At 39.9% G+C, this 64473-nt stretch overlaps 1 protein-coding gene, 3 non-coding genes and 1 pseudogene across 4 annotated transcripts; 3 read left to right on the forward strand and 2 right to left on the reverse strand.

The window, feature by feature from the left end:
* Positions 1-2085: 2085 nt before the first annotated feature.
* Positions 2086-30073, forward strand: TERB2 (telomere repeat binding bouquet formation protein 2). Its single transcript, XM_008961932.5, has 7 exons — positions 2086-6488; positions 6602-6683; positions 8058-8197; positions 11221-11282; positions 15534-15619; positions 23221-23309; positions 27870-30073. The coding sequence occupies exons 1-7, from the start codon at positions 6425-6427 to the stop codon at positions 28007-28009; spliced, it is 663 nt and encodes a 220-aa protein (XP_008960180.2). The 5' UTR covers positions 2086-6424; the 3' UTR covers positions 28010-30073.
* LOC112437391 (U6 spliceosomal RNA) lies at positions 12534-12637 on the forward strand. Its single transcript, XR_003026010.4, has one exon. It is a non-coding gene; the product is annotated as a U6 spliceosomal RNA (small nuclear RNA).
* Positions 19918-20732, reverse strand: LOC117976129 (5-azacytidine-induced protein 2-like; annotated as a pseudogene).
* Positions 22912-23015, forward strand: LOC112437396 (U6 spliceosomal RNA). The gene has a single exon (XR_003026015.1). It is a non-coding gene; the product is annotated as a U6 spliceosomal RNA (small nuclear RNA).
* A 22160-nt stretch (positions 30074-52233) lies between the features above and the next one.
* LOC112437240 (U1 spliceosomal RNA) lies at positions 52234-52399 on the reverse strand. The gene has a single exon (XR_003025876.2). It is a non-coding gene; the product is annotated as a U1 spliceosomal RNA (small nuclear RNA).
* Between the last annotated feature and the right edge of the window lie 12074 nt (positions 52400-64473).

Raw genomic sequence — 64473 nt, forward strand, 5'->3', positions numbered from 1 at the left:
AATATTTTGTTAAGAAATTTAGCATCTATTTTCGTAGGGATATTGTTTTTTTCTGGGGTTATGCTGGTCACTTAAAATACGTTGGGAATTGTCCACTCCTTTGTTGGAATTGTAATAGTAGCTTCCCTTTCATTCTAGATATTAGTAACTTACTAAAGTGTTACCAATTTTATGGATCGTTACCAAAAAAAACCCTTTTGTTTTCATCGTTTCTCTCTATTGCTCATTAGCTTTCATTTTCGTCAATTCCTTCTGTCACCTATGTTTTTTTCTACCTACTTATTGTCATCTAAATTTGCTCTTTTTGCTTTGCTTAGCTTCCTGAGATTTAAATGTAGCATTGATATAGAGCTTTTGCTTTATTTCCTAACATATACATAAATCTATACATCTGCACTGTTTTCCATACCTCTCAGAAATATCGATACGCTGTGTTTTAATTTTCATCCATTTCGAAATATTTTCTGTTTTTAGTTGTGATGTGTTCTTTGAGCAATCTGTTGTTTAAAAGTGAGTTGTTTAGCTTCCAGATATTGGGGAATATCTAGATGTTTTATTTCTGTTAATTTGTAATTTAGTATAATTTTGGTCAGAGAACATATTCTGTAAAATTTAAAATTTTAAAGCTTATTGAGCCTTGTTTTATGACCCAGTATGTGCAAAATCTTGGTAAATATATTGCATTTGGACCTGAAAGGATATTTATTCTCAACTTTTAGGATTTTTATAAATACAATTTACTTTGATTAAAGTAGTTGATGGCATTCATCAGATCATTTATTTTGAAATGGTTTTTTGTGTGTGTGTCACCTCTTCTATTAATTGCTGCAAGATTAGTGTTAAAATCTCCAACTATGATTTTGGAGTTTCTTTTCTCCCTTTAGTTGTTAAATATTTTATATCTTACTCCTGTTTCTAGGCACATGTATGGCGATAATTTTTATGTATTATTGATATATTGACACTATTAACATTATTAACTGTCCTTTGTCCCTTTTGTCTTGATGTCTGATATTTACATAGAATTTTTTGCTTATAATGTGCATGGTATTTCATTTCCCATTTGGTCAATTTCGTCTATCTGTGTCATCATATCTAAATGTTGTACCTAATAGACAAGAATTCAGTTGTTTCTTGCTTTCATGTTCTGTCTGGTCTGCTGTGCTTTTTGGTTGTGGTGATATACCTATTTATGTTTAATGCACTATTAATATGGTTCTGTTGAGGCCTGCATTTCACTCGTTTTTCTATTCCCTATCTCATTTACTTCTCCTTTCACCTTTATTATATTTTTCTTGTGTTTTTTGTTTTTTTTTGTATTACTTTTTTATTGTATTACTTTTCTATATTTTCCATCTGTGAAATTAAATCATATATTGAATTCTTTCATTTCTAATAAATGCGCTTGACATGGTTTGGCTGTGTCCCCATTCAAATCTCAACTTGAATTATATTTACCAGAATTCCCAGGTGTTGTTGGAGCCGCCTAAGGGGAGGTAACTGAATCATAGGGGCCGATCTTTCCTGTGCTCCTCTCCTGATAGTGAGTAAGTCTCATGAGATCTGACGGGTTTATCAGGGGTTTCTGCTTTTGTTTCCTCCTCACTTTTTCTTGCCCTCACCATGTAAGAAATGGCTTTCACCTCCCGCCATGATTCTGAGGCCTCCCCAGACACATGGAAATATAAGTCCAACTAAACCTCTTTTTCTTCCCAGTCTCGGGTATGTCTTTATCAGCAATGTGAAAATGGTCTAATACAGTGCTCAGTGCTAAGAATTTTCCTCTGATTTCCACATTAAATGGACCCATAGATGCTGATCTGTAATATTTTAATTATCATTGTTTTTAGAATTTTTCCATCTTCCCTTTTACTCCATAGTTAACAATTTTTAAAATTTTTCCATGGGAAAGAGTCTTTGTGTTTATGACTTTGCTAATAATTTCTAGCATCATTGCATTGTAACTAGCAAGTGTTGTTTATAATATTTGTACTTACGGAACTTGCAGATATGTCTTTGTGATCTATTATATGATAATTTCTTGTGACTATTCTATGTGTTCTTGACGAAGTATATACTCTAGGCTGGGCAGGGTGGCTCACGCCTGTAATCCCAGTACTTTGGGAGGCCAAGGTGGGTGGATCATAAGGTCAGGAGTTCATGACCAGCCTGGCCAACATGGTGATACCCCATCTCTACTAAAAATACAAAAATTAGCCAGGGTGGTGGCATATGCGTGTTGTCCCAGCTACTTGGGAGGCTGAAGCAGGAGAACTGCTTGAACCAGGGGGTTGGAGGTTGCAGTGAGCTGAGATCGTTCCACTGCACTCCAGCCTGGGCAACAGAGTGAGACTGTGTCTCCAAAGAAAGTATATTTTCTAAGGGTGTAATGTTTGTATTTATTCTTAAGATTTTTCTTATTGATTTTATGATGTTTAGGTCTTCTATATCCTTAGTTATTTTGTCCACTTGATGTGTGTTGTATTGAGAGTAGTGTTTTAAAGTTCCCAATGATGAGAGCCTTCCTAACTACTCATTAGTGCCTCTCTGGTTTCTATTTATGCAGAACGTGATTTTTGTGCGCAGACATTCATAAGTATTGTATCTTTATCGTGAATTGGGTTTTAGCATTAAAAGCTTGCTTTCTTTGTCATGCTTAATGTTTTGTGGCCTGAATACTACTTACATAAGGATTGCTATACCTTGTTTTTTTAATGTTTTCATTTGCCTAGTATGCCTTTGTGCATATTTTTTTTTTGAGACAGAGTCTTGCACTTGTCACCCAAGCTGGAGTGCAATGGCATGATCTCAGGTCACTGAAACCTCTGCCTTGTTTAAGCGATTCTCCTGCCTCAGCCTCCTGAGTAGCTGGAATTACAGGTGCCTGCCACTACACCTAGCTAATTTTTTTATTTTTAGTAGAAACAGGGTTTCACCATGTTGGCCAGGCTGGTCTTGAACTGCTGACCTCAGGTGATTTGCCCACTTCACCTTCCCAAAGTGCTAGGATTACAGGCATGAGCCACTGCGCCCGGCCTTGTGTGTAAATTTTTATCCTTTCTTAATCACTTTGGTTTTGGTGTGTCTCTTATATTCTGCAAATATTTGGGTTGTGTTTTGTGATTCAAAGTGATGTCTTGTTTTGGTAGTTAAGCCATTCATATGGATAACTATGACTTTTGATAGATTTGGCCTCAACTGTGTCACAATGTTTTATAACTATTTTTATTATAATTGCTGTGTTTCCTTTTCTACAAGTCCTGTATTAATTGCTTCTGTATTTTAAAAAATTTAACTTATTCTACTTTCTTCTTTCCCTCTCTCTTCTCCTCCCATTTTTAGTTTCATTATTTTTAACTTACACAATATATAAGATTTCCATATTAGTAACTCACCCTTGTCCTATTTTCATTTTAGCCTTAGAGCTACAATATGTGTAAATACTCACACCCATCATTTTAATGAGGATTTCTCAGTAATATTTGTTTGGATGAAACTCATCCTGTAGTTTCTTCAAGAAAGGCTTGTAGGTAAATGATTTTATATGTTCTTATATCTTTAACACTTTCTTATGTAGTCCTGGTACTACACAAGGTTAGTTGGCTGGATATAAAGCCCTCTGTATATTATAGAGTATTTTGAATTTGCTACCCACCTTATGATTGTTTTGCTTTGTATGTTGTTCTTGAAAGGTCTGATAGGCCAGGCGTGGTGGCTCACACCTATAATCCCAGCACTTTGGGAGGCCAAGGCAGGCAGATCACCTGAGGTCAGGAGTATTCATAAATTATTTAAATCAGTCTAAGAGTATTCATAAATTATTTAAATCAGTCTAAGAAATTTTCAAGTTCATGTAACTTACGTAAATCCTTAATAAACAAATAAAAACTCAGATCCAATATACTCTGACTAATTCAAATCTCCCCAAATAAAATAACTATGGCTCAGAATAAAATTCTAAGCTGACACTTCAAATAGAATAAAATTTATTCAAATAAGCATTTGTGGATATGAAAAGCCCCTGGAGTCACATATCTAAAAAATAAGAACAAAAATGGGCAAAAACATAAGGAAATGAAAATATAGTTAATTAAAGCTGGAAGATAAATGAAAGAAAGACAAAGTTATCTCCTAAAGAAAAAGGGAACCACAAGGTCACAAAAGAGAATAGACTCAAATGAAAATATAATGACTAGCATTGAAGAAAGGTAGAAAAACACCTGGAGAATGAAAATGACATAAGGAAAAAAGAGGTCACAGAAAAGTGGTAGAAATCAAAGTTAAGCAAAGGCACTATTCACAAAGTTGGAGTGCCAGGAAAAAAGTAATAAAACAATGGAATAAACTAATGAGATAATATTTAAAAGTATGTTGCAAGAAATTTTTGCTGAAATAAACTTGAGTCAACTGAGTATTTGGGAAAATTCTCCTGAAACAGTAAACTTTAAGTCATAAGCTAGTAAAATCATTAGGCTTTATAGATTTTGAAGCAAACAATATTGACAAGAATGCACATCAAAACTTGTTATGGCTAAAAACAAATATATCAATGTAACTATGCATGTATTAGGATAAAAAAGGTGAAGAATAATTTACAATTGTGAAGGGCACATGAAGTAAAATGGGACATTTAAAGATAAACTCTTCCTGGTCTTCAAGAGAAAAGATCACACAAAACACCTTCCTTTTTTTTTTGAGATGGAGTCTTGCTCTGTTGCCCAGGCTGTAGTAGTGCAGTGGCACGATCTCGGCTCACTGAAACCTCCACCTCCTGGATCAAGTGATTCTCCTGCCTCAGCCTCCCAAGAAGCTGGGACCACAGGCGCGTGCCACCACACTCAGCTAATTTTTATATTTTTAGTAGAGACAGGGTTTCACCATGTTGGCCAGGCTGGTCTCGAACTCCAGAAATCAATAACAACTAGATAACTAGAAAATCATATGTACTTGGAGATTTAAAAACATTTCACATAATCCACGAGTCACAATACTCATATGGGAAATCTGAAAATACTTTGAATTGAATAATAATAAAAAATGACCTCTTAAAAACATGTGACACACATTTCAAAGGAAATTTATAGCTTTATATGCACATATTAGAAAAATAAAGGATCAAAAACAATTATCTAGTTCAAGAAATTAGAAAAAGAACAGCCTTTTTTTTTTTTTGAGATGGAGTGTTGCCCTGTCACTCAGGCTGGAGTGCAGTGGCGTGATCCCAACTCACTGCAACATCTGCCTCCTGGGCTCAAGCGATTCTCCTGTCTCAGCTTCCCTAGTAGCTGAGATTACAGGCATGCGCCACCACACCCGGATATTTTTTGTATTTTTAGTAGAGATGGGGTTTCACCATGCTGGCCAGGCTGGTCTCGAACTCCTGACCTCAAGTGATCCCCCCACCTAGGCCTCCGAAAGTGCTGGGATTACAGGCATGAGCCACTGCGCCCAGCCTAAGAACAGCAATTTTAAAGAAAGAAAAGTGGAAGGAAATTATAAAGAGCTAAAATTAATGATATAGAAAAGAAATACATGAAGAGAATATCAATAAAACCAGAAGTATGTTCTTTGAAAAGGCTAAAAAATGGACGAAGTTCTAATCAGACTAGGAAATGAAAAAAGGGAAGGCACAAATAACCAGTATCAGAAATGAAAAAAAGATTGTCAGAGACGTGACTAAAGTAGGAGGAAAAATTTAAAAACAAGGACAAAAAACTGAAAACAAGAACCATGACTAGAGATCCCACAGATATTAAAAAAGTAAAAGACTTTATGGACAACTTTATATAAACAATTTTTTAATGTTTAAAAGAACACAACACCAGAAAAATATAACTACTTATCACAACTGATGTAAGAGGTGGGAAACTGTAAAAGGAAAACAATTTTGAGGAAAACAGAAATTTGAACACTGGTGCTATTTGACTATATTAAAGAACTATCTTTTAAGTGCGAGAATGGTGTCGTGGTTGTGTGTATGTTTTTTAAGCCCTCACTTTTCAGGGATTCAAAGTGAAACATTTATAGATGAAATGATGAAATGAATTTTGCTTCAAAAATAATACTTGATACTGCAGAATCTGCCCTATGCCTGTAAACATAAAGCATGGTAACTTTACTAATATTTAGGGTTTAAAACTCCCCACCTCAAAATTTAAAACAAAATCAACCAACCAAACAAAAAACCCTCACCAACTCGAGTTGCCGCCCTCCTCTTATCAGGGGAAGGCTGAGAGGCCCCTAAGTGATCCCGAGAACCAGTCAGCTCAGTCTGGTAGCGACTGTCCCTCATCTGAGGGCCTCAGGCCTTTCCCGGCCATTCCTCTTGAGAACCAATCATCGAGCTTGGCTTTGGACCTGGAACCAATCAGGGATCTCAGCTCTGCGGCCCCCTCTCTCACATCTCCGCAGGCTTGGCGACGCCATGTTTCAAGGGCAGCGCGGTTGGTTTTGCGGCAGCGTTAGCCAGGATCTGAGGCAATTCTGGGGTAGGAAGCTGAGTGGAAGCAGCGGGTTAGGTGGTAAGGGGAGCATCCTGCTCTCTCTGATGCTTTGGGTCCAGGGTGCTTGATAGGTTCACCCTGTGCTCTTACCTCCACAGTGGCTGAAGGGGGAACGATCAGTGACCCGCGAGCCGCCGACTTCTTGTTCAGCTGTGATGCCTCGCACCCAGACACGCTGAGGTACTGAGGGCGACCTGGCAGTGCCTCTTATGTTAGGATGAGCCGGGAGTTAGGGATGGAAGTTGCAGTCCACTAATAAATACTGATGAGGCTGGGCGCGGTGGCGGACACCTACAATCCCAGCTACTGGGAAGACTGAAGCAGGAGAATCGCTTGAACTCGGGAGGCGGAGGTTGCAGTGAGCCAAGATCGCACCACTGCACTCCAGCCTGGGTGACAGAGCAAGATTCCATCTCAAAAAAATAAATAAATAAAATAATAAAATAAAATAAAATAAAAAAATATTGACGATAGGGTGAGACTGGAAACGGGCAAGTTTTCAGTCCTAGATTTGAGGGAAAGAAATAGACAACCTCCTTTCCTTTCTGCTGCAGTGTCACAGGCTTCTCCCTGGTCCTCGGGCCTCTTCCTGAATTCCAAGTGTGTGTTTCCAGCTGCCTCTTCTACACCCACATGTAGCGCCTTGAAGGCCCCTCATACTCAATGTCTAAATCAAATCTTGTCATTTCCCCTCATACCTGCGCCAGGGCCTGTGTTCTCCAAAACTTTGAATAACAACCCTACGCCATGAATCAGTCAGTGGCCGAATACCATGAATTAGATCCCTGTAATTGTTCTTCATCCTCACTGACACTAACTTAGTAGCACCTTAATTCCGTTTTCGCCGGAACTATCAGAGTAACTTCCTAAGCCGTTACTGTGCCTCGAATCTGTTCCCTGAGATCCTCCTTCGCATGGCTGTCAGATTTCGTTTACAAACCAGACATCAGATCAGGGCCCTACCACCCTCATTTCCCCACTCCCGCCCCCACCCCCCCGCTGCTGATTTCCTACAGATTTAGATCGTGGCTGTGCCTGCCTTGTTTATTTCCCAGTTTTTCTCATGCCTTCCGTAGCCCAGTCAACCCGAACTGCCATTATTGTTCACGCATGCCTTTTTCTTGTAATGCTCTTCTTATCTCCACCTATAGAAAAGATGTTGCTTTCTATATGTGAAGCTTTCTCTGATTGCATGCACACTCCTCACCTCAGGATTAATTGATCCCTCTTTATAGCAATGACCATGGATAAGCCCCATAGGCTGCTAGCTCAATCCACTGTTGATGCCCAGTGAACACGACCGTTTTAGATCAAGTTTCCTAATTCATATGATGATTAACCAACCCTGTAAAGCTCTGAGATGTGCTAGATATAGGCCCCCAGAAAGTAGTATCTTATGCCATATGTTTTTCCTTCCTTGCCAGAAAAGGACAGCATACATGTATGCTTCAATGTAATCGTCTCCCTACTTCCAGTTATTTATTTATTCTTTTGAAAGGTTAAATACATTCTTGTTTCTTTCATAACCTAAAATATTTCCTTTCTTTCTCCTAGAATATATCAGAGTCTTGATTACATAGAAGATAATGCTACAGTTTTTCATGCCTACTATCTCTCTGCAGTAGCTAATGCCGAAATAAAAAACTCGGTGGCTTTGGGTCATTTCATTCTTCCTCCTGCGTGCCTGCAAAAAGGTTAGCAAAGATCATTCAGCCAATCCCTGTCAGACAGCCAAATCTGGCTAATCTCTGTTAAACAGCCAAATTCAACTGTACTTATTTTGTTCTCAATCACATATTTTTGAATTTTGTATCTATTTAACATAAGTGGAAAAAGCATGGACTTTGGATCAGATTGCCTTGGGTGTATATCCTGACTTTGTTTATGTATTGTTTATTCATACATTCATTGAGCTCTTCCTGTGTGCCAGGTTTCAACCTGGGTAGGTGCTGGGGATTCCGTGGAGAATAAAACAGATGCAGATCTTGCCTTCACAGGCTACAATCTAATGCTTACTAGTTTTGTGATCATTTAGCAAGTTACTTTCTTAAGTTGTTTTGAGGATAAAATGAGATAATAGGCCGGGTGCGGTAGGGCGTGCCTGTAATCCCAGCACTTTGGGAAACTGAGGCGGGCGGATCACTTGAGCCCAGGAGTTCAAGACTAGACTGGGCAACAGGGTAACATGGTGAGACCCTGTCTCTATTTATTTTAATAATTTCAAATTATTTCTAAAAATAAGATAATGTATTAAGGTGTCTGATGTGAGCATTTAATAAATGTGTTCTTTGCTACTTTTGAATCTCTTCATTATTTTTCTAATTTTTTCTTCTGATATTTAAAGATTGGTTATGATAATAAACCCATGTATCTGTATTTTTTAAAATACATTTGAAAGCACTTTCACATCAATTTTTTCAGCAGCCCTAGGAAATAGGATGGGGAAGCAAATAAACTGCTTCTGAGATTGGTTCTTTTAGTTTTCCCTGCTTGGAACACCCTTTCTTATACCGTTCTTCTACCCAAATCCTGCCTATTTTTTCTGGGCTAACTTTATTATTATTATTATTTTGAGATGGAGTCTTACTCTGTCGTCCAGGCTGGAGTGCAATGGTGTGATCTCAGCTCACTGCAACCTCCACCTCCTGGGTTCAAGCGATTCTCCTGCCTCAGCCTCCTAAGTAGCTGGGACTACAGGCACCCACCACCACACCTGGCTAATTTTTATATTTTTAATAGACATGGGGTTTCACCAAGTTGGCCAGGCTGGTCTTGAATTCCTGACCTCAAGTGATCCACCCGCCTCAGCCCCCCAAAGTGCTGGGAATACAGGCATGAGCCACTGCGCCTGGCCTGGGCTAACTTTAACTACCCCATGGGTAGGTTTCTTATTATTACTCAATTCTTGATATGTAGGTGGCAAGCATATCAATTCTTGATATGTAGCTTGCCTACATATCAAGATACGTGTTATCATACATATCGTAGATACGTGTTCATCTCCAGAAAGACAGATCGAAGCTGAGTACATATTCCCAGTGAGGAGAGTATTAAAAAGAAAAGAAAACAAACAACTTAAAAATTATTTCTATAAAAGAGCCATTAGAAACCCCAGAGATTTGGTTCCTTCCATAGTCAATGTCCTGGTCAAACCTACTTATAAGTAATAACACTAAATTGTTCTAAGTAGTTACATAAATCAATTAATGACTGGATGGGGGAATTGTTTTAAAAACTACTTGTGCCAATCAGTGAATACCCACCTTCAAGGAACTTATATTGTAGAATGGCTGTGATTTAATTTATCACTCCTATTTACTTATATGATTTTAAATTATCACTCCTATTCTGTCTTTGAGTTTAGCATCTTATGTTAACATGTATTTAAATTTTCAAAAATCTGTTTTAAATGAAAACATGCTTCTTTTAAAAAATTAAAAGTATACCTTTTTAATCTGCCTATTGTCTAGTAGAAGTGTGAGGTGCAAATGTGAGCCACATATGAATTTTACATTTTCTAGTAGCCACATTACTAAGAATAAAAAATAACTGGGTGAGGTGGCATGCACCTGTAATCCCAGCTACTCTAGAGGCTGAGATGGGAGGATCCCTTGAACCCAGGAATTTGAGGCTGCAGTGCACCATGATCACCCCTGTGAATAGCCACTGCATTCCAGCCTGGGCAACATAGTGAGACCCCCTTCTCTAAAAAAATTAACTACATAATTAAGTGAGTAGAATTAATTTTAGAAATATATTTTATTTAACCTAATACATCTAAAATATTATTTCAATATATAATCTATAAAAATTGAGATACCCTACATTCTGTTTTTGATACTAAATCTTCAAAATCCTGTATTTATTTTATACTTCCAGCACCTCTCAATTTGGATTAACTACACATTTCCAGTGCTCAGTACCTACATGTAGCTAGTGGCTGCCATACTGGACAGCAAAAGTCTAGAGTAATATTACCTTTTTTGTCCTTTTGACTACTGTGAAAACTTTTGAGATCATTGAGTTTGGATGATGACATTGTCCTTTGACATACTGACCATTGTAGAATTCCTGTACTACCATGTTTACTAGACATATTGTTAATGCATCCTTCATTTATATCTATATCTATATATGTGTATCTGTATCAATATCTATAGCTATATAGACATTAGATATACATCTAATATATATCTAATGCATTATATAGATACATATGCATTATTATATAGAGAGATATATATCTATAAATGCAGAGGTATATCTATACATACATATATACATATACATCTAATGTATATCTAATGATACAGATACAGATATTGATGTATATTTAATATATGTGTAGATACAAATATAGATATAAAAGAAGAGTGGATGAACATACCTCAATGATATATATATATATATACACACACACATCTAATGTATATAGAGATACAAATATAGATATAGATATATTCTAGCAGGAAAAGTCTACAACAATGATTAGCAAAGTGTATTAGAATCATCTGGAGAGTTTGTTAGAAATGCAAATTCCAGAGCTCCTCCTCAATGATCTGATTCAATAGGAATCTGCATTTTAACAAGTGTGTTATGTGATTTTGTTGCAAATAGAATAACACTGGCCTAGAAATTTCAGACTTTAAGCAAAATTCAGAAGATTCTTAAAAAAAAAAAAACCAAAACAGTATTGGATTTGTTTTTCTCACCACAGAAATAAGAAGAAAAATTGGTAGTTTTATTTGGGAACAAGACCAACATTTTCTGATAGAAAAGGTAAGAGTAAATTAAGGTACTTGATTAGCATCTACAGCTTCAACATTTTCTGAAAGCAAGGTTATCTTTAAAATGTTTACTTGTGACATGTTAGCATCAATGAGTCAGATTAAGAGATTTATTTATTTATTTTGAGACGGAGTCTCACTCTGTCTCCCAGGCTGGAGTGTAGCAACGCGATCTCAGCTCACTGCAATCTTTGCCTTCTGGGTTCAAGCGATTCTCCTGCCTCAGCCTCCCAAGTAGCTGGGATTATGGGCGTGTGCCACCACGCCCGGCTAATTTTTGTATTTTTAGTAGAGATGGGGTTTCACCATGTTGGCCAGGCTGTTCTCGAACTCTGGCCCTCAAGTGATCCGCCCACCTTGACCTCCCAAAGTGCTGGGATTACAGGCGTGAGCCACTGTGCCCAGCACAGATTAAGAAATTTAAAGGGCATGCTGTTATTGAATATTACTTGGTTCGACATTGTTTTATAGTAGTACATTAGTAAAATTGAGGTTATTTTGTATAAATAAAATTATTCCCATAAGAAACTTGAAAATTTGCTTCTGTTATAATAAGAAGAGAATAATAGGTGCATAGTATTTACCAGTTCTTTTTTTTTTTTTGGAGACAGAGTCTCCCTCTGTCGCCTAGACTGGAGTGCAGTGGTGCGATCTCGGCTCACTGCAAGCTCCGCCTCCCGGGTTCACGCCATTCTCCTGCCTCAGCCTCCAGAGTAGCTGGGACCACAGGCGCCAGCCACCACGCCCGGCTTTTTTTTTTTTTTTTTTTTTTTTTGTATTTTTAGTAGAGACAGGGTTTCACCGTGTTAGCCAGGATGGTCTCAATCTCCTGACCTCGTGATCCGCCCGCCTCGGCCTCCCAAAGTGCTGGGATTACAGGCGTGAGCCACCGCGCCCTGCCATTTACCAGTTCTTGACTGCCAGTGTAGACTCTGATTGGTGAATTCCTATGATGTACTGTTTGTTCAATGTTTTGAATAACACCCCTCAATAAATGTGTACAAGAGTCTGTCTGAACCTATTCTGGTTCGGGGGCTGCCTGATTAACCAAAACAAGAAGAAAAAAAGTGTGTAATACTGGAAAAATAGCTGTTTTGTAGCTTTTGCCATCCTGCCTCAGATTTACTTATGCTTTTGACTTAACTTCAAAATCTTTAAGTAATAGCCAAATTTGGGAACAATTGAGCATTAAAACTAATAATGACAATAATGGATTATAATATGTTAGGTAAAAAGAATCCATGTGCTTGCTTCGGCAGCACACATAGTAAAATTGGAACAATACAGAGATTAGCATGGCCCCTGCATGAGGATGACACGCAAATTCGTGAAGCATTCCATACATGTATATGATACTCCAAAAGCAGACATAAAGAAAAAAGGAAGGACAGAAGGAAGAAAGGAAAGAAGGAAGAAAATAAGGAAGATAAAGGTGGGATAAGGAAAATTTTCCTTTACAAAAATAGCAGCTAGTAAATATAGAAAGAAAGATAAAACAGAAAAATCACCATTTTTATAACCCTCAATTTAATAATTGATTTAGATAAGGTCATTAATGGATTCTAAACCTATGATCTCAAATTATCACCCACAGATTGATTATTAGTTACAAAGTTAAACAGTGTACCTTTACAATGGAGCGATCTGGCAGGCACCATTTAACTAACTTAGCAAACAGCATCACCAATATTGGAGCAACCTTTCATTATGTTCAGTCAGATATGGTATAATAAATACACAATATTATCTGTGTAGTATTCTTGTTCAAAACATTTAACCCGAATTTAATTATGAGTTAACATTCAGACAAATCCAGAATATGGACCATACCACAAGACAATTAACTGACCTGGACTCTAACATCAGTTAATGTCATAAAATACAAAAAAAGCAATAGGAGCATAGTAGATGAAGAGACATAAAAAAGAGGTATAAAAGACATTTGGAGAGCAATTGGGAAAATTTAACAATGAACTGTATAATGGGTGATACTGTATTACATTTTATTTTCTTAAGTGTGATAGTGGTGTTGTAAAGATAAAACAATGTATATTTTTAGAAAACACATGCCAGGTATTAGAGAGTGGAAATGTCATATCTGCAAATGTTTTCAAGTGGTTCCACAAAAATAAAAAGAGAGAGGAGGCACTCAAGGTGTCGGAAATGTTAACACTTTGTGAATCTAGGTGAAAGGTATATGGTATTTATTATACTATTCTTTTTTTTTTTTTTTTTTTTTGAGACAGAGCCTCGTTCTGTCGCCAGGGTGGAGTGAAGTGGCGGGATCTCAGCTTACTGCGACCACCACCTCCTGGGTTGGAGCGATTCTCGTGCCTCAGCCTCCCGAGTAGCTGGGATTACAGGCACCCGCCACCACACCCAGCTACTTTTTGTATTTTTAGTAGAGACGGGGTTTCACCATGTTGGCCAGGATGGTCTCAATCTCCTGACCTTGTGATCCACCCGCCTTGGCCTCCCAAAGTGCTGGGATTACAGGCGTGAGCCACTGCGCCTGGTCTATTGTACTATTCTTTAACTTTTTGGTAAGTTTGAAATTTTTCACAATAAAGAGTTAGGGAGAAAATCTTTCATTTTTATTTTTTATTTTTTTAAACTTCAAACCCACAGCCATATCATATAGAAAACCTTTACATTATGTCCAAAATCAGGCTATCAACTTACATATTTTATATTTCTGTCATTAATTTGTTTTTTCTTCCCAAGGCATCATCATCTGAAAATAATAGTTCTTTCAGTTTTTTTGTCTAGGAGGTAATAGTATGTTGTACTAAGGACTGAAATATCTAATCCTTGACTTTTCACAGTGTTTGCAGGAACGTGAGCAGTAATGCAATGGTTATTATTTGGTCGTAATTATTGACTCTAGCAGAACTTTAGAGTTTAAAGATCATTAATTTCATCATTTAGCTTTATACATGAGAAAACTAAGGTAAAGAAAATATAATGACCCATTTTAGTACACATTGGCAAAGTGGAGCCAAATTTTCTCAGCTCTAACCCAATCCAATGTTTTTTCTACTAAAAAATTACTAAAACATGCTTGTATGGACGTTGACTCTAGAAGTTATATTATTACATGATAAAAGAGTTTGTCAATTCTTTCAAAATATTGGTTGATATGAGTATTAGCCAATTATAATAATGTAACCATAGCATATATACGTGGAAGGTATTCATTGAATAGCAATAACTAGGATAAATCTGGGGAGCATTACTATTGTTTGGAGTGGATTTAAGTTTTTATTTAAATATAGAAACTTCTTAATGGTGGCTGGGCGCAGTGGGTCGCGCCTGTAATCCTGGCATTTTGGGAGGCTGGGGCGGGCCGATTGCCTGAGCTTGGGAGTTCGAAACCAGCCTGGGCAACATGGCAAAACCCCGTCTCTACTAAAAATACAAGAAATTAGCCAGATGTGGTGGCTGGCGCCTGTAATCTCAACTACTCGAGAGGCTGAGGCAGGAGAATTGCTTGAACTTGGGAGGCGGAGGTTGCAGTGAGCCGAGATTTTGCCACTGTACTCCAGCCTGGGTGACAGAGCAAGACTCTGTCTCAAAAAAAAAAAAAAAAAAAAAAAAGAAAAGGAGAAAAAAAGAAACTTCTTACTGGTATATAAAATAAATAGATTATATGATAGGTACCAGTATCTAAGCTGCTTTCACAGAATATTTAGAAAAAGCTTAACATACGTTTAGTTATTTTATATCTTTACGTATATGTCTTTACGTATATAGTGAAGCAAATACTTCACTGTCCTTTTGAAGGAGAAATATAATTTGTTCAGCTTACTTTATATTTTTGATTTGTAGCTCACAGGAATCCTTAAGTCAAGGATTTTAAGAAAGTTTAAATCAGTAGCAAGATTTTTTGTTTCCTTATTTTTGTGACTAAAAAGTAATATAACCACATTAGAGGAAATTTCAATAGTTGAAAGGAGAATAAAATCAGTCAAAGTTTTACTTATCTGACATAACCACAGCTGGTATATTTAAAATTCTGGTCTTCTTTATGTGTCTCCAAAAATATATAGTATAATTATATGTGTGTGTGGAAAAAATTTTGTAAATTTTCTTCACTCAGCTAGATTGAGTGGCTTAAATGTGTAAATATTTTTATGGCTTTTGAGATATATATTTCCAGTTTATTTTTCCTTTTTAAAAACATTACTGATTGGATCACTGGTATGACGATTTTTTAAAATGTGATTTACTTTTCTATCCACAGCATGATGAAGTAACACCAAATGAAATAAAGACCCTTAGGGAAAACAGTGAACTAGCAACAGAGCACAAAAAAGAATTATCCAAAAGGTACTGAATTCAGAAACTTCATTAATATTCAATTCAATGTAGAAATCTGTGAGCACTGATTGTGTGCTTATCTCATTTAATTTTCAGTTTTCCTATGAGATAGATAGCATTATAATCATTCCCATTAAACAAAAAAAAAGAGATCTATGATTAGAAAGATAAGCAATTTCCCCAAAGTCATATAAACTTTATTAAGTACGGGAGAAGCAGGATTTGCACTGAGTCAGAACCCATTATTTAAATGGTAGTCATTGAATACTATACCAGGTATTTACTATGTAGAATTCTATACTATCTCATAGTATAGCACACTATACTGTCTCTGCAGAAAGAAGACAAGGATTTTATGTATGTTATGATAGCAGTTAATAAATTATTTAAAAATTATAGGTATCTGTGTGTGAAAACCCCATCATCATGCTTATGAACTACAAAAGAATCTTAAAATATATTTTTTACTTGGAAGGAAATACACTACATATTAGCAGTAATTTTATTAGGATGAAAAGTGGTGAGTGATTTCCCATCTTCTTTCCAAATTGCTTGTAATATATTACGTTGGTTTAAGAAATTAAATGTGGGCATTGTGGCACATGCTTGTAATCTCAGCACTTAGGGAGGCTGAAGCCGGATGACCGCTTGAGCCCAGGAATTTGAGACCAGTCTGGGCAGCATAGGGATACCCCATCTCTATAAAAAATTTAAAATACTAGCTGGGCATAGTGGCACATACCTATAGTCCTAGCTATTTGGAGGCTGAGGTGGGAGGACCGCTTGAGCCCAGGAGGTTGAGACCGCAGTGAGCTGTGATCACGCCACTGCACTCTAGCCTGGGTGACAGAACAATACTCTGTCTCAAAGAAAAACAAGAAATTAACTTAAAAAGACAAACAAACATGGCCTTGCCATTGTATTAGGACCAGTTTATAAGAGGCCTTCTCATTGCAGGCTTGTACATGATCTAGTCCTAGTTCCATATTTTCCAATTCAGTTGGTTTTCAAATATTCATAGGGAACATTGGTTCTTCAGAAGTCTGTTTTATCCCTCCAGACCTGTGGCCGGAGTCAATCTAAAAGTGGAGGCAGGGGAATCCCCACAATGGAGTGCCCCAAACTGTCCCAAGTTGGGGCCAGTTGGGATTCTAAAGAAAGAACCACTAGCTAGAGTAATCAGTCTAAAGCATTTATTGAGGGAACTTGTACAGTATTGCACCAATTCTTGCAATGGACAAGATATAAGGGGTGTTCTACCTAGGTATATCCACAGTGAGGGGGTCTGGGTATGGAGTTTATATGAGGGTTTAAGGAATCTGGCTCAGGGCTGAGGCCAGTTTCTTTCAGTGTTTTGAGCAGCAACCTAGGTACCTTTATCAGTGCCTGGAAATGTTTAAGGTCCTGGTTTGAGTTCAAGCCTGATGGGAAAACCCTGCACTGGGCTGTCTCACAGAGCAGTCAAAGCCTTCTGTGATTTTTGGTCAGGACACAGAAAGAAAGCCAGGAGTGGAATCGGGGGAGGGGAGGATGGGACTGGGGTACCCTACAGTCTGGTATTTAGCTGCTGTAATATAAATGATCAAATAGTAGTTATCTTTCTTCAAAATAAAAAGTAATGATGTAATTTATATAATTTTTTCAAGTTTTTCTCCCATAAGGGCTAATTTCCTTAATATACAAAGAGGTATTAGAAATCTGGGAAAAATATGTCCAATCCAAAAACAACAGAAATGGAAAAAGGATATGAATAAACCCTAGGTAGGTGTCTACTTAGAGCTTTTTCTTTGTGGAAACACCAGAGGGTGCAGTGTGAACATAGATAAAATATACCCTCAATTTACCTGCTGAAGCATTTGTTAGCATAGTACTAGGGAGGTTGATTTTTTTTACATCATACAAACTTGATGTATGAAAAATCAGGCAGTACAGAATTAGTATAAAATCCTAATTTCTCCCAAATCCTCTCCAAGTAATAACCTTTCCTGTAATAACTTTTATTTTGTTTTTAATTGAGACAGAATCTTACTCTGTTGCCCGGGCTGGAGTGCAGTGGCGTGATCTCGGCTCACTGCAACATCTGCCTCCTGGGTTCAAGCAATTCTTGTGCCTTGGCCTCCCAAGCAGCTGGGACTACAGGCACATGCCATCCCACCACATCAGCTAATTGTTTGTATTTTTAGTAGAGACGGGGTTTGGCCATGTTGCCCAGGCTGATCTCAAATTCCTGGCCTCAAGTGATCCACCTGCTTCAGCCTCCCAAAGTGCTGGGATTGCAGGCATAAACCACCCGTGCCTGGCCGAAAAATCTTATTTGATATTATGATGTGTAATGGCAGCATATGGCATTTCATTTTGTTTAACCTTTTTTTTTTTTTTTGAGACAAAAGCTCACTCTCACCCCCAGGGCTGGAGTGCAGTGACGTGATTTCAGTTCACTGCAGCCTCAACCTCCCAGGCTGAAGTGAGAGATCCTCCCTCCTCAGCCTCCCAGAATGCCGCTAGGATTACAGGCATGAGCCACCACACCTGGCCTAGAATTTGTTACTTTTATGACACTTCCATGAACATCTTTTTAAAAATAAATCTTGCTCTACTTTTTTGATAGTTTTCTTCATGTAAATTATCGGATGTGGAAATTATGGTATAAAGAGGAGTTTTTTTTCTATCTTAAACACCTTATTTATTTACTTAATTTGTGTGTGTGAGAGAGAGAGAGAGACAGGATCTTGCTGTGTCACCCAAGCTGCAGTGAGGTAGCATGATCATATCTCACTGCAACCTGGAACTCCCAGGAGTTCAGGCAATCCTCCCACCTCAGCCTCCTGAGTAGCTAGGACCGCAGATGTGTGCCACCACGCCTGGCTAATTAAAAAAATTAATTAGACAGGGTCTCGCTCTGTCACCCAGGCTGGAGTACAGTGGCACAATCTTGGCTCACTATATTCTCTGCAACCTCCACCTCCTGAGTTCAAGCGACTTTCGTGCCTCAGCCTCCTGAGTAGCTGGGACTACAGCTGTGTACCACCACGCCTAGCCAATTTTTTTTGGTACTTTTAATAGAAACTTGTTTTTGCCATGTTGGCCAGGCTGGTCTCAAACTCCTGGCCTCAAGCAATCCACCCTCCTAGGCCTCCCAAAGTGCTAGGATTACAGGTGTGCCCCAATTCACCCAGCCTAATTAAATTTTTTTTGTCAAGATGGCATCTCACTATGTTGCTGAGGCTGGTCTTGAACTTCTGGGCCCAAGGTATTTATTAATTAGTATAGTAGCCGGCCAGGCATGGTGGCTCACACCTGTAATCCCAGCACTTTGGAAGGCTGAGCCATGAGGATAGCTTGAGGCCAGGAGTTCAAGACCAGTCTGAGCAACATAGACAGAGCCAGTCACTACAAAAGATAAAAAAAAAAAAATTAACTGGGTGTAGTGGTGTACTCCTGTAGTCCTAGCTACTTGGGAGGCTGGGGCAGGAGGATTGCTTAAGCCCAGGAGTTGAGGTTTGCAGTGAGCTATCTATGGTCATTCCACTGTGCTTCAACCAAGGTGAAAGAGTGAGGCCATGTATCAAAAAAAAAAAATTAGTAGCATATATCTGTTTCTTAGAATATGGAGCTGGAGGGTATTCTTTCATACTGGAAATAAACTACATAATATCATATAGTATGTTCAAACGCATATACTAAAGAACTCTACAAAATTTTAATCAAAATCTACGTTTAGTTTGTTAAGTAATTTCTTGAGAGAACCACTGAGAGACAGTGTCCTTGTGATCAAATGATGAGTCTCTTCAGAGTTAAGTCTTATAAAGGAAATTTTTATTATGTTGATCCAAGTAATGCAGTAGTGGCACATTGGTTAGAAGGCAAAATTTTACTTTAATTTCCCTAAATGCTGTCTCACTTGAGTCAGGAGGGATTGGGAATACTCAAAATGATCTTCCAGAGAATTTCTGCCGTAAGAGTGTGTGCCCTCATTAGGAATGGCTCTCTCATTATCTGTCCATGATTGGAGGACTGCTTTCTCTGATAAAACCTTTATATCTCCTGGTAAAGGGGAAGATGTAGTATAAAAAAGAACTTTGCCATTTGGTGAGAGAAGGGGATGTCTTGTGTATGTTGCAGTAAAATTCATCATGCGCAGTTTTGTGCTGTCTTTCCAAGGGTCTTCAATGCATCCTACCGAGGTGCAGGCTTTCTTGATTGCAGTTGGGGTTTCCAGTTTTCTTAATAGTTCAGCTAGCACTTGAGTCACCAGATATAAATTAGACATTTATCTCTTCAGTTGCCAGTATACATTCTGTGTATTATCACTTGAAGTTCTTACTCTTCAGAGATCTCTGCTCTTCAAGATTGTCTTCCTCATACAGATAGGTTTGTCTGGTTTTTGAGTAGTTCTATTTTGAGATCATTACCTTCTTTCCTCATCAACCCTTGTTCCAAACCGTGGATCTTCAGGTCACAGCTTAACTTTTCCACCTCCCAGTTTGATGAAGGTGGATTGAAATTCCTCATCACCAGCTGAGTTTCGACCTCTGTCCTTAGCTAGAGTTCTCCTTCTTTAGATTGCATCTGTTTATTCAATACTTTTAAAGATTCAGAGTTGTGTTTACTCATTTTATCCAATTTGCTCTTTAAATCATCTCTCAATGCAAATCTTTCAATATACAGAATAGGCCTTATTTACTTGTTGGTATTCCACAAAACTTGTTTCTTCATCTAATTGAGCTCCTATAAGCTTTTCTTCCAAAAATCTAATTCTTTTCTTTAACATAAGATTTCTCTTTCTCTGAATCCTTAAGTCCTTTTTTGATGTCTTCATATGGGCAAATTGGGAAGCAACAGAAGCATCTCCTCAATATGTTGAAACTGGAGTTGCTGGGGTTTTCTCATAATTTAGCATACAGGTATCACCTTTTATCAGTGCATCCAAGAGAGCCTGAAACCAGGCTACTTAGGGCCGCCATGGAGTTTCCATTCCCTAATGTTTAGAAACAGCCAAAAACAGATTGGGTTGCCAGGGATCACCACGGGTTCAGATTTCCCTGAAGATACCTCCACTTAACCAGCGAAAGCAGCCACTCTGAGTTATTGAAATGAGGATATTGGTCTTATATCTACCCATTTGGAATTCCTTAAGATTCTAAGGATATTTTAATCAATTCTCTCTTGGCTCTTCAGGGTGCATAGTCATATAATTTGTTAATAATGAAAGTATTCCAGCTGGGTGCGGTGGCTCACTCCTGTAATCCCAGCACTTTGGGAGGCCCAGGTAGGCGGATCACGAGGTCAGGAGATCGAGACCATCCTGGCAAACACAGTTAAACCCCGTGTCTACTAAAAATACAGAAAATTAGCCAGTTGTGGTGGTGGGTGCCTGTAGTCCCAGCTACTTGGGAGGCTGAGGCAGGAAAATGGCCTGAACCTGGGAGGCCTGAGCTTGTAGTAAGCCGAGACCGTGCCACTGCACTCCAGCCTGGGTGACAGAGCAAGACTCTGTCCTCCGAAAAAAAAAATAGTAAAATAAAATAATGAAAGTATTCCTTCTTTCACAATATCTCTTCCTTTTCATCCCCCCCCTTTTTTCCCTTTATCTCTTATTGTTTGGCCAGAATTAAATAGTGGGTGGTCCCTGACTTTTCTGGGAACACAATTTTGCTTTATTTGTAGGACCTCATCCTGATGAGTAGAGTTTCTTTTGGGAGAGTTTAAATGAAATAGAAGGTTTTTTTGTTTTTTTTTTTTTTTTTTTTTGAGACAGAGTTTCGCTCTTGTTGCCCAGGCTGGAGTGCAATGGCGCGATCTCGGCTCACTGCAACCTCTGCCTCCCAGGTTCAAGTGATTCTCCTGCTTCAGCCTCCTGAGTAGCTGGGATTACAGGCATGTGCCACCACGCCTGGCTATTTTTTTGTATTTTTATTAGAGACAGGGTTTCACCATGTTGGCCAGGCCGGTTGTGAACTCCTGACCTCAGGTGATCCACCCGCCTCAGCCTCCCGAAGTGCTGGGATTACAGGCGTGAACTACTGCACCAGGCCTTAAAAATGGAAAATAAAGCCTTTGCTATTACTCAGTGTACTTCTAGATTTTTAGGAAAATAATAAATTTAAGGATGACTCCAATTTTTAATTATTGAGGTTTTTATTTTTATACAATTATATTGTTAGTTATATGTGGTCTAAGTATAGTAAACATTGTCATTTTTGAATAGTGACTGTTCAAAACGACATGAATGAAAATAGGATCTTTTAGTTGAGATCCTTTTAGCTTTTTTTTTTTTTTTGAGACAGAGTCTGGCTCTGTCACCTAGGCTGGAGTTCAGTGGCGCCATCTCAGCTCACTGCAACCTCCACCTCCCAGGTTCAAGCAATTCTCTTGCCTCAGCCTCCCGAATAGCTGGGATTACAGCTGCCTGCCACCACACCTGGCTAATTTTTGTATTTTTAGTAGAGACAGTGTTTCACCATGTTGGCCAGGGTGGTCTCAAACTCCTGACCTTAAGTGATCCACCCACCTCTGTCTCCCAAAATGCTGGGATTATAGGCGTGAACCACTGTTCCTGGCCACCTTTTAGCTTTTAAAAATAAGAATATAATTTTTTTTAGATTTTACAATTGTATAATTAGAACATCAATTGTTTTTTTTTTGAGGTGGAGTCTCGCTCTGTTGCCCAAGCTGGAGTGCAGTGGTACGACCTTGGCTCACTGCAACCTCTGCCTCCTGGGTTCAAGCAATTCTCCTGCCTCAACCTTCCGAGTAGCTGGGATTACAGGTGCGTGCCACCACACCCAGCTGATTTGTATTTTTAGTAGAGATGGGCTTTCATCATGTTAGCCAGGCTGGTCTCAAACTCCTGACCTCAGGTGATCCACCTGCCTCGGCCTCCCAAAGTGCTGGATTTACAGGTGTGAGACACTGCGCCTCGCCTAGACATCAGTTTTTATTTGTTATAGTAAACTATGGAAATACTAGTTAATAGAGGCCCAATTATTTGAATACTAACAAAAATGTTGTGATCATTTAAAATAGAATCTACTATGCTTTTCTTTTGGCAGATTTAATATTGTATATGTATATGTGTATTTTGTCTAAATATATAGTATTGCATTATTGTACTTTCAGGGATATTGAGAAAAAGACCCAGGACTCTATAGACTCAAATACTTGTTTTGTGAAGTGGCTAAGAACACTAGAATATCTATATGGGTCTTTATATTACTTAAAAGCACAAAAGAAGTTCATAATTAACATTTTCACCCATTAAGACTGAAGTCTGATCAAAGAGCAATTAAATTACTATATATGTGCTCACTTTGACAGCACATATACCAAAACTGGAACTATTCAGAGGTTAGCATGGCCCCTGCGCAAGGATGACATGCAAATTTGTGAAGCATTCTATATATTTTTAAAAAATCACTATATATATTGCCTGGAATAAGTTCTCACTTGTAAAACAAATCCAAATATATACATATGTGGTGTAATATACTATAGTAAATGTAAATATGTATTATAAATATTTATTTATAAATATACTTTAATATAAATGTAATACATATAGACATATAAATGCTATGTATGTGTGACTTTCTGTATGCTTTATTTTACAGCCCAGAAAAGCATTTTATAAGAACTCCAGTTGTAGAAAAGCAGATGTACTTCCCTCTACAGAATTACCCAGTTAACAACATGGTAACAGGTAGTTTAAAATAAAATTTAGACTAAACTCAGGTAGGAAAGAAACAAGAGAATATTGTGTTGAATAAAGCTGTTGTACTTCAGATACGTAGAGAGTAGAGCCTTCTCTAGTAAGCCTGGTAATGGAGGACACATCACTTAAATATTGAATAAATTACCTGCAGAATTGACCCAGGAATATGCTTTTAAATTTTCTGTGCTAAAACAATGGTATCAAGGTAGGGTGACCACATGTCCCTATTTACATGAGACAGTCCCAGTTTATGCTGTTGTTCTGGCATTAGTTTTTAATTCTCAAGTGTCCCAGTTTGGAAGATAAATTATATGAACAGCTCCAATCAGAGTTTCTTTTGAGAATCTGATGAAACATAGGCCCCTTTCCTTAGCATACACACATAGAAACATAACACACACACTGCCATTCCATTCAATATCAAATATATAAATATTTTAAAAACCAAACAAAAACATAACACACAAACTTTACATATAATTTTAAAAGGCTCACAGATGCCCAGAAGCCTATACATGGATTACGCAGATGTCCATGGACTCCTTATCTGGGTTTCCTATCCTAGTGCTGTACATAAAGAGAAGACAACTAACCACGGCTGACATTGAGAGGGTAGAACCAAGGGAACCAACTGAAAAGTGGCCATTGGGATTTCAATTGTGTTGAATGAGATGGATATTTAGATACTTTGATCTGAGTAGTATTCAGTGGAGTCATTGATAACAATTTTAAAAATAGAGATTTTTTTAAAAATTGCTTTTAAAAGAGCAATTTTTAAAGTATGGGTTTTTGAAAGCTTATTTAAAAAATAATTTGTATATTTATCATTTTCTCTTTATTTAGCAATGTTAAAACTACCTCTTGCAGCTAGTCCACAGTTTCCTAGATCCTAGATGTCTTGCCATATTACTATCCCTGTTCATTTGGACTTACCAAACACTTATTAATATATTTAAGAGAGAAATGATAAATATTAAAATCAGCCATACATAAGGACATATACCTACATTTGGACATGTAACAGTGCTGCTTTTTGTATTATTGCTGGATAAAGAAACAGTCTGATTGTTCAAAAAGACATAACAGTGTAACACAAAAACAAATTTTAAAAAACTATTAAAAAATTAGTCAGAATTTTAAAAGTATAATTTCAACCTGTGGTAATACTCTGTTGTGAATTTTATTGGTAGAACTAAAGTAAAAATTTTTAATCTTTTTATTTGCTCAATTGAATAAATTTCCTTTTTTGTATTTCTGCATTAAATAATAGCAATTTCTTGGAAGAAATCTTCATTTTTAGAGATAATGTATTTGTTTTTAATTTTGATGTGAAATGACAAGTACTTCTCTTTTTTTATCATGCACATCTGCTTGCACAGGAAGGAATAACTTCTTGTTGGAAGAAATCAGCTTGTGTTAATTAAACATTTAGTGACTAAGAGTTCTAATTTAGGCTGTGGTATCAATTTTTGTGACTAAAACTTCACTATCTCTTCTTTGGAATGGGTTGGGTTCAACACATTGACTATTAAATTTCTGAAAATAGAATTAATTGTGGTCTTTAGTTATAGAAAATACAAGTTGGGGCAATAGCCTAGAACAGCGTTTCTCAGTTTTGGCGCTACTGGCATTTTAGGCCAGATAATTCTTTGTTTGGGCGAGGGTAGGTGAGTGTCAGTCCTGTGCATTATAGCATATTTACCTTGGCCTCTGCCCACTAGATACCAATAGCATCACCCATCTCTCCCCCAGTTGTGACAACCAAAAATGTCCCTAGACATTGCCAAATATCCCCTAAATCATCAAAAGAGTTTTTGTTTTGTTTTCAGCTTTTGACTGGAATTAAATTTTCTCAAACTAATATCACTTATTATCACCCATGATAAGAAGTTCTGATTGACAGTTACATATGTGATTAATAAGAGTAAGAAAGCAATTACTAATAATTGTAAATACTTTGCTGGCAACAATTTTCAAATCAAAAGGTTCTGATAATTAAAAGTTTGGAAATCTATAGTAGATGCTGTATTAGTTATTTATTGATGTAAATCAAAGTGCTCTGAAACTTAGCAGCTTAAAACAATGAACATTTATTTATTTATTTATTATAGAGATGAGGTCTCACTGTGTTGCCCAGGCTGGTCTCGAACTCCTGGGCTCAAGCAATCCTCCTGCCTTGGCCTCCCAAAGTGCTGGGATTCCAGGTACGAGCCACCGCACCTGACCCAGTGAACATTTATTATTTCAGTTTCTAAGGTCAGAAATCCAGGAGTATCCTAGCTGGATACTTCTGTCTCACAGCTTTTTGTAAGGTTGCAGTCAAGTTGTCAGCTGGAGTGCAGTCATTCCAAGGCACAACTGGGACTGGAAAATCCACTTCAAACCTCATTCAAGTGGTTACTGGCAGGTGTTGGGTCCTTGCTGGATTTTGGCCAAAGGCTTCAACTCTTCACCAAATGGGCCTCTCCATAAGGACCATCCACAGCATGGTAGGTAGTTTGCTTCCCTCAGAGTGAAAAATCCAAGAATAAGAAAGAGCATGCCCAAGAAAAAAAGCCATAGTCTTTTTTACATCCGACTCTCAGAAGTGACATTGCATCACTTCTGTCATATGCCAATGGTTATACAGATCAAACCAAGTACAAAATCATAGTGGACTGTGAATATCAGGAGGTGGGGATCAGTTGGGGCCACTGGGTGGCTGGCTATCACAGATGCATGTGGGATTGTCCACCAGGAGTGCCTTTCTTAGGAATTCCCTTCTCCCTCCCAATTTATCTGGATAACACAGGAACAGACATTTTTTAAAACATGAGCTTGCTCCCCACCCTCAACATTTGCTTTGAGAGTGAATGCCTGATTTGAACCGGGCTAATTGCAGATCTTCTTCTGGATTTTTAGATGTGGAACATAGCAAATCAAGTCATTCTCATTTAGGTGATCAAAACTCTAAGACGTAAAACTTAGGAGCTGTCATTGGCCGTATTTTCTACCATGAAAAGAAAGCCAACTTGCCTCCAAAAAGGAAAATGAGGCTAATACATAGAGAAAAACTTGAGACCAAGGCTGCAGTGAGGTGTGATAGTGCCATTGCACTCCAGCATGGGCAACAAAATAAGACCCTGTCAAAACACACACACACACACACACACACACACACACACACACACACACACACACCAGAAAAAAAAACCCTAAAAACTTCAGACTGGTGAGAGCAATCATAGCTGGTTCTAATTAACTCTGAGTCCCAGCAATATGCCTGCCTTCCTCACAGCTCGGATGATATGGCAATGTCCTTCCAGTAAACTCCCCTTTTGTTTAAGTTAGTTTAAATTAGGTTTCTGTCCATTTCAGCCTAAAGTCCTTAACTATTCAAAAATGCTACAATAATCTATTTCTGATGCCATAAATGTCCTATCCTTCTTATACTTACAGGAATATTTTTTACTAATGTAGTAATTTTTAAATTCCTATCCTCACACATCTTCAGAGGTTTCACACAGTGTATATGTGCAATTAACTAAACACTAATAGTGATATTTTTCTGCACTAGTTTATTTTACACAGATACATAGCCATTAGGCAAAGATTATGAACTCATAGAGTATAGTAATAGTGCTTCAAGAGCTCCTAAAGTAAATGACCATGATTAAAATATCTTTAAAGATTAGTCAATTTTATGTGCTTGGATTGATAGTTAATTTATTAACTCTGAATTTATTATTTTTATTAAAAATGATTAAACAATATGCATGGATATCCTGTTGATCTTGATGGTATGGTGTTCTAAATTCAGTCATCCTTGAGCTCTACCAGAATTTTTTTCACACAATATTTATTTTTAAATTAGATTTCAATTTTAGTAAAAGCCACAAACACTTGTGTTACACATAAAATGTAATCATTTAAATAGTAAGCAATTGATATCAAGTTAATATTGCTTAGTCATAGAGTCCTTAAGCTGTCTCCATTCTAGGCAGTGTTTTTTTTATATGACTCATATCTGTTTTGGATAACTAATTGACATCAAAATTACTCTCACCCATTATCTTTGTTGACTGAGCAATAACATCGATTTTTCATTAATTTTTTTTGTTAAAAGAATCCTATTCCAGTGTTAGCAGTGCAGGAAAGTGTTGCCTGCTGGAACAGGGAAGATGAACTGTTTGCACTGTTAGTAGCTAGTTGGATGGATAGTTCTAAGTGATTACCGTCTAAGCTAGATACACTTCCCAGTTATTTTGATCTAAGTTCTTTTATGTCCTAGCCCTAACCTAGACATCACAATCTCAATAGTCAAAGCGGCTTTAATCCACCTTTTAATCTTTTAAAAGGTGGCAGAAAGTTGTGGGAGGGGAAGAGGAGGTGTTCCCGGATAATTATAAGGTTTCATGGAGAATCTTCTCACTGGTATTATTTCTTCTTCTTACTTCTTTTCTAAAAACATTCTTTAGAAGTCTTAACTCTAATAAATCAAAGACACTGAAAAGCGAATAGTATGAGCGGGTTTGAAGTATATATCTTTTTTTAAATTTTATTTTGTAGGTTATATATCAATTGATGCCATGAAGAAATTCCTTGGGGAGCTACATGACTTCATTCCTGGAACCTCAGGATATTTGGCATATCATGTTCAAAATGAAATTAATATGTCTGCTATAAAAAACAAATTGAAGAGGAAATAGTAAATTAAATTGTAAATACCTTGGCATTTATTTTCTATAAAATATTATACAGATGTGCATAGCATAAAATGCTCCCTTTTGGTACTGGGGGATAGTGAAATGGGAAATAATTTTTCTGTTTCTCAAAGTATATCTTTAGGAAATACAGAATCATTTTGGTTCTGTGTTTTGACATTTTTTCCCCTAGCTTTTAACAACATGTTCAAATATTCTCAATGCGCAGTTGTTAATGAGTAATTGCCATTAAAATATATTTCATAAGAAGTCTCAATCTCAAACTCTCCATCTCTCAATCCTCCTCTTCCTCCTCTTTCTCTCTTTCTCTTTCTTGCTTTCTCTTTTCTCTCTCTCTTTTCTCCTCCCCTTCTCTCTGTCTTTCTGTCTTCCAAATGTTCTTTTGGCTTTAACATTCTATTAATTATATTTTTTTCTAGATTGAATACTGTGAATGCTAAGTTTTATTAATCTGGTCATCTTATTTTGATTTTAAAAATTAGGATGCTAGTTGAATTCTGAATTACTGTTTCTGGTTTGAAACATGGAGAAAAACATTTTAATAATTCATATTTCATGTTGGATGGTTTCTGATAATAAATATCTCAAAAGTGACTCAACATAAACAAACTATGAGTGTTATGTCTTGTTAGATGAACCTGCAAGTCACCTTAGAATCACAGTTCTAGAAAGGAACTTAAAGAACGAGTCCAGTTCACTTATTGTTTTTAATGAGGAAATAAGGACCTTGAGAAGATGTCTTACTTAGGGGGACTAACTGGGGGCCAAAACAGAATTGGAACACAACCCTGTTGATTTTCTAGGCAAGTGCTTCCCCACTCTCCCAAATAGCATATGCTGTAGCTTCTGTGCCAGGTACAATACAACTGCAGATCCGCAAAGCAGACCCAGAAACAAGCCAACATGCTTGTCTTTTAAATAAGCTGAAATAGTGAGGGAGAAGAAAAGGAAAAATCAGTTAGGCAGACCACTAAGGCTAGTCCTCTGAGAAAGAGCCTGAAAAAATCACAGCTACAGGCATAAATAGAGCAGCCCGGGGAAAAACCAAATGGCAGCTGCACTGATAAGAAGGCAAGGCCCAGCATAGAGCCTTTGTTCTTTGTGTGATTAGCAGGCTCTCAGGAAAAAAATTCCTCCCCTTTTCAGGCATTTACATGGTGGGCTCCGTGGGAACTTGCACAGGGAGGTGAGGGGCTTGCCTAAAACAGACCCACAGTTACACAAACAAGAGAAGCTGCACTTTGTGTTTACCCAAGACATACACAGATAAGGAGAGTTACATACACAGCTTCATAGATAAGGGAAGTTACACAAACAGCTACAGAGTTGAGGGGAGTTTCACATAAAAGCTTTTGGATTCAACTGTAAAAACAGCAGCCCACTCGGGTCCCTTCTCCACTGTGGAGAGCTTTCTTTCTTTTGCTTATAAAAGTTTTGCTCCAACCTCACCCTTGTGTCCAGGCTCCTTAATTTTCTTGGTTGTGAAACAATGAGCTCAGATAACACCTCAGACTACAAGACCATCGACCCTAGACAGTTTCATTAGTATTGAGTTGTAGTGATTTCAAGAAGGCAGTTTGTTATCTTTATTCATATGGCCATGTTATATAGAGTCTGATTGGTTTATTACATTTTTGTGACTTATAAATGACAGTGTTATTTGTGAAGCTATCATCTTAGAACTGTACTTCTTCCAAGCAAGTGAATACCAGCTGTAGAATTATCTGAAGAAAATTCACACTTTTTTTTAGTGCTTGGACCATTTGGGTATATGTGGGCCCTGGCCCTGGCCCTTCTCCCCTGACTCAAATTTCATAAGACAAAATTTTAACACTACTTTTGGCATCAGCATTTGAGAATTATATTTTTCCATATGATAACTTTTCCTTATTTATATTCACATCTGTGGTTAAGCCCTTCAGATCTTGTAAATTACACAAAAAACAGAAAAAACAAAAACCTTAAATGTTAATTATCTTTCCCTGAAACACATTTCTCCTGAATACTTTATCATAGTTACATACCATTGATTGTTTCTTGTATAGAAACCAAGCCTGTCTGTAAATCTTAAATTAATGACTAAGAGGATTAAGTAAATTTACACCAAGTTGTGTATGTTGGAATTTCTTGAAAGAGAGTATCCAGTATTTTTCTGATATATTATGCATGTGTAAATTAAAAATTATAATGAAACAGTTTTTTAGGTTTGTTTCCCAAAGTGATTATATCTTTAGATGTATATAAAAAAGCAAAATGTAACCTATATCCTTGAAATATTGTCAGGCACAATAAAATCAGTGATAACATAAGCCTTCCAGGAATTAGAAGCATATGAAAAAATAAAATAAGCAAAGTTGAACTAGTTTTAAGTTTATTGTCTTAAGGGAAGTGAAAAGCAATATGATCTTAGTTACTGCTCATGTAACCTTTTTTAAAAATTTGCTTTAATGTAGCTGATGGATATTGCCTCTGAATATCCTTATAAAAAACGTTCTCTGGCCGTGCGCGGTGGCTCAGGCCTGTAATCCCAGCACTTTGGGAGGCCAAGGTGGGCAGATCATGAGGTCAGGAGATTGAGACCATCCTGGCCAACAAGGTGAAATCCCGTCTCTACTAAAAATACAAAAATTAGCTGGGCATGGTGGCACGTGCCTGTAATCCCAGCTACTCAGGAGGCTGAGGCAGGAGAATCCCTTCAACCTGGGAGGTGGAGGTTGCAGGAAATAATATGGAATTGTAGTAGAGATAAAAGAAATTAATCAAACAGGAAACAAACTTACAATAGAAATGATCAACAAATCAAGAAGTTGAGTTTTGAAGACTAAAAGAAATTTATAAATTTCTGACTGGATTGGCCAAGAGAAAGAAAGAAGGCACAGATAATGTCAAAAATGAAGAGAGGAATACTTCTCAGATTCTAGAGACATTTAAAAAAATTAGAGGAAATTATGACCAAATTAATGTCAATAAATTTGAACATTTACATGAACTATTTAAATTTCTAGGAAATATATCTTACTAAAACTGCCATGAAAAAGAGGAAATCTGAGCAGTCCTATAACTGTGAAAAATAACGATTTTATAATATTAAAAATCTTCCTACAGCCCCACTAATTACTAGATTTTGTCATCTTAGTGAGCTATGTAACTTGTTTCCGCATCTGAGAAATGAAGATAGTAACAATGCCATAGTAATATTGGAGGATTAAATGAGAAAATGCCTGTAAAAGTGCATTGCACAGGGCCTAGCATTTGCCACATGATCAATGCATGCTTGCCTGTGTTAGTTTCCTTTACAGCTACGGTGTATCACTGAGTGCAGAATGTGTGTGTTCTTCAGGCTCCCTTGTGTGCAGGCTCTGAAAGGTAAAGGGGCCTGCTCTTTGTTCTGAAGTAAAACTGCTCAGGGCATTAGGTGGATCTGAAATTTAAAAATAAAATTGAAAGTAAATCAATCTTTTCCTTAAATCAGATTGTCTCTGCTTTTGTTTTGCACACCTGCCTCAATATCAGTCTTGGAATTTTTTTCCTGCTGTTGTGGGTGCAATTTTTGTGATATGTACAGAACCACCTACCCTACTCCAGGCCTTGGATCCTGACCTTAGTGGCTTGGAAAAGGCTATCACTTAGAATTTACACTCCAGTCCTCACTATCACTGTCTCCATTCTTCTTCCATCTCTCCACCCTGGGGAGATTTCCCAGCCTGCTATTTGATTTCCCATTCGTATGGTTCCCCTAATCTCCAGACCATGTAGTACTCACTAGCCAGAGTATTGCCCATGTCTTCCATGTTACATAAAGTTATTTCCAGCGTATCTGATCTCTTCTCATCCTTTCTCTGTCACTCGGGGGCTTTGCTCAATCTGGTTGTGTCACAATCTTTTTTTTTTTCTTTTTTCTTTTGAGATGGGGTCTCGCTCTGTCGCCCAGGTTGTAGTGCAGTGGCGCGATCTTGGCTCACTGCAACCTCCGCCTCCTGGGTTCAAGCCTCCTGCCTCAGCCTCCGGAGTAGCTGGGACTACAAGCGCCCGCCACCACGCCCAGCTAATTTGTGTGTGTCTGTGTGTGTGTGTATTTTTAGTAGAGACGGGGTTTCACCGTGTTAGCCAGGATGGTCTCGATCTCCTGACCTCGTGATCCACCCACTTCGACCGCCCAAAGTGCTGGGATTACAGGCGTGAGCCAACGCGCCGGGCCGGTTGTGTCACAATCTTTAGGAGATTCCCTCTTTCTTGATCAGAGAGCCCTTCACTCCATTCCTTGCCTCTGCAATCATGAGGGTGTGACACAGATGAAGGTGTGACACAGATCTCATCTCTTCCTGGAATTCCCAATCTCAAGAGCTTTTCTTCATGGTGTTGCTGACTTAAACGAGGGTGCCAGCCAACTGTGGGGCCCTCACCCCATTTAAAGAGGTTCATTTCCTTGTCACAGTGTTGTGATTTATTTCACTTTGCTCTTATCTTTAAAATCGGGTTCATTTCCTTGTCCTAGTTAGGCTCCTCACCATACCTACTCTGTATTGTGTTTCTTCTTCATTTGTCAGATTTTTTTTTTTTTTTTTTGAGACAGAGTCTTGCTCTATGGCCAGCCTGAAGTGCAGTGGTGCGATCTTGGCTCACCGCAACCTCTGCCTCCTGGGGTTCAAGCGATTCTCCTGCCTCAGGCTCCTGAGTAGCTGGGACTACAGGCATGCGCCACCAAGCCCGGATAATTTTGGTATTTTTAGTAGAGATGGGGTTTCACCGTGCTGGCCAGGATGGTCTGTGTCTCTTGACCTCATGATCTGCCCGCCTCGGCCTCCCAAAGTGCTGGGATTACAGGTGCGAGACACCACACCCAGTCCATCTGTCAGATTTTTAAAAGCTGTTTCTTTCCCTCTCCCCATTCCCACCTGTCCAAATCCTGTCCTTCTTTCAGGCATCATCTCAAAGGATATCTCTGAATGAAACTTCTTTGGCAACCTCCTCTTCTTGCCCCCTCTCCCCACAGGACTCTAGTCCACTTAGAGCACTTAGGTTACTCCACCTAAAGTTATAATTACTTGTGTATACCTGCCAAAGGCCCCTACTACATTGTTAGGTACTTGAAGGCAAGGATTATTTCTTACTAATCTTTGCAGCTCCCACAGCACCCAGCACAGTGCCTGGAATATGGGAGTTACTCAGGAACTATTTGATGAATTGAATTCATACATGTAAGGATCCAGAAGATAAAGGAAATTATTTCCTTCAGTTTCCAGACTGGGACCCAACAGTGCCCTGTTTCACTGTTTATTAGGAAGCAGGTTGTATGGACCTGGAGGTGCCAGATAAAACGAAGGCTTCCATAATACACATTCATTAACCCTGCTAGGGTTGTCTCATTCATTCATTTATGCACTCATTCAACAAACATTTGTTGATGACACACTGCTAAACTCACAGCTTTTTTTTCTTTTCCTTTAAAGTGAGATAACAGGGAGTGGGACCCTTCCATTAAGGCATTTATAACCTGGTTGGAGAGTTGGAAATATAAACAACTGACTGTAAGGCAAAGTGAAGTAGGTGCTAGAATAACATATAGGTCAAATTGTCTGAGAGCACTAGTCCTTGGTTTCTGCAGGGCAGAAAAGAGGGATATTGGAAAAAATCAAGATGGTTCAGAAGAAGGGCAACTTTGTTTTCCCGGGTGGACTCACAGCATCACCATGATAACAACTAGGCCCTGAAAGGGGGAAATCCTGTCATTTCCAGCAACAACATGGATGAGTCTGGAGGTCATTATGCTAAGTGAAATAAGCCAGGCACAGAAACATAAATACCACATGATCTCACTTATATGTGGAATCTAATAAAGTTGAACTCATAGAAGTAGAAAGTAGAACAATGGTTAACAGAGGCTTGGGAGAAGGTGGGGAGGGAGAGAATGGGGAATTGTTGATTAAAGGGTACAAAATTTCAGATAGACAGGAGGAACAGGTTTTGAGATCTACTGCACATCAGGGTGACTATAGTCAATGGTAATATATATTTCAAAATAGCTATGAGTAAATTTCAAATGTCTCACTATAAAAAATAATAGGTAAGTGAAGTGATGGATGTGTTAATCAGCTTGATTTAATCATGCCAATTGTATACATACATCAAAACATCACATTATACCCCATAAATATATACAACAAAGATTTGTTAAAAAAAAAAAAAAAGTGAGCAGTCATTGTGGCTCACACCTTTACAGGTTCCCAGCACTTTGGGTGGCCCAGGCAGGAGGATTGCTTGAGGCCAGCCTGGGCAACATATTTTGTTGCCGTATATGAAAAAAAAAAGTCCCCCTGAGCTTTTCTGGCCCACCTCTCATCAAATCCCTGGCACTGTCTCTGCATTTGATGAGAGTGCGAGGTAGAGTGGGTAGGAGCAGGCAAGTCAAGTTGCTGTAGACCTGTGCTGTCTAATATTGCAAGATGTAGCTAGTGGGCACTTGAAATGTGGCTAGTCTGAACTGAGATGTATTAAGTGTGAAATCCACCTTGGATTGTGAAGACTTAGCACAAAAAAAGAGTTATTTTTATTTTTATTTTTTGAGACAGAGTCTCACTCCATCACCCAGGCTGCAGTCCAGTGGCACCATCTCTGCTCACTACCACCTCGTGCCTCTCAGGTTCAAGTGATTCTTGTGCCTCAGCCTCCTGAGCAGCTGGGATTATAGGCATGTGCCACCAAGCCCGACTAATTTTTGAATTGTATTTGTATTTATTTAATTTTTATTTTTTGTTTTAATTTTTGTATTTTTAGTAGAGGTGGTATTTCACCATGTTGGCCAAGCTGTTCTCAAACTCCTGAACTCAAGTGATCTGCCCGCCTCGGCCTCCCAAAGTGCTGGGATTACAGGTGTGAGCCACCGTGCCCAGCCAAAAACAGAATAATTTTCATGTTAATTAGATGTTAAAATCATATTTAGGATATATTGGTTTAAATAAAATATATTGGCTTTTTTATTTATTTATTTATTTTACTTTTTTAATGTGGCTACTTGACCATTTAAAGTTAGGTACACCCTGGGCAATATAGGGTGTAGACCCTTGTCTCTACAAAAAAAATAAATAAATTAGTTGAGCATGGTGATGCATCCTTGTAGTCCCAGCTGCACGGGAGGCTGAGGCAAGAGGATCACTTGAGCCCATGGGTTCAAAGTTGCAATGAGCTATGATTGTGCCACTGCATTCCAGCTTGGGTGACAGAGTGAGACTCTGTCTCTAAAAATATAAATAAACAACACTATACATGGCCGACATTATACAGTTGGCCCTTCATATCTGTGGGTACTGCTTCTGTGAATTGAACCAACTGTGGATCAAATATACCTGGAAAAAATAACAATACAACAATAAAAATAAATTTTAAAAATATAGTATAACAACTATTTACATAGAATTAGATTGTCTTAGGTATTACAAGTAATCTAGAGATGATTTAAAATATACAGTAGGATGTGTGTAGATTATAAGCACAAACTACACCATTTGATATAAGGGACTTGAGCATCGTGGATTTTGGTAGCTGTGTTGGAGGTGTCCTGAAACCAATCCTCTGCATATCCCAAGAGACCACTGTATTTCTATTGGACAGTGCTGTTCTAAAGGCTGTTCCCCAGGCTCAGGTACCCTAGGAAATTTGGAAAACCCTTGGGGGAAACAGATAGATCTTGATACTGAGCCGGGACCCAGTCCCACTGGTATTTACCAGTCCTGACCTGGATCCAAACTCCCAGGGACTTTGGAAGTGCTATAGGCATCACTTGGGTCTAGGCTATGGTGGAGTCAGGTCACAGATAGGAAACTTGGTTCTCTCCGTTCTGTATTTTCCTGTGACTCAGGCCACAAGAACAAATGTGACAGGGTGTTGGTTTGTTTTTTGTGTTTCTTTAAAGTGGCTTCCTTGAAGACACAAATAGCTTCTGAATGGCAACGATAAGGGGCCAGTCTGGTAGAGTCTTTCATAAGAGCAACTAAGCTTTTGATCAATAATCATTTAGCATACTGCTTGCCTAGGTGACTTCTTATATACAGAAAAAGGCGGCAAGGTGACGACTGAAACAAGATGCTATGCTGCCAGCTTTCAAGATGGAGGAAGGTCCCCAAGAATGCAGCTCTAGATGCTGGAAAAGAGAAATAAACAGATTCTCCCCTAGAGCCTCTGGAGGGAGCTCGACTTTGCAGACACTTGGATTTTGGCTCAGTGACACTGATTTCAGACTTCTGACCTCAAGAACTGTGAGAGAATAATGTGTATTGTTTTTAGCCATCGAGTTTGTGGTAATTTATAACAGCAGCCATAGGAAATGAATACAGCCAGGCACTATTCTAAAGAACTCCCTTGTATTGGCTCATCCAACTCTCACCTCTTCCCATCTCCTTATTGATGGTGGGGAGGTGTATCCAGGGATCATACTTACCAATCTACCATCCTCACTAGGCTTCACCACACACCTGTACTCACATGCGCAGGACCTTCCAGACCCACTTTATTCTAGGCCAGGGAGAGACCTGAAGAGCCTCAAGCCACAGCTTTCTCCCAAACCACTCCTCACCAATCCCATAACCCCATAAACCAGGGTCCAGAGTGAAAGAAGTTGCAACAAGGAATCTTTTCACTGACTTGTTTTGTAAATCTGGATTTTTATGTTAGATTAGGATGAAGGTGGCACCTTCCTCCATCTCCAGGGCCAGCAGCATAGCATCTGGTTTCCACCATCACATTGCTGCCTTCCTCAGTAAAACCCTTCCTAGATTTTACTCCCTCTATCTCCCTCTTACAAGGACACTTGTGATTACATTTAGGGTCCACCCAGGTAACCCAAGAAAATTTCCCCATCGCAAGATACTTAATAACATCTGCAAAGACCCTTTTTCCATTAAGGTAACATTCACAGATTCCAGGGATTAGCGCCTAGATATCTTTGGGGGCCATTATTTAGCTGCCACGCTGGTATAAAGTAAATGCTTAAGAAATTAGCTATTATTATTACTGTGCTAAGCACTTTTTATGTGCTAATTAATCCTCACTACAACACTATGAAGCAGAGACTATGGGTATCCCAACTTACAGAGAAGAAAGAGGCTTAGAGAGCTTAAGCAGTTGCCTAAAATCAGATGGCAAGTGTCAGAGCCCATGCTCTTAGACTCCATACAGGCTGATTTTGGGAGCACCACCTATGACTGCACTTGTGGTAAGGATGACACTCACCCTACTTTTCCATTTGAATCATTTGAGTGGTTGTATGTGTTCTTGGAGTAGGGGTGGTCTTTCCCCATAGAGTGTCATCTCTTTCAGGACAAGGAGTCTGTCTGTCATGGACTTTCTCTTGTGGTTTGGTGCTCTGCACATACTGAAAACAAAATTAATATTGTTGATTTAACTGCCAAAGCTGGAGCACATAAGGATCAGTAAGTGTAAAGAATACTGATCAAACAGAACAAGCTCTACCTCCTTATCTGCCAACCCCTAGAGGTTGACATGGTGACAGGGGTGAGTTGAAAAGGAAGAAGTTTAGTTTTACCTTCTAAAGGTCAGCCTGTCTGTTGTCTGGTACAGGTAGAGATTACAACAATAACCCTTCAGGAAAACATTACATTTTGTCCCATGAAAAATAAACAGTGTTTTGTCCATGCGTCACATACTAGTCTTTCTGGCATGATGGACTGTGGTTAAACTCAGCATAACCTGGGAATGGGTAGGAGATGGACATCATTGAGTAGGAGAAAGTGAAACTGGGAAATGAACTGTGGAGAAAGAGATCTCCACAGGGTCAGTGACAAGTATTCAGAATGATCATGGGAAAAAGCATAGTGTGGAGGAAAAGGGGGGCAGTGGAAGTGACTGAAGTTCAGACTGCATTCTGGGAGATGAAAGAAGCAAACAAAGGCACAGCACTAAGGAAGGAGAGGAGAAGGAGTTTGAGTTATACAAGATTTTCTCTGAAAAATGAAAGATACCAGAAGTGGCCATATTAAAAACCATCTCATAATGGACCTGCTTTACTTCAGAAGGGATACGTGCTAGTATTTGGTAAGTCTGAGAAATCATCATTGCAGTCTTGTCATGATGAATCATGTAGTGGCCACCCCAGAAACCTGAATCACTAAAGCTTCCTTTCCTCACCTCATTGCCATATAAACTGACTAGACTGGGATGGGAGAAAAAGATGGAGGCTTACAAATATCCTCTCCAGCATCACCCAGGCACTAAGGGCAGTGAGGTGGCCAAGGTCCGAGTCCTAGGGCTTTTAGATTTCCACTGATACCGCTCTAGGGGATTTGATGGATGTGCTTGTTGGCTCATCATGTCATCCCCTTTCCGTAGGCACATCTGTAAAAATGTCACCAGAAGGTGGCCCAGTGAGCAGGAAACCCCAGGGGTGGGGTATGGGAGGCTCCATGGTTCTAATGGCTGATGCCACCCTGCTTCAGTGGCCTGATGCCTCCATGTCTGTTATTAGGGTGTTCCTACTGTGGGGATTGGCACATTGTTTTTGTCCTATGTTATTATGCAACTGATTAGGTTGAGACTTAACCTAATCTGGTGCAGTCCAGTTCCTATTTTCCAGAGATGACAGTATACTCAGGCCACTTAAATTTGATCTGGGTGTTGGTGACACTATTACACACCCACAAATAATTCAATAATCTCTTTGGCTGTGTCATTTCTACTGGTGTCTAACCTCATCCTTTTTATTTGGGTCCCATTGATTTTATTCTAAGTTTTAGGGATACTTTGGGGTGTCATCCCAACATATTGCCTGTATAAATACTGTCTCCTTAATTCCACAATTGAACATTACAGAGAGTTAGTGTTATTCTTATTTTACGTCTGAAAAAAATGGACACTAACAGGTTTGGTAACTTGTCCAAAATCATGTAGCTAGTAAATTCTAAGAATTGTGATTCCAGGCGGGCGCGGTGGCTCATGCCTGTAATCCCAGCACTTTGGGACGCTGAGGCGGGCAGATCACGAGGTCAGGAGATTGAGACCATCCTGGCTAACACGGCGAAACCCCGTCTTTACTAAAAATACAAAAAAAAAAAAAATTAGCCACGTGTGGTGGCAGGCGTCTGTATTCCCAGCTACTCAGGAGGCTGAGGCAGGAGAATGGCGTGAACCCAAGCAATGGAGTGTGCCGTGAGTTGAGATTGTGCCACTGCACTCCAGGCTGGGCGACAGAGTGAGACTCTGTCAAACAACAACAACAACAACAACAACAACAAAAAGAATTGTGATTCCATCTCTGATCACTCTGGTTTTAAAGTTCAGTCTTTTCCTACATAATGCTGAAGTGACCGGGAAAAGTCAAGCTTCTAAAATGGCAATTCAATTGGGAATTTACTATTATGGTCTGTGATGATGACATCTTATATCATGTACAACAGTGGATCAAACCTGACTGCACATCAGATCATGTTGTTGAGCTTTTAAAAACTATACATGCTTGGCGAGGTGTGGTGGCTCATACCTGTAATCCCAGCACTTTGGGAGGCCGGGCATATCACCTGAGGTCGGGAGTTCAAGACCAGCCTGACCAACATGGAGAAACCCCGTCTCTACTAAATAATACAAAAAATTAGCTAGGCATGATGGCACATGCCTGTAATCCCAGCTACTTGGGAGGCTGAGGCAGGAGAATAGCTTCAACCTGGGAGGCAGAGCTTGGGATGAGCCAAGATGGTGCCATTGCACTTCAGCCTGTGCAACAAGAGCAAAACTCCATCTCAAAAACAAACAAACAAACAAAAAAACAAAAAACTATACATGCTTTGAATGTATTAATACAATTAGATTTGCTAATATTTTGTTCAGAATTTTCACATGTATGTTGATGAGAGAGATCATCCTGTAATTTTCCTTTCTTGTAATGTCCTTGTCTGTTTTGGATATCAAGGTTATACTGGCCTCATAAAACAAGTTATAAAGTGTTCTCTTCTCTCTCTCTCTTTTTTTTTTTTTTTTTTTTTTTTTGGCAGTGACAGGGTTGCACCTTGTTGTGCAGGCTGGTCTCAAACTCCTTGGCTCAAGGGATCTACCAGCCTTGGCCTCTCAAACTGCTGGGATTATAGGCATGAGCTACTGCACCTGGTTCTTCTCTTCTTTTTCAATGCCTTGTATTTAGACAATGTTATCTGTACTATTTCTATAGTTTATACCTCACAAATATTTTCATTTTGGCCTAATACATGGTCAATTTTTGTGAATTATCCACAGATACTTTAAAAAAAAGGTGTATTCTCTTTTTTGAGTACAAAGTTTTATCTGTGTTATTAATCATGCTATTTAATCCTTCTCTGTCATTTCGGCTTCTACTACAATGTTTCCATTTTTTCTTGTATATCCTGTGATTTTATGTTTTAATTAATATTCATGGTGGTGCTAAGTTATTTGGTGCTTAGGTATTCATAACATTGTAACTGGTGAACTGCATTTTTTTTTATCATTATAGATTATTTATTTGTACCCCTTAACATTTGTTTTTCCCCATGTTAGCCTTGCCTGATGGGGAGAAACCAGAGCAGAAAAGCAGGAAATTCCAAAAATCAGAGCACCTCTTCTCTTCCAAAGGATTGCAGCTCCTTGCCAGCAATGGAACAAAACTGGACAGAAAATAAGTTTGACGAGTTGACAGAAGTAGGCTTCAGAAGGTCGATAATAACAAACTTCTCCAAGCTAAAGGAGGATGTTTGAACCCATCATGAGGAAGCTAAAAACCTTGAAAAAAGGTTAGATAAATGGCTAACTAGAATAAATAGTGTAGAGAAGACCTTAAATGACCTGATGGAGCTGAAAACCACAGCACGAGAACTGCATGACACATGCACAAGATTCAATAGCTGATTCGATCAAGTGGAAGAAAGGGTATCAGTGATTGAAGATCAAATTAATGAAATATAGTGAGAAGACAAGATTAGAGAAAAAAGAGTGAAAAGAAATGAACAAAGCCTCCAAGAAATATGGGACTTGTGAAAAGACCAAATCTACATTTGATTTGTGTACCTGAAAGTGATAGGGAGAATGGAAACAAGTTGGAAAATACTCTTCAGAATATTATCCAGGAGAACTTCCACAACCTAGCAAGGTAGGCCAACATTCAAATTAAGGAGATACAGAGAACGCCACAAAGATACCCCTTGAGGAGAGCAACCCCAAGACACACAATTGTCAGACTTACCAAGGTTGAAATGAAGGAAAAAATGTTAAGGGCAGCCAGAGAGAAAGATCAGGTTACCCACAAAGGGAAGCCCATCAGACTAACAGCAGATCTCTCGGCAGAAACTCTACAAGCCAGAAGAGAGTGGGGGTGGATATTCAACATTCTTCAAGAAAAGAATTTTCAACCCAGAATTTCATATTCAGCCAAACTAAGCTTCATAAGTGAAGGAGAAATAAAATCCTTTACAGACAAGTAAATGCAGAGAGGTTTTGTCACCACCAGGCCTCCCTTTATAAGAGCTCCTGAAGGAAATACTAAACATGGAAAGCAACAACCAGTACCAGTCACTGCAAAAACATGCCAAATTTTAAAGACCATCAATGCTAGGAAGAAACTGCATTAATTAACGGGCAAAATAACCAGCTAACATCATAATGACAGGATCAAATTCACACATAACAATATTAACCTTAAATGTAAATGGGCTAAATGCCCCCAATTAAAAGACACAGACGGACAAATTGGATAAAGAGTCAAGACTCATCAGTGTGCTGTATTCAGGAGACCCATCTCACATGCAGAGACTCACATCGGCTCAAAATAAAGGGATGGAGGAAGATCTACCAAGCAAATGGAAAGCAAAAAAAAAAAAAAAAAAAAAAAGCAGGGGTTGCAATCCTAGTCTCTGATAAAACAGACTTTAAATCAACAAAGATCAAAAGAGACAAAGAAGGCCATTACACAATGGTAAAGGGATCAATTCAAAAAGAAGAGCTAACTATCCTAAATATATATGCACCCAATACAAGAGCACCCAGATTCATAAAGCAAGTCCTTAGAGACCTACAAAGAGACTTAGACTCCCACACAATAATGGGAGACATTAACACCCCACTGTCAATGTTAGACAGATCAACGAGACAGAAGGCTAACAAGGATATCCAGGACTTGAACTCAACTCTGCACCAAGCGGACCTAATAGACATCTACAGAACTCTCCACCCCAAATCAACAGAATATACATTCTTCTCACCATCACATCACACTTATTCCACAATTGACCACATAATTAGAAGTAAAGCCCTCCTCAGCAAATGTAAAAGAACAGAAATCACAACAAACTGTCTCTCAGACCACAGTGCAAACAAATTAGAACTCAGGATTAAGAAACTCACTCAAAACTGGAAAACTACATGGAAACTGAACAACCTGCTCCTGAATTACTGGGTAAATAACGAAATGAAGGTAGAAATAAAGATGTTCTTTGAAACCAATAAGAACAAAGACACAATGTACCAGAATCTCTGGGATACATTTAAAGCAGTGTGTGAGGGAAATTTATAGCATGAAATGCCCACAACAGAAAGCAGGAAAGATCTAAATTCAATACCCTATCATCACAATGGAAAGAACTAGAGAAGCAAGAGTAAACAGATTCAAAAGCTAACAGAAGGCAAGAAATAACTAAGATCAGAGCAGAACTGAAGGAGATAGAGACACAAAAACCCTTCAAAAAATCAATGAATCCAGGAGCTGGTTTTTTGAAAAGATCAACAAAATAGATAGACCACTAGCAAGACTAATAAGAAATGAGAGAAGAAACAAATAGCCACAATAAAAAAAGATTTGCATTCCTCTGATGACCAGTGATGATGAGCATTTTTTCATGTGTCTGTTGGCTGCATAAATGTCTTCTTTTGAGAAGTGTCTGTTCATATCCTTTGCCCACTTTTTGATGGGGTTGTTTGTTTTTTTTTTCTTGCACATTTGTGTAAGTTCTTTGTAGACTCTGGATATTAGCCCTTTGTCAGATGGGTAGATTGCAAAAATGTTCTCCCATTCTGTAGGTTGCCTATTCACTCTGATGACAGTTTCTTTTGCTGTGCAGAAGCTCTTTAGTTTAAAATCCCATAGAAATACAAACTACCATCAGAGAATACTATAAACACCTCTATGCAAATAAACTAGAAAATCTAGAAGAAATGAATAAGTTCCTGGACACATACACCTTCCCAAGACTAAACCAGGAAGAAATTGAATCTCTGAATAGACCAATAACCGGTTCTGAAATTGAGGCAATAATTAATAGCCTACCAACCAAAAAATCGTCCAGGACCAGATGGATTCACAGCCAAATTCTACCAGAGGTACAAAGAGGAGCTGGTACCATTCCTTCTGAAACTAATCCAAACAATACAAAAAGAGGAAATCCTCCCTAACTCATTTTATGAGGCCAGCATCATCCTGATACCAAAGCCTGGCAGAGACACAACAAAAAAAGAGAAATTTAGACCAATACACCTGATGAACATCGATGCAAAAATCCTCAATAAAATACTGGCAAACTGAATCCAGCAGCACATCAAAAAGCTTATCCACCACGATCAAGTAAGCTTCATCCCTGGGATGCAAGGCTGGTTCAACATATGCAAATCAATAAATATAATCCATCACATAAACAGAACCAATGATAAAAACCACATGATTATCTCAATAGATGCAGAAAAGGCTTTTGACAAAATTCAACAGCACTTCATGCTAAAAACTCTCAATAAACTAGGTATTGATGGAATGTATCTCAAAATAATAAGAGCTAGTTATGACAAACCCACAGCCAATATCATACTAAATAGGCAACAAATGGAAGCATTCCCTTTGAAAACCGGCACAAGACAAGGATGCCCTCTCTCACCACTCCTATTCAATATAGTGTTGGAAGTTCTGGCCAGGGCAATCAGGCAAGAGAAAGAAATAAAGGTTATTCAATTAGGAAAAGAGGAAGTTAAATTGTCCCTGTTTGCAGATGACATGATTGTATATTTAAAAAAACTCCATTGTCTCAGCCCAAAATCTCCTCAAGCTGATAAGCAACTTCAGCAAAGTCTCAGGATACAAAATCAATGTGCAAAAATCACAAGCATTCCTATACGCCAATAGCAGACAAGCAGAGAGCCAAATCATGAGTGAACTCCCATTCCCGATTGCTACAAAGAGAATAAAATACCTAGGAATCCAACTTACAAGGGATGTGAAGGACCTTTTCAAGGAGAACCATAAACCACTGCTCAATGAAATAAAAGAGGACACAAACAAATGGAAGAACATTCCATGCTCATGGGTAGGAAGAATCAATATCGTGAAAATGGCCCTACTGCCCAAGGTAATTTATAGATTCAGTGCCATCCCCATCAAGCTACCAATGACTTTCTTCACAGAATTGCAAAAAACTACTTTAAAGTTCATATGGAACCAAAAAAGGGCCTGCATAGCCAAGATAATCCTAAGCAAAAAGAACAAAGCATGAGGCATCATGCCACCTGACTTCAAAATACACTACAAGGCTACAGTAACCAAAACAACATGGTACTGGTACCAAAACAAATATATAGACCAATGGAACAGAACAGTGGCCTTAGAAATAACACCACACATCTACAACCATCTGATCTTTGAGAAACCTGACAAAAACAAGCAATGGGGAAAGGATTCCCTATTAATAAATGGTGCTGGGAAAACTGGCTAGCCAAATGTAGAAAGCTGAAACTGGATCCCTTCCTTACACCTTATTCAAAAATTAACTCAAAATGGATTAAAGACTTAAATGTAAGACCTAAAACCATAAAAACTGTAGAAGAAAACCTAGGCAATACCATTCAGGACATAAGCATGAGCAACAACTTCATGACTAAAACAACAAAAGCAATGTTAACAAAAGTCAAAAAAGACAAATGGGGTCTAATTAAACTAAAGAGCTTCTGCACAGCAAAAGGAACTGTCATCAGAGTGAACAGGCAACCTACAGAATGGGAGAACATTTTTGCAATCTACCCATCTGACAAAGGGCTAATATCCAGAATCTACAAAGAACTTAAACAAATGTACAAGAAAAAAACAAACAACCCCATCAAAAAGCGGGCAAAAGATATGAACAGACACTTCTCAAAAGAAGACATTTATGTAGCCAACAGACACATGAAAAAATGCTCATCATCACTGGTCATCAGAGAAATGCAAATCAAAACCACAATGAGATACCATCTCCAACAGTTAGAATGGTGATCATTTAAAAGTCAGGAAACAACAGATGCTGGAGAGGATATGGAGAAACAGGAACGCTTTTACACTGTTGGTGGGAGTGTAAATTAGTTCAGCCATTGTGGAAGACAGTGTAGCGATTCCATGGAATACAATGCAGCCATAAAAAGAGTGAGTTCATGTCCTTTGGAGGGACATGGATGAAGCTGGAAACCATCATTCTCAGCAAACTATCAGAAGGACAGAAAACCAAACACCTCCTGTTCTCACTCATAGGTGGGAGTTGAACAATGAGAACACATGGACACAGGGCAGGGAACATCACACACCAGGGCCTGTCAGGGCTTGGGAGGCTGGGGGAGGGATAGCATTAGGAGAAATACCTAATGTAAATGACAAGTTGTTGGGTGCAGCACACCAATGTGGCACATGTATACCTGTGTAACAAACCTGCACATTGTGCACATGTACCCTAGAATTTAAAGTGTAATAGAAAATAAAAAGGAAGAAAGAGAAACAAAATGAAGCAAAAAAAACTTATAACCATTGCTTTCTTCTAATTTACAATTGTAAAGATTTCTGATTTATTTTGTTTTGGATCCCTTGTGTACAGCATAGTGTTGAATTTTGCTTTATGATTTAATCCAAATTTACTTTATTTTATTTTACTTTCAATTTTTATTATTTTTTAAATAAAAAATAGAGATGGGGTCTCGCTGTGTTGCCCAAGCTGGTCATGAACTCCTGGGCTCAAACGATCCTCCTGCCTAAGCCTCCCAAAATGCTAGGATCACAGGTGTGGGTCACCAAGACTGGCTGAAATTTATTTTATTTTAATACATTAGTTTAGCACATTTAGATTTATCAACTTGAAATACTTGGTATTAATTATTAATATAATATATATAACTTTATATGATGCCTTCTATTATTTAATAGATCCTTTAAAAATTCTGATGTTATGGTATGTATTTGGTTTTATTTTTTCTGAAAATCTGAAAAGGTTATATTTTTATTTTAGTGATGGTCTTTATAATGTATTTACTTAATCTTCCTCTCTTAGGCACTATCTATCAATCCCCTGATATGAATAAATAATGAAATTAGAATATTTTCTCATCTTCTCCCTATCCTGCTCTTGATGACCTCTCTTTTTGCCATAGTTTTCCCATTTATTTCTTGGTTGAAGTTCATCTTCTAGTAGTTTATTCAAGGAAAGCTCATGGAAACAATATTTCTTGAGATGCTGCCATGTTTAGAAATGTCTCACTGTGCCTTTTTATATAAACAGACAGAGATAAACACAACAGAATATCTCGAGAATTGACTCAGAAGTATGCCATGTGATGCTACCTTGAAGTCAGAATAACCTGCATTATAGCTGAAATAAACTTTAAATTACTATTCCTTTTTACCTTCCTCCCTTCCTCTCTCTCTCTCTCTCTCTCTCTCTCCTTCTCCACTCACTGCAGCCTCCACCTCCTGGGTTCGAGTGATTCTCCTGCCTCAGCCACCCAAGTAGCTGGGATTACGGGCATGTGCCACCACACCTGACTAATTTTTTTATTTTTGTATTTATTTTTTATTTTTATTTTTTGTAGAGACAGGGTTTCACCATGTTGCCCAGGTTGGTCTTGAACTCCTGAGCTCAACCGATCTGCCTGCCTTGGCCTCCCAAAGTGCTGGGATTCTAGGTGTGAGCCACTGTGCCTAGCCGCTTTTTTAGTTTCTAATCCAGCTGCTCCCATATCAGACCTCATCTTTTTAAATTTTATTTTCTGTTTACCTCCCTCCATTCATTCACATGCTCATTTGAGAAGACTTAAGTTCTCCCAGCTTTGGACAATAACTGCTTTTAAAAACCGTAAGTTTGCAAGAGAACGGTTGCCCAAGACTGATAATTGTTTTACAAATGGAGCATGTGTATTATGTGGCCAGTGTCTTCGCTCTAACTTGGTTATAAGACTGAAACCATTCTTCACTGCTCTAACATGCTGAATAAATCAACTGAGGGGGAGGAGGTGTTTATCCCTGTCTGTTTATGTATGTTATATGCGTTGTCATGAGGCTGTGTGACTTATCTAAGTGGAATATTGAATATCCATTGAAATGGATTTGTTAAGTCATTTATATTATTAATGAACATTTAAATGCAACAGATATCATTTCAGGTGACTTCACATGAATGAATAAAAGTCAGTGCTATTCCATTATTTTTGGCTTGAAAAAAATAGACTTTGTACATCAGAGTGAACTCCTCACCCTAGAGAAGTATAATTTTCTACCTTTTGCCCTAAGGTCTTCAGCCATAGGCCTTCTCACTACCTTTCTTCTTGCACCCTGGCATTTCCTACAATGTAAAACACTGGAGGATCTATGTGAACCCCTGGGTTGGCTCACTTGCTAGGCTCTAGTTGCTGTTGTTGTTTTTGTTGTTTTGTGCCACTCTCTCCTTGTTCACTGTGATTCTGCCACACTGCTGACTTTTCATGATGGTCTCGCCCTCTTGGACTCCACGTTTGTGGTTCCTTCTGCCTGGAACACACAGTCTCCCTCCCTAGCCTCACTGCTGTCACAACTCAAGTCTCTCCAGTACAGCTTTATCTATCACTCCCTCAGGGCAAACTTCCCTTGCTTTCAAGCTAGACTAGGTTCCTCTGCTACACACTTTCATGGTTTTCTTTTCTTTTCCTTCATAGCCCTTACCATAATTGTGTTTGAGTCATTACTTCTATGATTATCTGCTTAATGGCTTCTCCCCTAAGTGGGGATTGTGTCTGTCAGATTCATTGTATCCCCAGCACCTTGTACCAGCATGTCACAGACACTTATTACATAGTTGCTGAATAAATGGATGAATGATCCCGTCCCAATATGGCTCCCATTCCCATCTTTTCACCAAAACTCTGTTTGCATGATTACCAATTACCTCCTTGTTGCTGAATCCACTAGATATTCTTTGGTTTCCATCTTGACTTCTTATCAGTATTAAACACTTGAACACTTTTTTCTTAAAACACTGCTTTTTGTGCCTTCACTTATTCTCAGGATCCTTTGCTGTTTCCTCTTCATTTTTCCTAGTTCCTTGATGTTTGATGCTCAGAGCTTGGACCTGAGCTATGTCCTTTTTCAAATTGTGTGTTCAGTCTCTAGATTATCTTCTTCTCACTTACTGCTCTCAATAGTCTATATACCAATGACTTCCAAATTTCATCTAGACCTTCAAGCCTAGACTTTCCCAGTCTCCTACATAGCACGTGCCCTATATTGTTTAGTCATTTCACCTGGATGTCTGCTATAGGCATCTGCTATAGTTTAGATGTTTGTCCCCCAACACCTCATGTTGAAATTTGATTCCCATGTTGAAGGTAGGGCCTAATGGGAGGTGTTTGTGCCATGGGCATAGACGACACATGAATAGATTAATGCCCTCCCTCTGGGGTTAGGGAAGTGAGAGTGAGTGAGTGAATTGTTGCTCTGTTAGTTCCCACCAAAGCTATTTGTTAAAAAGAGCCTGGCACCTCTCTACTCTCTCTTGCTTCCTCTCTCACCATGTACTCTCTGCACACCTTGGCTCCTCTTTACCTTTACAATGAGTGGAAACAGCCTGAAGCCCTCACCAGAAGCAGATGCTGGTGCCATGCTTATCATACAGCCTGCAGAACTGTGAGCCACATAAACCTCTTCTTTATAAATTACTCAGCCTCAGGTATTCCTTTATAGCAACACAAAACAGATGAAGACAGAAAATTAATACTGAGGAGTGGGTGTTGCTATAAAGATACTTGAAAATGTGGAAATGGCTTTGGACTAGTTAATGGGCAGAGGTTGGAAGAGTTTGGAGGGCTCAGAAGGAGAAAAAAGACTAGGAAAAGTTAGGAACTTCTTACATATTGGTTAAATGGTTGTGACCAAAATGTTTATAGACATATAGACAGTAAAGGCCATGCTGACAAAGTCTCAGATGGATATGAGGAACTTATTGGGAACTGGAGCAAATGTCACCCATATTATGTGGTAGCAAAGAACTTGGCTGCATTGTGTTCATGGCCTAGGGCTTTGTGGAAGGCCAAACTTAAGAGTGATGAACTAGGGTATCCAGTGGAAGAAATGTCTAAACAGCAACACATTCAAGAAGTGGCACGGCTACTTTTTTTTTTTGAGATGGAGTCTCACTCTGTCGCCCAGGCTGGAGTGCAGTGGCGCGATCTCCGCTCACTGCAAGCTCCGCCGCCTCCTGGGTTCATGCCGTTCTCCTGCCTCAGCCTCCCAAGTAGCTGGGACTACAGGCACCTGCAACCACACCTGGCTAATTTTTTTGTATTTTTAGTAGAGACGGGGTTTCACCGTGTTAGCCAGGATGGTCTTGATCTCCTGACCTCATGATCTGCCCGCCTCAGCCTCCCAAAGGGCTGGGATTACAGGCGTGAGCACCATGACTGGCCTGCTACTTTTAACAGCTTATGATCAGATACAGCAGCAAAATAATGATCTAAAGGTGGAATTTCTAATTAAAAGAGAAAAAGAGCAAAACAATTTGGGACATTTATAACTTGGTCATGTGGTAGAGAAGGAAAGAATGTTTTCAGGTGAGGAATCCAAGGGCGATATGGAGCAACCACTTGCTAGAGAGATTACCATGGATAAAAGGGAACGAGGTGCTAATAGAACAATGGGGAAAAGACCTCAAAGACATTTCAGAAATCTTTGAGGTCATCCCTCCCATCACAGGCTCAGAGGCCTATGAGGACAGAATGGTTTCAGGGGACAGGCCTGGGGTGCTTTTGCCCTGTGCCACCGCAGGATGTGGGGAGCATTCTAATTGCTCTAGCTCTAGCCTGAGCCCAAACAGCCCCAGGCTGCTGTTCCAGAGAGCATAAGCCTTAAGTGCTGGCAGCTTCCGCATGGTGTTGTCTGCAGGCTCCCAGAATGTAAGAGTGGTAAAGGCTGGGCAGCTTCCACCTAGATTTCAGAGGATGTATTGGAAAGCCCGAGTGCCCAGGCAGAAGCCTGCCACAGGGGCAAGCCACTGCAGAGAAACTGTACTAGGGCAGTGCCTAGTGGCTGTGGAAGAAGGGCTGCTGCCCTCCACCCTAGCATTATGGAGTCACCATCAGCATGCACCTCAGTCTGTGAAAGCCTCAGGCACTCCACTCCAAACCATAAGAGCAGCCATGTAGGCAGCGCTCAGCAAAGCCATAGGGGTAGAGCTGTCTGAGGCACTGGGAGCCCATCCCTCAAACCAGTGTCCCCAGAATGCAGGACATGGAGTCAAAGTTTATTTTGGAGCTTTAAGATTTAATGTCTACCTGTCTGCCCTACTGGGTTTCAGACTTGCATGGGCCTGTTACCTTTCTTTTGGCCAGTTTCTCCTTTGGGGAATGAAAATCTTTACCTAATGCCTGTACAACCATTGCATCTGGGAACTAAATAACTTGTTTTTGATTTTACAGGCTCATAGCTGGAAGGAATTTGCCCTGAGTCTCAGATGAGACTTTGGACTTTAGACTTTTAAGTTGATGTTGGAACAAGTTAACACTTTCATCACTATTGGGGTAGAATGTATTTTGCATCTGAGAAGGACATGAGTTTGGGGGGAAGGGGCAGAATGTTATAGTTTGGATGTTTGTCTCCCCAAGCCTCATGTTGAAATTTGATCCCAATGTTGGAAGTTGGACCTAATTGGAAATGTTTGGGTCAGGGAGGATGACCTCTCATGAGTAGATTAATGCCCTCCCTTTGTGGGTTGGTGGGTGCAGGTAAAGTGAGTGAGTTTTCACTCTATTATGCTGGTTGTTACTTCCCATGAAAGCTGGTTGGTAAAAAGAGCCTAGCGCCTCCCTGCTCTCTCTTGCTTCCTCTCTCACCATGTGATCTCAGCGTGTGCTCGCTCTCCTTCCCCCTTCCCTTCTGCCAATAGTGGAGGCAACCTGCAGCCCCTCACCAGAAGCTGAGCAGATGCTGTCACCATGCTTATTGTGCAGCCTGCAGAACCATGAGCCCTATAAACCTTTCCTTTATAAATCACCCAGCCTCAGATATTCCTTTATAGCAACACAAAATAGACAAAGATACCATCTCAAACTTGGCCTACCCAATATTACATGTTTGATATTTTCCCCAAATCTGCTCCTCCCCAAATCTCAGCTGAGTGTATCTTCATCCTTCCAGTTAGTCATGCCAGAAATCTGGGAGTCAGCCTTTCTGCTATCTTCTCCTCAACTCCCACAAGCTAACACCTTACCAAGTTCCATGGATCCTACCTCCAAAATAAATCTTGGATCTGTCTACTTCACTCCACCTCCACCTCCACCATTTATCCAAGTCCAAATCACCATTCTTGGCTGGCATATAGCAGGAACCTCAACTGGTCTCCTTGCTTCCACTCTACCTGTGCCATCAGCACTGCCACCACTATCAAAGTGCCTCTCTCCTTGGATAGTTCTAGACTAAAATTCCTGCTCTCTGACTCTCTTTTCCTAACTCTTCTTAGTGCTTTCTTCAGGTTTGTTAATAGAAAGTATGTTAATGGTTCCTCAGGGTGCTGTGTTAATCTCTTTTATTGCATATGGATTTTACTAGTTTAATGTTCGTTGTCAACCTTATTTCCAAGTTCTTCAAGAAACTTTATGGGTTTTTTTTGTTGCTTCTTTCTTTTGTTGTGAATAGCTAGGTGTGAGTAACTGAATAGCTGATGAAGCAATGGATGAAGCCATAGTCAGGATTTTATAACTATTCTGACTTTTGGAACACCAAGGACCTATGGCACACTGATTTTTCTTGTTAGTGCACTATGTAATCCAGACCTGCAATAACCCAGTATCTGTGATAAGTTAAGGGGAGACTAACCCATCACAGACAGTGGGTTACTGCAAGTCATCCAGGTCCAGTATCTGTGATGGGTTAAAGTCTCCCCTAGATATGTGACCCCACAGGATTGATTTTTAATTAATTATATATTAAACTCCAAATAAGTTTTTTCCTTTTTTTTTTCCCCCAGGGGAAAGCACGAATGCAGTTCCTCACTACCACAAATTATGCAGTTGAGTTTCCCGCATTTGGGGAAATCACAGTGGTAAGCACACCTATGGAGTGCAATGGATGAGCCTCACCCTGGGAAAACCACCTTCATGATCATGGCATCTCCCCTGCGAGGTAAGAATCCAAATAAGTTTTGATAGCAGAGATTTATCAAGAACTTGTTAGTTGTATTCAGTGGGGAGAGTGTTTCAAAGTGCTGTGCTGTCTGGGAAAGTTAAGCAGAGGCCCAGAGAAGCTATGCCAAGCAGGCCACCAGCAAAGGCAAAGGCAGCATTTTACAGTTTATTCAGTAAAATGCCTGGAAAAGTCTGTTCCTCAGCACTATGAATGCTGGTCTTTGTTAGGAAATTATGCAGAAGTGTCACAATACTATAATAACAACTTGAGTTTTTTGTTTTCAAAATGTCAGCTTCTTAAGACTCCTTATCAAGTTCTTCTGCTCTGAAAAAACAGAATCCTTATCAATTCATCCTTTTACCTTTTCTATAAAGAGCCCTAGTCATAGAATATATTTCTAAATTTGCCTTCCCCTCCTCCAAATCTCTGCTACCAGGCAACAACCTTCAAGACAGCTTTGAAATGTTACTGCTCAGGAGAAAACAATACAACTCCAGTGTGGCCATTATGTCATTATTCCAGTGGCTTTTGCTTTGGTTCTGTGTGTTTTGTTTTCATAATTTAAAGTCCAAGAAGTATCTACTTAAAGTGGCCCTCAGCTCTTAAGCCGTTCCTGGGGTCTTCTCCTTCAGCTTCACCCATTGGAAGGACATGCTTAGAAGACTGTGAGGAAACCCCATAAAGCAAGGAGGGTTAAACTGGGTTTTAAATTCAGTGGTAAGTGAAGGCAAGTACCTCATCTCTCCAAGCAAGACCTGCTTAGCTGCTAAGTGCACAAGCTACTGAAGGAATCATTCATGCACAGCTAAGAGCTGTGGGAGGTATCTAAAAGCAAAGGACCTGACTGATTCTATAAGTAGTCCCTGCAAAAATCCATTCCACTGCCTTGTACAACTTGTAATGCTCCCCCACCCTTCACCTACATGTGTCCACGTGCACGCACACACCCACCCACATACACACACACTTCCTTTTTTGTCATTAGTGGGGCTCCAGAGCTTGATCCATCTTCATCATCAAATTTTTTGGGGGCTTTTATGCTGTAGAGAGCACTTTACCACATCCTGGTTAAGAAATGAGGCCTTGTCATCAGTGGGATTCCAGTGCATTTGGGGAGGGGGTTATTACTGGTGAAAGTACAGGCTGTGCCCTGTGTGTTGGGCGGGCCAGGGGGAGACAACTTCAAGGGCTGGGGCAAAGTCTAATGGATTAGGTAAGAGGATTAGCAGTGTGTCTGTGAAACCACCACTGCAAAATCATAACTGAGACAGTGAAAGAGATCTGACCTAAAATCTTGCTTCTAACCTCTGAGCTGTCCTTCTTCATTCCTGGGCATGGTCTGAACCAACTTCAGGGGGATCTTAGTTTTTAATTTATAGATTAAAACAAAGATAACAGCCCTTCTTCAAAACAAACCTCCTTCTTGCCTGGGGACTAGACTGACTTTGTAGGACTAATGAATTAGCCACAAAAGTAGAAATTATGGTTTAGGAGTCACACAGCTGGAGACTAAAGGATTCTGACCCTCCCCAAATTGCTCCTGGGGATAATGTCACTATTATAAAATGAAATGTTAGTGCTTTAGATATTTTGCAGACCCTGCACTTGATGGATCAGCTGGCACCACCCAGATTGATAAACTGGCTCATCTGACTTTGGGGCCCCTACCCAGGAACTGACTGAGCCCAAGAAGACAGCTTTGACCCTTTATGATTTCACCTCTGACCCAACTAATCAGCACTCCTGACTCACTGGTTTTCCCCTACTCTCCAAATTATCGTTAAAAATGCCAATCTCTGTATGTTTGAATGCTTGGGGAGACTGATTTGAGTAATAATAAAACTCCAGTCTCCCGCAAAGTTGGCTCCGCATGAATTACTTTCTTTATTGCAATTCCCCTGTCTTGATAAATTGGCTTTGTCTAGGCAGCAGGCAAGGTGAACTCATTGGGCAGTTACAAATTTGGGGCTTGCTCAGAATTGCCCTTGTGGCTGCCTGCCCATGGTTTGGTAGACTCCCTCCAGCAACAGATCCAGAGGCCAGCCCAAGTGGCCACCTAGTTCTCTTGGACTGGGGGTTGACTCTAGTACTGGCTCTACTGGTGGGGTGCTGCTGATCCAATGGGCATGGATTTAATTTCTATAGAGAAATAGTCCTGGGAGATATCCCATAACTGTAGCTCCATGTTGGAATGTTTGTCTGTAGCCCCATGGTGGGATGTCTCTCTCCAGCTCCACCACTGGGTGTCTGCAACTGTAGCCCTACCACTGGGTGTCTGTCAGTAGCCCCGTCATGGAGTGTCTGTAGCTGTAGCCCCATTATGGGGTGTCTGATTTGGTGAGTATTCTAGGTGCTGCCAACAGCCCCTTCCTTCTCCTATTTGTCAGTCTCTCTGGAGGTGCTGCTGTCTCTTTGTTGGTGTGTGTCTATAGCTCCATCATGGAGTGTCTGTCTTTAGCCCCATCACGAGATGTCTACTGGTGAGATGTCTAATTGGATGGAGAATAGGGGACTTGTTTGGAGGAATACTCTTGGTTTGTGACTGGGTCTGGAATCTGTGTCTCAAAGGCCTTCTGTCTGTCTTGTCTTTGTTGTGTGTGTGTTTGTATATGTTGAGGGGATTGCTGAGGGAATTGCTGATGGAAGTCCAGCAGGCCTAACTCAGAGAACTCTACATAAGTCAGGTTACATCTGATGAGCCCTGAAGAAAGCTCAACAGGCCTGACATGGGGTGACTGTCCACTCTTCATCTTGCCCAGAGACCACCTATTCAATTACCGGTTGGAGGTCATCCCTCTCCACTTGGAGTGGATCAAAGACTATAGGAACCAACATGAGAAAGTTTGAGCCTTGCCAGGTCAATATTGGGTGCTGAACGAGGTGACTAGTGTCTGTTTTGTTATGTGTATTTTGCTTCGGCTGGGATGGAAAATATTAATTCAGTTCCCCATGCAACCCGTCAGGCAGCATCTTGGAAAAGTGAGAAGCTTTTGCCTATGGTTCCATAAAACAGAAATGGATGATTTTCTTTTGTAACAGGGCTTGGCCCCCACAGCTATGGCACTGTAAGCAGGGTCATCAAAAGCTGCTCCATTTTCTGGAAGCTTCAGAGAAGGGGGACACAGAAACCTGGTATGCCAGCAAAAAGGGTAGGAATTTCTTACCAGCCAAGTTTCTGGTCTCGCTCTCTTTCTCTCTGTGTATAAATGATAAACATCAATGTCTCCTCTGCAAGGGTTTGATTAGTAGAAGAAAGGATTTCTGAGAGTAGTGTTAGGTTGTAGCAAATCTGGTGTACTTTGTGCTAAGAATTTGTCTTTCTGTGTTGTTCTGTAATGGAGAGAAGGGTATCACAGAATAGAATGTGGGTTTAGGACTCCTGTAAGCCCACTTTTCAAGCCAGCCTGGCAGGCTGCTCAGTTACAAACTTTGCTGTGTGTCCGTGAAACCAATACCAGATGAAATTTATCTGTCTTGTTTTGTGTCTTTAAGAGCCCAACCTTGTGACCATGTGGAGATACTTTCTCTTGGTCTCTGGCATCCAGAGGACAGGAATTTGGGGGTGCATATCATAGTTAACCCTAAAAGTTAACTTCAGCAGTTAAAAGCCTTTGCAAGCTCAAAATTGGCTGCTCTAGGCTTCTTCTAGGAAGAGCAATAGAAACTGCTCAATGCTGTACCTCAGTAGCTAAGGCCTTGTCTTTTGACAATGGCAGCCCAGGTTCAATTCTTAGGGAATGAGTCTTTTCTGGTTTATTTGTGTAACTTTTTGCCACTTATTATTTCTTTTTTCCCCCGTGGACCACTTTTGATTTCGTGTCTTGAGTTTTCCTTTGAACTAACCTTGGAAAGATTCTAGATCTTGTTAAAAAAAAAAAAAAAAAGAAACTGCTTACTATCTCTTTGAAATACCTTATGTATCCATTATAACCTTATTTAAAACATTAATTTCACATGGGAAGTTACCTGTGGTAAAGTTCAAAAGCAAGGAATATTGACTGTCCTGGCTAGAGTCTAATAATTAGATATTTAAAAAATAATTTTTTAAAGAGCTGTATGGTTAAAATCAGCTTCATTAAAAGCAGATATCCAAACTGCACATATATTTAAAATACCTTTACATGGTTGCTTTTTTCTCTTCTTGGATCTTATTTTTCTAAAGAAACAAAAAAGGTTTTTTTCTTCTTGCTCGACTGAATTGTTTTTCTCCACTTCTGTCTTCTCAACACACTTGATGCCCACATGAGAGAACCTAAGATAAATTCCAACAGCCTGGAACTCTTAGGGAAAAACAGGAAGTGCCACAGACCCCATTCTGGGAAAAAGCTCTGTTTTTCTCATGGAACCCTAGGAACTGAAAAAGAATAGATCCCTCTCAAAATCTAAGGCTGTCTTCTGTTTTACATTACATTATCTCAAATTTTTTACTTTGGCAGGTATCAAAAATTACTTTGCATTATTTGAGAGCTTTTAGTCTTGGTGTGTAATAACCAGGTAGGAAATATACTTTAAGGAATGGCTAATGGCAGTTAAGAGGGATGCTTGGCTCTTGGATTTTTGGATTAGAGAAGCATGCTCTTGGCCACCTGGAAGATATGGAAACATCCCCACCTGCAACTGAGAGGAGACTCCCATGGAGGATGGGCTGATTTCAAAATGGGCTGATTGGCTTTGGGTTGCTTTGCAATGACATGCATGGTAGAAGCATTGCACTATCTTCTCCCATAGCATTTCCCTCTTCTGGGGGGATCCAGGATGCAGTATACAAATGGCACCCTTAATTTTGGGGATATGTTTTTGCCTTCCAGCTATGCCTTCTTATTAGGCCCTAGAAATGCCATGCTTTCCTGATGCTGTTCCTCCAAGGGTGCCATCTTGAAGCCAGTAATTCAATTAAGAAACTGGCAAATGAAAAATCTTACAACTACCAGATCTTCTGTCTGTCTGTCTATGTATATGTGTTGTATGCATGGTGTTTGTATAAAAGAGCTCTGACTAATTGGCTTAGAAATATAAGCACTTAAATCAAGTATTTTGTCAGAAAAACAGAAACATTTTAATGCCTTTTGTTTCACGTGATTTCAGTGATCTTTTGGAAATAAAAACAGTTTTAAAGATTATTGGTAAAAAATGTCTTCACAATTTAGATGTTTAGTCTAAATTAGGTCAGATGTTAGGTTTGCTAAATGCTTTAAGGTCATAAATGGTTTCTTTGACTTTTGAAAATTGTTAGGCTTACCTACTTTGGAGCCATTAGAAATTCTAGCTAAGGTCTGGGGACATGTGGAATTAGCCATGCCCCCTAGCTATGCTGGAGTCAGACCTTATCTGCACTTCTATGTGAATATTAAGCAGAACAGACGTTAACTGTATGGGCTGAACTAATAGAAGACTGAAGCAACCTTTATTGACTTTTTGCTTAAAACATTGCTGATCCTTTTTTGTTTTCCAGAGCCAAGAAAACCTTTCTTTTGAACTATTTACAGCTTTTAATATTGAGTAAAGTACACATCTGTAAACAAAACTTGGAGCATATTTGATTCTCTCTTCCTGATTTCCCCAGGATTTGGTAACTATTTGTGAATATTCTTAACTTATGGCAATATAGTTATTTCCATAAGTGCAATAGGAATGTTTTCCTTTGCAACAGGACACAATTGAAGAAACTGCTTATTTTACCAAGGCTTTGACTGGAATTGTGTGCTTGCCTTTAAGGAATAAAAGCCTCTTGGGGCTAGGCGTGGTAGCTCATGCCTGCAATCCCAGCACTTTGGGAGACCAGGGTGGACAGATAGCTTGAGCTCAGGAGCTCAGGACCAACCTGGGCAACATGGTGAAACCCTGTCTCTACTAAAAATACAAAAATTAGCTGGGTGTGGTGGCACATGCCTGTAGTTCCAGCTACTTGGGAGGCTGAGGTGGGAGGATTGCTTGAGCCTGGGGGATGGAGGTTGCAGTGAGCAGAGATTGCATCATTGCACTCCAGCCTGGGTTATAGAGCAAGATCCTGTCTCAAAAACAAAACAGAGAAAACAAAGCCCCTTGGGAAAACTGGCCTCATACCTTGTCTACACAGTCCCTGTATAGAGTTCCTGATCTGTGGTAAGTAAAGAATGTCACTTTCTAACAGGCCCAAGAGCCCCAAGTTATCTTGGGACCTCAAGAGAAGAGGAATTTACCCAACTCATGGTTATTTCACGGTACAAACCCGTGGCTGGGCTTGGCTTTTAAAAAGTCTTATCTGAGATTCCTTATGAAACAGAATTCCATCAAAGCCATTTTAAAATGCCTATGTGAACAATAATTATTCTTGCTGCACTTTATGCAAGTAATCAGGTAGAGCATAATAAGACTAAAACTTACTTTGCAAGTAAAGTTGATCTACTGTGATTTATTTTTAACTAAAAAATGGGGACTGGAGACAGAAAAGTTATGCTCCAAAAATAAAGAAATATTCATTGTTAGTTGTTCTTGAGTTTTTTCTGCAGTTTGGACTAAATCCTAAATTATTTGTGGACTACAAGTCTCCAAATTAATGATTTCAAATCTTTACCTTTAAAAGTAGGAATTGCATTCCTTATGCTAGAACTCATTATTTACTTTGTAGTGTGCTGTTCCCTTAAATGCAATACTAAAATTATAGATGACAATACTAACACATTTTTCAGCCATCCTGCATGAGTATGCTCAGACAGTAGCAAAGTGGTTCCAGTCCTCTCACCTTGGGGTCAACACCTACCCCGACTATGCCCCTGGTCAGCAGGAAGAAGTTAGAGTGGTCTTTGCCCTTTCTCCATCTTCATTAGCCAACACCTTAAGATTAAGGTGTTACAAAACCCAAAGGAAGGGATTGAAACCGCCATTGCAAAATTATAACTAAGACAGTAAAAGAGATCCAACCTAACCAAGTCCATCTTGCTTCTAACCTCCAAGCTGTCCTTGTTCATTCCTGGGCAAAGTCTGAACTAACTTTGGGGGGAATTTCTTTTTTTGTTTTTTGGTTTTTTTTGAGACAGAGTCTCACTCTGTCACCCAGGCTTGAGTGCAGTGGTGTGATCTCAGCTCACTGCAACCTCTGCCTCCTGGGTTCAAGTGATTCTCCTGCCTCGGCCTCCCAAGTAGCTGGGATTACAGGTGCCTGCCACCATGCCTGGCTAATTTTTGTATTTTTAGTAGAGACAGAGTTTTGCCACATTGGCAAGGCTGGTCTCAAACCCCTGACCTCAGGTGATATGCCTGCCTTGGCCTCCCAAAGTGTGGTGAAGGATGGAGCCAGCTGGACTTCCTGGGCTGAGTGGAGACTTGGAGAACTTTTCTATCTTACAAGAAGATTGTAAAATGCACCAATCAGTGCTCTGTAAAAACTCACCAATCAGTCCTCTGTAGCTAGCAAGGGGATTGTAAAATGTCCCAAACAGTGCTCTGTAATATGCACCAATCAGCAGGATCCTGAAAGTATCCAATTGCAGGGAGGACTGAAAAAAGGGCATTCTGATAGGATAGAAATGGAACATAGGAGGGGACAAATAAAGGAATAAAAGCTGGCCACCCCCAGCCAGCAGTGACAAGCCGCTTGAGTCCCTACCATGCTGTGGAAGCTTTGTTCTTTTGCTCTTCACAATAAACCTTGCTACCACTCACTCTTTGGGTCCATGCCATCTTTAAGAGCTGTAATACTCACCGTGAAGGTCTGCAGCTTCATTCTTGAGGTCAGTGAGACCACGAACCCACTGCGAACCAACTCCATACACATCTTGGGAGCTCGTCCAGTATAGCACCATGCAGTGAGTACCATTGGACCCCTTTCACTTGCTATTCTGTCCTATTTTTCCTTAGAATTCGGGGGCTAAACACCAGGCACCTGTCGGCCAGTTAGAAGCAACTAGTGTGGCCACCTGACTAAAGACACGGGTGTCAGGCTTTCTAGGAAAGGGATGTCTAACAACCCCCGACTCGTCAGAGGTAGGAGCATTGGTTTGCCTGGAAACAGCTTCTGCTTTTCCTATACTTCTGGGCTGAGCCGAGGGTCGACAGAGAGGAAGGCCATTCAGCTCTGCGGTCCCAACAAAAAGTTAATTGACCCTGCAGCCATGAACAGAGCTCTCAAAGTTACGTTGCCCAAGTGAGACTCATCCATCTATCTTATCTATCCCGACCCTTGCCTCCTGGGTCCTAATGCCTGTCAGACAAACTTCCTCCCACCTCTCTTCTTCAAGACTAGTCCTGCTTCTAAAAACTACTCCTTGTCCCCGGTGCTCTTCTAGTTTCTCCAAAAAGAATAGTTTCTAGTATAAATTTCGGGACTCTGTTCCCTTTTTTAGGCACCCGGGCTCACCAATCAGAAAGACATAATTATTGCCCAAAGCCCCATCACAGAGGGGACTATCTGGAATTTTAGGATTCCTCCTCAGACTAGCAGGCCTAACAAAGGCTATTCCCAAAGCTAAGATATGGGGAGCCTCAGAAATTATATACTCCAAAATTGGGCTGCGGATATCCTTCCTGTTCATATGATGAGAAGTGAAGACAAAAGGCATCACTCTTACAACCCTGGAGATCCCTTCCCTCCCTCAAGGTATGGCCCTCCCCTCCATTTTGTGGCATATCATCTTTATAGGATAAGGGTAAGGTCACAATACCAACAGAAGAAAATGCTTAGGACTCTAACAGATTTTTAAGAATGCATCAGTAAGGGCCACTAAATCCGTTTTTTCTCGGTCCTCTTTGTGGTCTAAGAGGAAAGGCAAGGGTGAAGGTTTTTGAGAATGTGTCAGTAAGGGCAACTAAATCTGACCTTCCTCAGTCTTCTTTGTGGTCTAGGAGGAAAACTAGTGTTTCCACTGCTGCTTCTGTGAGCAAAACTACTCCAAACAGCAGCATCCAGGACCTGTTGCAGGTTCTTGGGCAGGAGAAAAAAAAACAAACCAAAACCATTGGCGTTTTTTTCTTTCAGATGGGAAACACTCAGGGATCAACAGGCTCACACTTGAAATTAATCCTAAGCCATTGGGACGAATTTGACCTGCAAACCCTGAAAAAGAAGTGGCTTATTTTTTTCTGCACTATGGCCTGGTCCCAATATTCTCTCTCTGATGGGGAAAAAATGGCCACCTGAGGGAAGTATAAATTACAATAGTATCCTGCAGCTTGACCTTTTCTGTAAGAAGGAAGGCAAGTGGAGTGAAATACCTTATGTCCAAGCTTTCTTTTCAATGAAGGATAATCCACAACTATGCAAAGCTTGCAATCTACATTCCACAGGAGGACCTCTCAGCTTACCCCCATATCCTAGCCTCCTTACAGCTCCTCTTCCTTCCTATTAATGATGAGCCTCCTCTAATCTCCCCCACCCAGAAGGAAACAAGCAAAGAAATATCCAAGGGACCACAAAAAACTCGCTATAGGTTATGTCCTCTTCAAGCTGTAGGGGGAGGGGAATTTGGCCCAACCCGGGTACATGTCCCCTTCTCCCTCTCTGATTTAAAGCAGATCAAGTTAGATCTGGGGAAGTTTTCAGGTGATCCTGATAGGTATACAGATATCCTATGGGGTCTAGGGCAAACCTTCGACCTCACTTGGAGAGATGTCATGCTATTGTTTTGTTGCTGTTGTTGTTGTTTTGAGATAGAGTTTCACTCTGTCGCCCAGGCTGGAGTGCAGTGGCACAATCTCAGCTCACTGCAAGCTCCACCTCCCGGGTTCACACCATTCTCCTGCCTCAGCCTCCCGAGTAGCTGGGACTACAGTCATCCGCCACTACGCCTGGCTAATATTTTGTATTTTTAGTAGAGACGGGGATTCACCGTGTTAGCCAGGGTGGTCTCAATCTCCTGACCTTGTGACCTGCCCGCCTCTGCCTCCCAAAGTGCTGGGATTACAGGTGTGAGCCACCACCTCACCTGGCTCACTGGATCTATTGTTAGATCAAGCCCTGGCCTTTAATGAAAAGAATGCAGCTTTAGCTGCAGCCTGAGAGTTTGGAGATACCTGGTATCTTAGTCAAGTAAATGATAGAATGACAGCCGAAGAAAGGGACAAACTCCCTACCGGTCAGCAAGACATCCCCAGGATGGATCCCCACTGGGACCTTGACTCAGATCATGGGGACTGGAGTCACAAACATCTGTTGACCTGTGTTCTAGAAGAACTAAGGAGAATTAGGAAAAAGCCCATGAATTATTCAATGATGTCCACCATAACTCAGGGAAAGGAAGAAAATCCTTCCACCTTCCTCAAGTGACTATGGGAGGTCTTAAGAAAATATACTCCCCTATCATCCGACTCCCTTGAGAGTCAGTTGATCTTAAAAGATAAGTTTATTATGCAATCAGCTGCAGATATCAGGAGAAAGCTCCAAAAGTGAGCCCTGGGCCCTGAACAAAATCTGAGGCATTATTAAAGCTGGCAACCTCGGTGTTCTATAATAGGGACCAAAAGGAAGGCCGAGTAGGAAAAGTGAGATGAGAGAAACGCCACAGCCTTAGTCATGGCCCTCACATGAACAAACCTTGGTGGTTCAGACAGGACAGAAAATGGAGCAGGCCAATCACCTGGTAGGGCTTGTTATCAGTGTGGTTTGCAAGGACACTTTAAAAAAGATTGTCCAATGAGAAACAAGCTGCCCCCTCACCCATGTCCACTATGCCAAGGCAATCACTGGAAGATGCACTGCCACAGAGGACAAAGATTCTCTGGGCCAGAAGACCCCAGCGAGATGACCCAACAGGACTGAGGGTGCCCGAGGCAAGCACCAGCTCATGTCATCACCCTCACTGAGCCCTGGGTAAGTTTAACCACTGAAGGCCAGGAAATTGATTTCCTCCTGGACACTGGCACAGCCTTCTCAGTGTTAATCTCCTGCCCTGGACCGCTGTCCTCAAAGTCCATTACCATCCAAGGAATCCTGGGACAGCCTGTAATCAGGTATTTCTCCCACCTCCTCAGCTGTAATTGGGAGACTTCGCTATTTTCACATGACTTTCTTGTTATGCCTGAAAGTCCCACACCCTTATTAGGGAGGGACATATTAGCCAAAGCTGGAGCTATTATCTATATGAATATGGGGGACAAATTACCCATTTGTTGTCCCCTACTTGAGGAGGGAATCAACTCTGAATTCTGGGCATTGGAAGGACAATTCAGAAGGGCAAAAAATGCCCGCCCAGTTCAAATCAGGCTAAAAGACCCCGCCAATTTTCCTTATCAAAGGCAATATCCCTTAAGGCCTTAAGCTCATACAGGGTTACAGGATATTGTTAGACATTTAAAAACTCAAGGATTAGTAAGAAAATGCAACAGTCCCTGCAACACCCCAATTCTAGGAGTACAAAAACCGAATGGTCAGTGGAGACTGGAGCAAGATCTCAGACTAATCAATGAGGCAGTAATTTCTCTATATCCAGTTGTACGCAACTCCTATACCCTGCTCTCTCAAATACCAGAGGAAGCAGAATGGTTCACTGTTCTGGACCTCAGGGATACCTTCTTCTGCATTTCCCTATCCTCTGACTCCCAGTTTCTCTTTGCCTTTGAGGATTCCACAGACACATCCCTACTTACGAGGACATTCTTGCCTCAAGGGTTTAGGGATAGCCCTCATCTGCTTGGTCAGGTACTGACCCAAGATCTAGGCCACTTCTCAAGTCCAGGAACTCTGGTGCTGCTCCTTCAGCAAGTGGATGATTTACTTTTATTATTATTATTATACTTGAAGTTCTAGGGTACATGTGCACAGCATGCAGTTTTGTTACATATGTATACATGTGCCATGTTGGTTTGCCTCAACCATCAACTCATCATTTACATTAGGTATTTCTCCTAATGCTATCCCTCCCCCTGCCCCCCACCCCACAACAGGCTCCCATGTGTGATGTTCCCTGCCCTGTGTCCAAGTGTTCTCATTGTTCAATTCCCACCTATGAGTGAGAACATGCGGTGTTTGGTTTTCTGTCCTTGTGATAGTTTGCTGAGAATGATGGTTTCCAGCTTCATCCATGTCCCTGCAAAGGACAAGGACTCATCCTTTTTTTATGGTTACATAGTATTCCATGGTGTATATGTGCCACATTTTCTTAATCCA

The sequence above is a fragment of the Pan paniscus genome, chromosome 16 (genome assembly GCF_029289425.2).
Source record: "Pan paniscus chromosome 16, NHGRI_mPanPan1-v2.0_pri, whole genome shotgun sequence".
NCBI lineage: Eukaryota > Metazoa > Chordata > Mammalia > Primates > Hominidae > Pan > Pan paniscus.

What these genes read in the sequence shown, in the direction of transcription:
- TERB2 (XM_008961932.5), top strand. Translation starts at nt 6,425, where the DNA reads ATGTTTCAAGGGCAGCGCGGTTGGTTTTGCGGCAGCGTTAGCCAGGAT. An exon ending in TCCTGCGTGCCTGCAAAAAG is followed by an intron (nt 8,198 to 11,220) that starts GTTAGCAAAGAT and finishes TTCTCACCACAG; the next exon opens with AAATAAGAAGAAAAATTGGT. An exon ending in AAAAAAGAATTATCCAAAAG is followed by an intron (nt 15,620 to 23,220) that starts GTACTGAATTCA and finishes TTTATTTTACAG; the next exon opens with CCCAGAAAAGCATTTTATAA.